The 71,236-nt window shown below is 41.6% G+C and overlaps 5 protein-coding genes across 6 annotated transcripts; 2 read left to right on the forward strand and 3 right to left on the reverse strand.

The window, feature by feature from the left end:
- Positions 1–3,972: 3,972 nt before the first annotated feature.
- On the reverse strand, positions 3,973–6,318 carry LOC128744036 (tRNA (cytosine(34)-C(5))-methyltransferase-like). Its single transcript, XM_053840779.1, has 4 exons — positions 6,241–6,318; positions 4,729–6,184; positions 4,183–4,674; positions 3,973–4,124 (listed from the first exon to the last, which is right to left on the reverse strand). The coding sequence occupies exons 1-4, from the start codon at positions 6,316–6,318 to the stop codon at positions 3,973–3,975; spliced, it is 2,178 nt and encodes a 725-aa protein (XP_053696754.1).
- A 7,631-nt stretch (positions 6,319–13,949) lies between these two features.
- Positions 13,950–30,779, reverse strand: LOC128744038 (tRNA (cytosine(34)-C(5))-methyltransferase-like). Its single transcript, XM_053840781.1, has 6 exons — positions 30,645–30,779; positions 28,162–28,275; positions 27,740–27,910; positions 17,130–18,675; positions 16,530–17,024; positions 13,950–14,146 (listed from the first exon to the last, which is right to left on the reverse strand). Exons 1-6 carry the CDS (start codon positions 30,777–30,779, stop codon positions 13,950–13,952), a joined length of 2,658 nt encoding a protein of 885 aa, XP_053696756.1.
- Positions 30,780–33,583: 2,804 nt separating this feature from the next.
- On the forward strand, positions 33,584–35,363 carry LOC128742599 (39S ribosomal protein L20, mitochondrial). Its single transcript, XM_053839011.1, has 3 exons — positions 33,584–33,749; positions 33,869–34,077; positions 34,132–35,363. Exons 1-3 carry the CDS (start codon positions 33,663–33,665, stop codon positions 34,232–34,234), a joined length of 399 nt encoding a protein of 132 aa, XP_053694986.1. The 5' UTR covers positions 33,584–33,662; the 3' UTR covers positions 34,235–35,363.
- Positions 35,364–45,081: 9,718 nt separating this feature from the next.
- LOC128740001 (uncharacterized) lies at positions 45,082–46,978 on the forward strand. Of its 2 annotated transcripts, XM_053835513.1 has the most exons (7): positions 45,082–45,103; positions 45,173–45,337; positions 45,398–45,671; positions 45,727–45,884; positions 45,945–46,283; positions 46,343–46,700; positions 46,763–46,978. In XM_053835513.1, exons 2-7 carry the CDS (start codon positions 45,200–45,202, stop codon positions 46,951–46,953), a joined length of 1,458 nt encoding a protein of 485 aa, XP_053691488.1. In that variant the 5' UTR covers positions 45,082–45,103; positions 45,173–45,199; the 3' UTR covers positions 46,954–46,978. The 2 variants fall into 2 exon arrangements, with proteins under 2 accessions (XP_053691488.1, XP_053691486.1); XM_053835511.1 differs by lacking the exon at positions 45,082–45,103 and having other exon boundaries at positions 45,150–45,337.
- A 5,901-nt stretch (positions 46,979–52,879) lies between these two features.
- LOC128740002 (uncharacterized) lies at positions 52,880–53,740 on the reverse strand. The gene is made up of 2 exons (XM_053835514.1): positions 53,368–53,740; positions 52,880–53,297 (listed from the first exon to the last, which is right to left on the reverse strand). The coding sequence occupies exons 1-2, from the start codon at positions 53,719–53,721 to the stop codon at positions 52,923–52,925; spliced, it is 729 nt and encodes a 242-aa protein (XP_053691489.1). The 5' UTR covers positions 53,722–53,740; the 3' UTR covers positions 52,880–52,922.
- Positions 53,741–71,236: the final 17,496 nt, after the last annotated feature.

Below are 71,236 nucleotides of genomic sequence, written 5' to 3' on the forward strand. Positions count from 1 at the left end.
TACATATGCAAAATTATGCCATTTCGTGATTCTTTCTGGAAAGCATGAAACGGAAAAGCCACATTACCTGGCAAAATTCTTTGAAAAGAAAACTGCGCCACTTCGTAATTCGAGGCAAAGCGTTTAGTGAGAAAATCAAATTGCATCTTCATTTATATATTAGGCCCTAAAAAGGGCTAATTGTATAGTTACAGAAGCCTGACAAGACACATTTACTATAGGCCGGTATACTTTGGTACCTTCCGAGACGGCGCGCTTGGAAAACTCACCCGGCACAACCACACACAACTGTGAGTGCACGTCTGCCATGCCCGTTGCCGTGCCATCCCTGTCGGCATGAAGTAATTTGCTGTTTCGTCATTAACCAGAATGACATTAGCTGAGGATCGGTTATGTAGGAGTGAGAGGGGAACGAAGAGTGGAGGAGAGGATCCGGGAGTTTGATATTTGATGTTTTTGATATTATTCCTATAGCAAACAGCCTCAGCGAGGGCCTCAGCTAATGTCAAAAAATCTTTATATGTGTGCGTGGTGGAATACTTCATTAAATGAAAGAAAATAGCGTTGCTCTCCTAGTGGCGTGGCTTCTTCTTCTTTTTCCTATCGCGCTTTGCGGCCTTTCCACTGGTTTTCGGTGGCATGAAGACGATGCTTCATATTAGGTTGCTCTGCAGAAACTGGTAGCTCTTCATTAAGGAACCACCGGACACCGGTTTTGTTCAAACAATGTACGGTTTCGTAGTACGTTGTACCGCCTTTCTTTCGTGTCTATGATTCTCTACCCTACGTTGATCCGCCTTTGTTACAACTTGCTGCCGTTTGCTCTGGTATATAATCAGAAGTAAGCCGGCGAACGGCATCATTTTCGCATTGGCATCGGTACGGTGCCGAACAGACAGCAGAGAGTTGCGATTGTATCTCCCTCACTGGACTCGGCAAGGACAAACTAGTAAAACGCAGCGCAGCGGCAGCAGCAGCAGCAGCAGCAGCAGCGGATCATTGTTTGGTGCAGAGTGCGCCGAACGCGTTGGTTGCCGGAGCATCGATCTATTATCAGCTATATTAGAACCAAATAGTTGCGGGGAGCGGAAGAGCTTGAATCAATGGAAAATGCTCTGTCCGGTAACCATTGTCACCTGGGAGGTGTTGTTTCAAACATTCAAGCCATTCTGCTGGCCGGATTTTCAACCACAACCCGTCCTTTTTAGGACGAACAAATTTGTTTATGAAGAGATGAAAATTTTGTGTATACTAAATTTCTTTAATTAAATTTCCAAATGTCGCTGATTCTTTAAATCATGAAGAATTTCTTCTGATTTGATCTATAAAACGTTAAATATGTGGTGACTCGCGGTCTTCTAACTCATGACGTTGCTTTAATTTTATTTTTGCTAAAAAATTTTGCTAAAAATTTTTGCCTTCCCACGCCAATGCTTCCCTAACACGGATGACAGAAATATATAGGAGAAGAGCTATGGATTAAATTCCCTTTGAATCAAAGGGATCAAAGTTTGATTGTATTTAATTTACGCTCTATAGAATCCGCTCGAAAATCGTTGAGCTTCAGCTGTTGCTACTTCCCCGGAATAAGGCAACGAAGACATCCAAATTCACTAAGCGAGACGCCAATAAACCGAAGAGTCAACGGATCTTCGTTGCAAGCCGTCTAGAAGTATATCGCCGCCAGCTACAATTGTGACGTTTCAAAGTTGGACACATTCGTGAAAAAGGCTTTGAAGTTAGTTTTCAACAAGAGGAAGCTGGTCCAAACAAAGAACCGGCGCTTCCGGTTCGTTCGCCTTCCAAACTTGCTAGCGAGAAGCAAGATTACTAAGTCAATGAAGACCATAGCAAAGGCATCGAAAACTCCAAAGCCAAAACAAGTTCTAACGGAGAATGCGGTCCGAAAAAAGCTGCTGCCAAGCAGTAAATTTCTTCGATTCGTATTACTAACAGCTGGTAAAAAACAATCAGTTCTTTTAAGAACTACTGAATAAGTATATGAAGCAGTTGAATTGATTTTGCGAACGGCATCATTTTCGCGTTGTTTGAGTTACAAATAATAATGAGAGTTACGATTTTATCTCCCTTTCTGGACACGGCAAAGGTGGTAAAACTCGGCAGCAGCCGGTTATTGTTTGGTGTGGAGTGTAAATTACGCCGACCGTGTTGGATTCGAAACATCGATCTATTATTGTCAATTGCAAGGAAAATAGGGCTTTTGCTACACACACATGCAAGACATCTGTTGGGCACACATTGCATATTTTCCTATTCGATGCAGCAAAAACGTGCTGGATAAAATTATCATTTTTTCTAAAATTATTTATCATTTTAAAGCAACTAATAGTCAAAGTAACCGACAAATGTTCCCTGAAATATATGCTGACTTTTAGTAACTAGGATTTCGGTGAATTCGCGTTAAATCGGTGTCCCAAATATACTGTTTTTTGTAGCAATATGCGGCATAGGCCAAGTTGAAAGTAACGGAATATAAAATTGGTTTTAGCATAATAAATTGCTTTCTTAGCCGAAAGCAACTGCTGGCTATTGATATTTGTTTAATTTTATCCCGCTAACTTAGGTCATAGTTACATTTTTGATCATTGCTACCGCGTCTTAGCTTATTTGTTGAAAATAATTTTTTTATTTAGTAAACAGATATATTACCTTGCCATATGTATGAAGCAATTTGTTATTTCTGTTTTAAATGAAGAAAATAAATCATTTAAAAAATTTTGCTCTTCCCAGCCCGTGTGCTTTATATGGAGCTGTCACTTTTGCCTGCCCAACAGATCTCCAATACAAATGCACTCTGCAAACACCCTATTGTCCAATCAATAAGTGTGCAATCGCTCATAAGTGCTATTTTAGCTTAAATCGTTTCGGTTTCTTCGGCGCACTTATTGCTTGGAAGATAACGAAAAAGTGCGCCGAAGATACCGAAACGATTTAATGCAAAATAGCACTTTTATGAGCGATATCGCACTTTGGATGGTACAATTTTACTTGCAATTGACAATAAGCTGCTATAATAGAATATTAAATAAGCTAGAAAACCCAAATTTTGGTCGCGGAAGCAGAACGGCTTAAATTGGTGGGAAATGCTCTGTCCGGTGTTACGATTGGGAGACGAATTGCTCTACATTCGTAGTCCTACTTCAAGCCTGCGCCCGTGCCACTAGGCATGGACCCTTATACTTTTTTGATATCCGTTCTCTTCAAGAACCCCACCGACACCCAGGAATAGAGGGTCTCAACGTGCCAGATGGCTCTACCAGGTTGAAGCCGACCTGCGTGTGTCGGGAGGTGCAACGAATTGACGACGACCCGCCCAGGATCGAGTAAAATGGAGAAGAATTCTTGATACAGCAAGAACCACCCCGGCTCTCGGCTGGTAGAGTAGAGTAAGTAAGAATCGAAGCAGTACAAAAAAAAAACTGCCAACGCTCAAGTCCCCTTAACTCAACTGGAAGACCCATCAACTACCGGAGATTACAACACGTAACGCCCTTAAACCGCACTACCCATACCCACCCACGTTCGAAGAAATGTGCGATCTGTTGGACGATACGCCACGGTCGCCCAGAAAAGGCTCCTATGAAGGCAAGCGAATGCCATCATGGACCATCACGATGATAAATAATAGAAAGAGCTCGTATCGACGGACGGGAGAAATTGTCCAGGCATCGACGGTGGCACGGAACGACACGACCACCATTCCCCGGAAGCCTGATTACCAACGGAAATTTCGAATGAATCTACGAGCTAGTTCTAACGCATGTGTTTAGTTTAAAAGAATTTTGCAAATTTATTATACATTATTATATAATATAATATTAAGAATCATTTAACAATTTAGTATTTTTTGTTTTGCTTTCAGCAAACTTGATAACTTCAAAATACATTTTATTTCCAGTGAGGTACTTTATTAAATAAAGTAGAGCTCATTCGAAGAGTAGAACATGCAGATCAGTTACTAGCTTCCGTAGCATCGCTAGTTTCCGTGGCATCGCTAGTTTCCGCAGCATCGCTAGTTTCCCCAGACTTCTGAACTTGCTTAGTTTCCTCAGACTTCTTAGCTTTCTTCTTCTTTGACCTTCTTTTGGGTTTCATTTTTTGCTCTATAAAAAATAAAAAATTAGTTAATTTTACCTGTTCGTATTCCACCATCTCACTTACCAAGATCCGAAACGTCCTCTCCCATTATTCTCAGCATGTGAATCTTTCTGGATAGCGTAAGATACGCTAGGAGGTGCTGATGACCGTACCAACCCATTAAGTCCAGCTTCAGGCCATTATTTTCATATTGCAGTACAATGCTGCCGTATCCCACATCTTCCGATTCACGACGAAGCTCTTCGCTCACAAGATCCTTCGGAGGTTCCGTTGCCTTCATGTTTTTCAACAGCTCCACTAGATCTGGTCTTTTCACCGGTAACATACGACGGGTAAGGTATTCAAAAATACTCGGAAGTCCACGATTTGACATTGGATGTGTGGTAACCTCACCTTTTTTGGTAACCTGTCGAGTAAACACTTTCACTCCTCCCTGGAAGAACTCAATCTTTTCCTGGTTGGTACGGATAACATTGCTCAGAAGGTCCGAGCAAAAGTAAACTCTCGTCTTGTTTACTATCTTACGGTGCATCACGAGATTGCTCGAAAGAAAATCTAAGACGAAAAATAATTAATGCTCTATTTTAAAGATAGTTAAACTACTAGTACCATCTGACAATTCGTAGATATCTATTATCTTTTGGTAAATTTCGTGTGCATCGTGTAAAAATACTAGCCACATATCATTCCTTCTCTGTTCTGCAAACTGTTTTTTTTTCTGTGCCTTTTGCAGTGCTTTTTGCCGGTTTACAGCATCCAGATGAGCGTACGTTGGCTCAGGCTTCACTGGTGCCTTCGGGTAATCAACCACTTCCCATGGTACCTCTTTCTTCTTTTCGATCACCGCAAAGAAACCGGCTCCAGTGTTTTGATGATGTGGCAACACTCGAATGCACCGGGTAAGATTGTATCGATCCGCCTCCTCCTCTGCTGGTGGAAACAGACATTTACGAATTGTAGATCTATATTTAACTGGTACGTCCTCGAAAGACTTGTAGAACTGCATCTGTTTGTCTGCATTTGTGTTTGCTGGTTCCCAGTAGGTCAATCCCGGTCTACACTTCAGGTCTGGCAGCAAACCACGCGCTTCGATAATTTCTAGAGAATCTCCAGCTGCAACCAGAAGGCTGTGCAAAACTGCCTCGTTTTCGATCGGGTTCAAGGAATTCGTCGAGTAAACTAGCTTTCCTTTAACCGCTAGCAGTTCAGCACATCTCCTTACCATACGATACTGCACACTATGCATATTGTGTGCCTTCCCCAGATTCCACACTTCATGAAGCTTCTCAGGATTGCGCATGTTTCCATCTCCCGAACAAGGAACCTCGCACAGTATACGATCAAACCGTATATTCTCCAATTCGCCAGCTTCGTTCTCTAGCTTCAGCCGTGGGAATGCTGTCATATCTGCCATGGTCACTAGGAGACAGGGTGAGCCTAAACGTTTCGCCTGATGGACTAAGTGGAAGCCACCTTGATCGATATCGTTGGCTATAACGCATCCACTGGGAATTGTTGCCCTACCACCGTTATGGAGATCTTCGGTCAACTGGGCCATTTTGACCCCTGAACCTGAGCGCATATCTAGCACCTTGTGATGGGACTTCACGCCCAACAGCAGAGGCGGAATCATCGAAAGAGCATCCTGCACGCAAACATTTGCTGATGCAGCCTCGATGAGCAACAATTTGTGCAATTTATGAAATGGACAATCCGGCAAAGGATTTTTCGTGGATGGAAGCTGAAATTGCCAAGCCAATTCGTTAGGGTACCACGGGAGAGCTTCCGGTGGTTCTCCATCACACCCGTTTTCAGTCGCCATTGTAGAGCATTTGTCGAAATAATCCTTTTTCATTATCTTCAACAAAGCTTGTGCATGGCGGTTCGACCAGGTCAAGCGGAATGCGATAGGCTTTTTGGCCAGCTGCTTTACCATGAACTGCTCCCATTCACTGTCCGGACAAATCTCCTGACGTTTATAATAGTTCTTGAAGCTATCCCGCTGTGCGCCTTGCTGTTTAAAGGGTTTCTTCTTAACCGGTTTCAATGGTTCCAATTGATCCTGCTGTGGAAATATCAATGCATAACCTTATAACTTAAGTTCGCCTCATGAAAAAGTACCTGTTCTTCCTCTGGATTATTACGAAGTTTTTTCTTAGACGATTCCTCGGCTTCGATCGGTCTCTTATTGCTACTCATTTTGTATGAAAAATTAGATCAAAAATACTTTATAACGCTAACTAGCTAAACGAATTAAAAGCTTTGTGTAACTGCCTCTGAAGCTCCTTTCATGCACACGGTTCACACAATAAAGGACACAGGAAGCACAGGAAGGCGCTTTTCAATCGAATAAAGAATAACGGAATTCACCAAGGGGTTTCCAGCGGGGCGGAAGCATGCGTAGTAATTAGAGATTACCTAATAATCTTTTATACGTCTTAATTTCAGCAATTTCAGCCTGATCTACACTCTTAAATGATTCTACCTGTAAATAGGTCGGATTTAGTTAAAGCTAGGTTGAAACTACTCAAAATGCCCTTAAAGTGTACAAACTCAAACTTTGGGTAAAAATTTCAACCAATTTTGGCTACTTGCTACCGATAATTGAATTATTCTCTATGACAAATAACGCAATTTTAAGTTCCTAGTACCAATTTTTTGGTTGAAAAACTACTCAAAATCTGAGTTTGTACACTTTAAGGGCATTTTGAGTAGTTTCAACCTAACTTTAACTCAATCCGACCAATTTACAGGTAGAATCATTTAAGAGTGTAGGGCTGATCAAACGCTTTAATAGCTGATTTTATGGTTTAGGTTTAGAAATAAAAACCTTTTTTCAGCTGTTAAGGGGGCATAGTACCTTTTCAATTTTTAAAAACCGAAATTTTTTTTATTGATTATTCCGAAAGATTAACATTTTGACTATAGATTTTGACCATATGTGTTCGAAGGTGTTTGGATGAATTCCAAAAATTGACAAAGTTAGAGCTGTTTGAGCCGCGCATGTCTGGAGCGATTACACAGCGAATAAAAACTGCAACGCCGTTATTCTTGAAACCAGGTTTTTCAAGAACGGCTCAAACAATTCTCATGATTCTTTTTTTTTTGTTTGTTTTAAAGCCAACAAAATTATCTAGTGTTTGACCCATTCTTTTTTCGATATTGCAATTTTTGTATTTTGTAGAAATGTTTAAAATCAATTTTTTCGACTAAAAACCTTACTTTTATGTTTGAATGTTCGCCATTCTGTTATGCGTTCGAATTTTAAAAAAAGAGTGGGTCATACACAAGATAATTCAATACTTTCACGTCGAAAGAAGAAGAGATTCCCATATGAAAACAAAACTGTAAATATTAGTATAAAATGCAAAGTTTTGAATGCAAAAAAAACGCGATGTGATTGGCCTTTCACGTTATCGAAAAAAAAAATATTTGAAATAAGGCAAAAAACACATGGTGTAAAAGTTACTACCCAAGTAACAATTTCTGGCTGATCAAACGCTTTTATAGCTGATTTTATTCAACCTATTACTACCCAAGTAACAATTTCTGGCTGATCAAACGCTTTTATAGCTGATTTTATTCAACCTGTGACTGAATTATGGTTTAGGTTTAGAAATAAAAACCTTTTTTCAGCCCCTAAACATCTAAATCTGGTGATTTTATCAAGCTTCAGACTTGTTAAAGCTGCTTTCGAAGCTGCGATGAAGCTTAATAGAGTTTTTTGCGCGCTTTTAAATAGCCAATTTGCGCAATGCTGTCAATTCTATTTTTAGAACGAGAAATAGTTTTGCAGCATGCTCTTCCAACCGCTTAATCAACGATTCATCAACCTTTATGCAGCCAAAAAAAATCTATTTTTAAATTTAAAAAAATGGAACGCGTCATTTTTTTATTTTGCCGTACACATTGTCGAGCGCGATATTTTTAATTTCGAATAACTTTAATTCGTATAAGTAAGCTAACTAATTAAAAATGCATGTCTTTTTTTCCGGGAATTGAACCCGCCATCTTTTGATCCATAAGCACTCACCGTATGATCCGCCCCATTTGCATCTGCAGAACAGACAGTGAAAATATCTTTACACCTGAAGCTTAGCCCGCCTAGCGTGAAGCAGTCGATAATGTCGATAACTGACAAACTTTTGCTGTCAGCCGAATTGCGAAATTCTATGATCTGACAGTATGTGTGCTGTGAGCCGAAAGAAAACTTGGTAGAAGTTTATAAAGCCACTTTAACACCCTTAAGCAGCCTTCAAGTAGTTTGAAAGCTGCGAGTCTAATGAAAGCTCCCACTCTACACTTTAACACCTTTAAGCAGCCGTAAAACGGTTTGATGTTTATGGCTGTTTAGAAGCAGATTGTTTAGCAAAAAAAATCCGCTATTAAGCTTTTTTATCAGCTTTTGGGGGAGAACTGGTTTGAAAAACTTAAAGTAGCTTGCACATCGCTTATTTAAACACCATTTGAGCGCTTACTTTATGCAGCTTTGATCGCTTTAAACCAACCCGTAAACAGCCATTGCTCTTGCAATTCAGCTATCATTGTTACTTGGGATTGTTACTTGGGTATGCCCCCTTAAACATCTAAATCTGGTGATTTTATCAAGCTCTAAGCTTATTAATAGCTGCTTTCGAGGCTGCAACGAAGCTTAATAAAAACTTTTTTGCGCTTTTAAATAGCCAGTTTGCGCAATGCTGTCAATTCTATTTTTAGAACGAGAAATAGTTTTGCAATCTGCTTTTCCAGTCGCTTAATCAACGCTTCATCAAGCTTTATGCAGCAAAAAAAAAATGGAACGCGTCCTTTTTTATTTTGCTGTGAACATATGTTTCGAATGCGATATTTTTAATTCCGAATAACTTTAATTTGTATAATTAAGCTAGCTAATTAAAAATACATGTCTTTTTTCCGGAAATTGAACCCGTCATCTTTTGATCCATAAGCACTTACCCTTATGATCCGCCCCATTTGCATCTGCAGAACAGTGAGAATATCTTTACACCGGAAGCCTAACCTGCCGAGCGTGACGCAGTCGATAATGTCAATAACTGATAAACTTTTGCGCCGAAATTGCGAAATTCTATTGTCAATTTCCCACCCTTTCGTACGCGATGAATTATAACCGACGCGGACGAAACCATCGCCAGAATCATCGCGGGGGCCAATATCGTTTATTTTGTCAAATAAATCAATAGCTTACGTGCTAGACAAGCATGTAATATATATACTTATCTATATATCTATACCTATAAAAAGGATTTCTGTCTGTCTGTCCGTCCGTCCGTCCGTCCGTATGTTCCTTATAAAATTTGAACCGTGAACTACTGAACCGATCGGCGTGATGTAGAGGTTTTTGGGGCCAGGAAAGGTTCTTATGATGGTTAGAGGCCCCTCCTCCCACTAAGAAAGGGGGGGGGGGCTCCCATACAAATGAAATACAAATTTCCTCATGACTCGAAAACTAATCAAGCAAATGGAACCAAATTTGAAATGTGGGTGTTTTTGGAGACAAGAATTTTTTCTATGATGATTTAGGACCCCTTACCTTTTTAGGAGGAGGGGCTCCCATACAAAAGAAGAATAAATTTCCTCATAACTCTAGAACTAATCAAGGGAATGGAACCAAATTAACATGTGGGTGTTTTGGAAGGCAAATTTTTTTCTATGGTGAATTGAGATCCCTCCTCTCTATAGGAGGGGAATAATGACCCCTCTCCCTTTTAAGAGGGGGGCTTCCACACAAATGAAATACAAATTTTCTCATAACTCGAGAACTAATCAAGCCAATGGAACCAAATTTGGCATGTGGGGGGTTTTGGAGGCAGGAATTTTTTTAATGATGGTTTGAGACCCCTCACCCCTGTGGTAGGGGAATAAGGACTCTCATACAAATAAAACAGAAAATTTTGCGTAACTCAAAAACTAATTAAACTCGAGAAATTTTAGACTCATAAAACATCAATCAATAACAAGACCACCTAAAACTATCAATAGTAACATTAGATAATTCAGCGCAAGTCGGCCATAGGCCGCGAGTTTTGCCGGCGACCTGCCGTCGGAAGCGCCAGCCACTACGGGGGGCAGCCCCTCGTAGAGATCACCTCTATCTAGGTTTATTTATTTTTCTAAGTCTACTGACCTCTATTACTTTCCTTCAGTTTGGTCACCCCAGCGAAATGGTACTTTCCACGAAAAGATTTTCCGTGAAATGGTACATCCCGCGTAAGGTTTTTCGCGAAATGGTATTCTGTGAAACTATGTATTCCACGTTATGGTCAACCGAGAATTGGTGTTCCGCAAGATGGTATTCGGCGAAATGATTTGTAATGATGGGGAATATTTGAATGCTATCCGCTTTGTTTTATCAGGTTAAGCAATGGAGGGAGCTCATCCGAGATTCACGATGTATGTACAACACAGTTTAATTTGTGGCAATACGACGTTTGTCGGGTCAGCTAGTTTCAAATAAAAACTGCAGATTCTTTTTTGAACCAGAATTCATGTCTAATTCAAAGTAAAACTTCCAGTCCAAATTACTCAAAATTTAAGTTCAATTTTAATTTCAAACCCAATTTTAAGTTTAAATTTCAGTTTGGTTTGAAGGAAAGCTTCAGGCTCACATTAATCAAAATTCAAGACTAATTCAATGCCCTTTGTCAAATCTGATGTCTAATTCTAACTCTAATTTCTAGTCCAGTTCCTCGTCTGATTTGTAGTCTACCGTGAATACACATAATTTCGATTCAATCACTTCCAAATTTCGACCACCCAAGCCCAAGTGATCGATTCGAATAAAAAATCACTGTTAGTGAAAACGCTTATAAAAAAAGCATACTTTCACGGTAATTTCAACTTAAATTTTAAATCTAACCGCACTGGTGAGTCCAGAGTTTTCAACATAATCGGCCAGGTTTTGTGATCAGTAATAATAGATGCTCACATTCTCAGGCCAGAATATTCTTCTGAAAGGTCGGGTTCCCCACCTTTTAACCCTCTCTGTCCCACAAGGTTTTTGGAGATTTAAAAATAGAAAAGCATATTTTTCAGCGAAGTGCTAGAACAAAAGTTATTAAATGTTACATAAATTTTTATATGATGAAAAATTAAAAAAAAAATTGGATCTCCAGTGATCCCTTGCGTTCATATGGGACATTTTGTAAAAAATAAACAAATGTTCAAAAATAATATCATATGCCATTTTCTATACAAAGTCGTTAGCTTTAACGATACAAATTTGAAGGAAAACATAAGAACGGTTCACGATACGTGAAATTGCTGGAAGCAATTTCTTCCTTTTTGAATGCATAGCGGGACGTTGCATTTTGTGCAATAAAAGTAAGTAAATCTTCCACGATTGTTACATAAAAAACATCTCTTTCGTGCTCCTTCCACAGGCCAGTGTGAAATAGCGTCGATGGTCGAAACGAGCTTCTAACGGTGGTCCAGAACCGGATGCTAACTTTGCTGATATGATTGGTCGTTTCTTTTCCTTACTTGGTCTGCCTTTCTGGCGGATTATGTTTTTCCCACGCATTATCAATGTATTGGCTATTTCTGTACGAAAATTTAGTAATGTCATAAAATCACCTCGGTCGTTATTTTTCATATGCCGTCGATAAAGTAACCACGCATTGCAGACGGCAATATCCAAAAGATGATAAAATATTCTTTGATAGTAACGCTTTGTGCCGATATATGTTCTGTACAATGCCACAAGAAAATCACATAAATCAATACCGCCCATGTATTGATTGTATTCGCTGACGACGTATGGCCGAATCAGCTGTATAAAGTTTTTCGCGGAAGTTGACTAACGTTTCACTTCGTCAACAGGATACACACCTGCATAGGTTGAAATCATATGGATGGGTTTATTGTCTAACCACTTCACAACATAGATGCCATCATTTGAGATTCGTGAATCATATGAACCTCTGCCTCGCGATTTCAGATCAGCGTCATTTGCAAGCGTGATGCCAGGTATTCTATTTAGACGAATGGTGCCAGTGTCTCCCATTCCTCGTTGCTTTATTTCTTTCGCCAACGAATACGATGAAAACCAGTTATCTGCGTAGATCCGAAACGGTTTACTTGGCGGCAAAGTATCAATTAATTTCAAAACAACGTCTCCGCTTAGTCCCCAGGGATTGTTCGACTCAATATTTGATTTCCCACAATATATTTGAAAATCATACAAAAATCCATCTGCGCCGGCCCGTCCTTCTACTTTGATACCAAATCTATGAGGTTTACTCTTGTTATACTGTCGAAGTGGCGAAGAAGACTTAGAGGGAATCATAATTTCATCTATGCACTGGTGTGTATCTGGCTGAACTTTCAAGAAGTTATCCCGCAAGCGGTCAATGAATGGACGTACTTTGAATAACTTATCGTATCCAGCTTCACCACGTTTTGACGTAGGACTACGTCTTTGTTTACTATACTGGGATTGGGTAGCACTTTGTGAAAACGAAAATAGAAGTGTAACGTTTGCATGAAAGATTTCAAATGCTAATAACTACTAAACTACTGAACGAAACAGAACAATTTATATGTCGTTGGATAGAAAAAATGACCAGCAATTTTATGATGGGGGATAGAGAGCAATTTTATGAAGAACGTAAGAGGGGGGTTCCCATATACACATATTTCCACGTAACTCGAGAACTAATCAAGCAAACCAAATTTGGCAGATGGGGTTTTTGGAGGCATGAATTTGTTTTATGATGGTTTGAGACCCCTCACCCCTGTGGTAGGAGGATAAGGACTCTCTTTCAAATAAAATAGAAATTTTTGCGCATTTGCCATATTTTCCGCTATGTAACAGGTGGTAAGCTGTGAAAGTAAAGTAGTGAAACCTTCTCGGAGCAAGAGACGGTGAATCGACGTCGCTAACTTACGTGCCTGTTGCCATGTCAAAAGAGAAGGACATTCGAATGGCTCATCATATTTGCGATGAACGTGCTTTGGCTTTAAAGTTATTTGTAACCAATGACCCTTTTAAAGGCCACAAGCGAGAGTGAGTAAGATTATTGAAACATGTCAAGCTACGCATAATCATATTTAATGCAATAATCTCTGGGCTGGTCATTTATTACTATTTCAACCTTAATGTGCACACAAGTGATTTTAAAAAAAATCTCTGTCTCAATGGTTGCAGGCGTTGTACTTATGAACCCCCGTCCACGTATTTTCAAAGTCACCATTGCATTGAATGAAAAATTGAATCTGAATATTTCGCTCTTCTCTTTTAAACATCCACTTAAACAATGACAGTCACATATTCTTGTAAACATACATATACCAGAAATGCAGTTTACATTAGTCTTTGATCTAATGATCTGACATAGTCCTACGTCACCCTTTCGTACAACCCTTAGGGCTGGATACCTTGTAGTTTTTTCATGAACTTGTTGTTATTGAAATGTAAGAATCTTTTGATATCATCAAAACGGTTTCTTGGCATGACATCAGCAATTGGTGCATATCTGGTAGCAGATTGCCAATATGATTTGTACGACGGTGATTTGAATATGCCCATCAACAGAAGCATGCCCAGAAATTGCTCCATCTCCTTTTCTATGGTTTGGATCGACGCACCGTTTTTGGTTTTCTGCATCGAATATATGTTAGTTTCTTCCACAATATTGCGGAGTATATCTTGGTCAAAAATATAGTAGAAAGGCAAAACATTTGAAAGTACTGGTAGGGGCTCAAGCAATTTTTCGTTAAATCATTTTGTATTGTCGGACAAATCGGCATTTCGGTCACTTTTTTGACTGGATGCCAACGTGGAATAACTACATTCGACCGTGTCCGAACATTCGCTATTTTTCGCTTCCGCTTTCGCTTTTTTTTTTATCACCAGCATTGATCAAACTTTCACCCTCCTTTTTGGAGGTTATGTTTGTAGGCATAACACGTCGAGAAAAATAGCTATGCACTTCATCCTCTTCATCGCTACCTTCAAGTCCTTCAATCTCCGAATCTCCGTTTATTTCCAGGTCCATAGATTCATATTCATCTGTTTAGAAGAAATGAAAAAATATTTAAATTTCAGCAAAATAAATAATCACATTTCGCAACCTTCTTATTGTACAGTTTCAAACATTTTCGGACATTGTCTTGGAATTTCAAATCCGTGCGTTACTTCATCGTCTTCATCAAATCCGTGAAAATCCAAAACTTTACTCGCATTTCCGTTGCAGTTTCGAGTCGTTTCTTCAAATTATTCAATAACTAATGCAAAGAGAAAAACAGGATGTAAATGTAAACAAAAATATGACGTTTGTTCATTGAAGCTTGATTTAGTATGATAGTCGTTTCTGTCCCATAGGAGCATCTGTGATCTACATTAAAATCTGCTGAATCTTGACAATGACCAAAAATAGTGAACTTTTTATTGTCGAAACTGATAAACAAAACACGAAGCAACAGCAAAACATTTTTTTTGCTTGAAATGAGCTTTTATTGAAAAGCAGGGAGCAGACGAAATATGTCTTCATTTTTTCCTTTAAAATTCAGGACCTTTGAAAACAAAAAATTGCGAAAAAATGTTTATTGTTTATCAATTTCAATAGTTTTTTTTGCTAATGTTATCGAAATAATAATGCAACTATTGTATAGTTTTATTTGAGGATTAGTTTACTTTACTACCCGTACCGGCGATCTAAAGTTGTGGATCACCTGTGCTACCATGGGACAGAGAGGGTTAATGTTTATGGCCGTGGCACGCTAGTGCGGATGCGAACTTCCAAACATCTCAACTGGGTTCATAGTAGCGGTGAGCGTGTGAAACGGTATATCGTACATCGAGAACCGCTTCCGCTTGCTTGTCGAGGCTCTGGTGTCAGTTTTTTCCCTGGTTGGGGACTTACCACCGCGATCATTAGTTTGAACTTTTGAGGTGTGTTCACTTTTATTTTATGCCACATCGTATCAGTGAGCTGTCAAAGCTTGATTAACTAACTTTACTACTGTGGGCATTTATCCCAACCAGGTGATACATGCCGTACGAATGTGCCGTTAGAGGTTAGTCAGGTTATGGGCCCAGAACTATTTCCATGAACCCGTAATAAAAATAGAACGCAATACCGGCTTGCGATTGCCGGCATTGTAGTGTTCCGCTGTATGTGCGATGAGTGAAAATAAGTGAGCTACCGACCGGGAAAGGCGGTGAAATAGTGAAATTTCGAAAAAGTTTGATGCGGATCAAATTATGCCACGTTAACGACGATTTAAGTTGCTTTACAGTTGCTTACATCTGTTGAAGCATAAGTAGAAGGTAACCTAGAATATTAGCAATTACGTGCGCTGGTCTGAAAAGCTTGTTAGGCTTAAACCTCGCTATATTCGCTGTTCTCTTCAATCAAACGATGCAGATGATGCGTAAAAATAGATCGACTACTGAAATAGCAACCTGCATTGTCGCTGAACGGTTGACTCGAAACGCAGTATTGATTGACTGCAACGTATCTTCAGAACCATCTGACATTCCGAAACCTTTCGAGCTGTGGTGGGGACAAAAACCGCGGAACTTGCTCATCCACGAGTGTTCGGGAGCGAATCGTTCGTTGTCATTCCCGATGTTAACAGGGAAGCAAGACGAACCCGAAAGTGAGAAAGCTTACCTTTGTCGCGGTTATTCAATGGAGCATAAAGGTTACAGATTTGTTGATCGCAAAAATGACTTAGAATCACATTCTAAGACGTTGTGATACAGATGGCGAACATTCTGCTCAGGAATATAACAATGCAATTGGTTTAGACGATTCACCTTCCGGTGCAAGCAAATTGGTGATCGAAAAGACAGATTCGAAGCGTAGCACCGAGCAATCTTTTGAAGGCTAAGTTCTAGCAAGATTAAAAGAATGGCCAATTCAATTTGAATTTCAATCATCAAAGAAAGGATCTGGCTTGATGAATGCCGTGAACCCCGTTCGTTTGACCTTTTTCTATCGAATTACTTTTTAATTTGAAGCTCCCTAATTTGCCATATGGCCACAATTCTGCGTTTGGAGATCAGTTGAAGAACGGTAAGGAAATCCGATCACGAACGGAAGTTTCAAATGGATGCATGAGTAATTTAAAACGTATTTAGTATATATAGATATTTGGTAAATTTATTACATATAATATATTATTTTGTTATAAATCAATTTAGTATTTTTTTGTGTTAAGCAAACTTGAAAACTCCCAAATACATTTTATTTCTACTGAGGTAGTTCATCAGATAAAGTGGAACTCGTTTAAAGAATACAACACGAAGATAGACCGTAACCATCGCTTGCACTAGCCTCGTTGGGTTGCGTAGCTGCCTTCTTTGGCTTTTTGGCAAAGAGTTCTGTAAATGAAAATAAAGTGTGTAAGCTAATTTTTGCCTGTGCGCATTCCACAATCTCACTTACCAAGTTCCGTAACGTCCTCTCCCATTAATCTCAGCACGTGCAGCTTTCTGGATAGGGCAAGATACGCTAGGAAGTATTCGTGTCCGCGCCAGCACATTATGTTCAGCTCTAGATCATCCTCTTTATATTGCAGTACAATGCTGCCCGGTCCCATAGTTATCGTTTCCTTAATGAGCGCTTCGCTCAAACCGATTGTTTGCGGATTTGCCCGTGAGTCGGTGTTTTTTAACAACTTCACTAGATCTTCCCTTCCAATAGTTATCTTACGATTGTTAACATGCTTAAGAACACTTGGATGTCCACGATTCGACATATGATATGAAACCGATTTGTCGCGAGTGTCCAGGTTGCGAGTGAACACTTTCACTCCTACCTGGTGTATCTTAATGCGATCCTCATTGTTAGTGATAACGTTGCGCAGAAGGTCCACGCAAAAGAAGTATCTCTTATACTTTATATCTCGACTGGTCGACACCAGATTACTCGGATTAAAATCTAAAACGAAAAATATTCAATACTCTATTCTGAGAATAGTAAAATTAATAATACCATCTGACAACTTGTAGAAATTTTTTATCCATTGGTAACTCTCTTCTGTACCGTCAAAAAATACCAACCGAGCAGGTTCAGGGCTTGCTGCACTCGAAGCTTTGTTTGCGGTCTCAGCATCCGCTGGGTTATCCTTTGCTTCACCTGAAGCTTCGTCTGTGGTCTTCATCTCAGCATCCGCTGGCTTATCCTTTGCTTCACCGGAAGCTTCGTCTGTGGTCTTCATCTCAGCATCCGCTGGCTTATCCTTTGCTTCACCGGAAGCTTCGTCTGTGGTCTTCATCTCAGCATCCCCCTTTGCTTCAACCGAAGCTTCGTCTGCGGTCTTCATCTCAGCATCCTCTGGCTTATCCTGCACTGAATAATCAATCACCTCCCAAGGTACCTCTTTCTTCTTTTCGATAACCGCAAAGAAACCGGCCGCAGTGTCTTGATGATGTGGCAACACTCGAATGCACCGGGTAAGATTGTATTTTTGTGCATCCTCCGGTGCTGGTGGAAACATACATTCACGAATCGAAGGACGAAGGTTGTCCGGTACTTCGTCGAAAGACTTATAGAACTGCATGCTTTTACCGGTTGGCTCCCAGTAGGTCATTCCTGGGTTATACTTAAGCGTTGGCAGCAAGTCACTTGCGTCGACAATTTCTAGGGAGTCTCCTGCTAGAACCAGAAGGTTGTGCAAAACCGCCTCGTTTTCTATCGGGTTCAAGGAATCGGTCGTGTAAACTAGCTTTCCTCCGACCTTTAGCAGTTCAGCACATCTCTTTACCACACGACTCTGCTCGCCAAACAAAGTGTGAGCCTTCCCCAAGTTCCACTTTCTGTAAACGTTCTCACTTTGGCGCATGTTTCCATCTCCCGAACAAGGAACATTGCACAGTATACGATCATACCGTATATTCTCCAATTCGCCAGCTTCGTTCGTTAGCTGCAGCTCTGGGAATGTTGCCAAATCAGCCTGGGTCACTAGGAGACCACCCGAACCTAGACGCTTGGCCAGATGAACTAACTGGAAAGCACGTTGATCGGCATCGTTGGCTATAAGAAATCCTTTGGGAACGGTTTCTCTACCACCACTATGCAGACCTTCGATCAACTGAGTCATTTTCATTCCCGTACCTGAGCGCATATCCAGCACCATATGATGAGACTCCACGCCCAACAGCAGGGGCGGAATCATCGAAATAGCATCCTGCACAAAAATATTTGATGATATTTGCTCGGAGATCACAAATTCGTGCAGTTTATCCAACAGTTCCGACAAAGGACTGCCTGCGGGGGGCAGCTCAAATTGCCAAGCCAATTCGTCAGGGTACCACGAGAGACATACAAGTTTCGGTACTTCTTCGCCTTTCTCCCTGAGTTCAGTAGCTAGTTTATCATATTGAACCAAATAGTTTTCCTTCAACACCCGCAGCAAACGCTGCGCATAGCGCTTCGGCCAGGTAAGGCGGAACACGATTGGCAAAGGTGCCCGTTGCTTTCCCGTAAACTGATCCCATTCATCTTCCGGACAAATCTTCAGATGTTTATAGTAATCCTCGAAGCTGTCTCGCGGTGGGCCTCCTAGCTTTCTTTCCGGTTCCGATCCATCCTGCAATGGAAATATCAATGCATAACCTCTAAATTTCCTTTTCGGCTCAATGAAATTCTCCGCTTTCCTCTAACGGCTTTTTTCTCATCAGCCGATTTCTTATTAGCGACTTTTTATGAAAATTTGTCAAGAACCCTTTCCAGAAATTACAACAGAATTTTCCAACTTTTTCTTTTGGAATTTTCCACTACCGTGGAGAATTTTATGGAAAACTTTTTCAGGCCAAAACTGCGATGCACGGTTCCTGGCATACGAATATTTGAAGTGAATAAGCGTTTAGAGGAAATACAAATTTTCCTCTTAACTCCAGAATAACAAAAAAAACGTTATACGATATCTCCAACAAGGATTATAAACGGCTTGACAATTTAGGGTCGACATAGTTCAACCGGATAAAATATAGATATACATTAGATGCTGAATCGTAAAGTGAAGAAGATTCACCACACGTATGAAAATTATTGAAAATTTTAAGCTCTACGATGAGGTAATTTGAAAATAAAAACGAAAGCCGTAGAATGGTCTTTTAAACAGCAATTTACATCACCATTAGTTTTTCGTCATTTCCTCATCTCTGTAAACGCTTCCTCGTTTAACCTTTCGTTACTCGCGCCAACTTCGATTTATAAGCATGCCAAAACCTAACAGAATTCACTCGCATACTAATGCCACTTGGTGAAAAACTTATGAAGAAATTTTTTCCAACGTTTGAAAGATCTTGATCTGCGGATCAACTTTGCTGAAAACAGTAGATTTCTTTATTGCTGGAATCCCGAGATATGCCGAGATAAAGTTAACGGTTCACAGGTGTTGTACAAAATACGACAGCGCGAGTAACGGAGGGTTAAGAAGCTTATCTTCAATATTCGCCTTTTCATAAGGAAGGAATTTGCTGACTGATATACGGTATTTTATAGTGTTCCAAGATTGGGACAAAACGTGAAGAGAAAAGAACGGAAGCTAAGCGAGATAAGGGAAGGTTTTCTAAAGTAATACTTACCGGATTTGCCGGTTTCCTTTTCTTATTGCGGCGCTAAAGTATCCGTGAATTGAAAGAGAAAAAGAAAAAAAAACTTATTTAATTTTTAATTGCTAACATAGACATTTAGTTGGTTAATCTGAGTTTTATGTGGTACTAGCTGACCCGACAAACTTCGTATTGCCACAAATTAACCTGTGTTGTACATAAATCATGAATCTCGGATGATCTTTGTCACTTCTCGAGTTTTGCAAGCCCCCCAGTGGGCGGCGCTTCCGACGGCGGGTCACCGGCAACACTCGCGACCGGCACGTCCTGAATGATCTAGTGTTACTATAGATAGTTTTTGTGGTCTTGTTATTGATTAATGTTTTATGGAAGAGTCTCGAATTTCTCGAGTTGGATTAGTTTTTGAGTTTCGCAAAAATTTCTGTTTTATTTGTATGAGAGTCCATATCCCCCTACCACAGGGGTGAGAGGTCTCTAACTATCATAAAATAAATTCAAGACTCAAAAATCTCCTACATGCTAAATTTGGTTCCATTTGCTTGATTAGTACTCAAATTATAAGGAAATTTGTATTTCATTTGTATGGGAGCCCACCCTCTTAAAAGGGAAAGGGGTCGTAATACACCACAGAAAAAAAATTCTGCCATCTAAAACTCTCACATGCCAAATTTGGTTCCATTTGCTTGATTAGTTCTAAAGTTAGGAGCAAATTTGTATTTCGTTTGAATGGGAGCCCCCCCACTCCTAAAAAGGTAAGAAGTCCTAATTCATAATGGGAAAAATGGTTGCCTCCAAAAACACCCACATGCCAAATATGGTTCCATTTGCTTGATTAGTTCTCGAATTATGAGGAAATTTGTATTTCATTTGTGTAGAAGCCCCCCCTCTTGAAGTGTGGAAGGGTCCTAATTCACCGTAGAAAATATTTTTGCCTCCAAAAACCTCCACATGCCGAATTTGGTTCTATTTGCTTGATTAGTTCTCGAGTTATGGGGAAATTTGTATTTCATTTGTATTGGAGCCCCCCCTCCTAATGTGGGAAGAGGTCCTAATTCATCACAGAAAAAATTCTTGCCTCCAAAAACACCTACACGCCAAATTTGGTTCCATTTGCTGGATTAGTTCTCGAGTTATGAGGAAATTTGTATTTCGTTTGTATAGGACCCCCCCTCCTAAAGTGAATCATTGAAAAAAAAATTGTCTCCAAAAACCCACATATGCCAAATTTGGTTCAATTCGCTTGATTAGTTCTCGAGTTATGAGGAAATTTGTATTTCATTTGTACAGGAGCCCCTCCTCTTAAAGTGGGGAGGGGTCCTAATTCACCATAGAAAATTTTTACCCGACAAACTTCGTATTGCCACAAATTAACCTGTGTTGTACATAAATCATGAATCTCGGATGATCTTTGTCACTTCTCGAGTTTTGCAAGCCCCCCAGTGGGCGGCGCTTCCGACGGCGGGTCACCGGCAACACTCGCGACCGGCTCGTCCTGAATGATCTAGTGTTACTATAGATAGTTTTTGTGGTCTTGTTATTGATTAATGTTTTATGGAAGAGTCTCGAATTTCTCGAGTTGGATTAGTTTTTGAGTTTCGCAAAAATTTCTGTTTTATTTGTATGAGAGTCCATATCCCCCTACCACAGGGGTGAGAGGTCTCTGACTATCATAAAATAAATTCAAGACTCAAAAGTCTCCTACATGCTAAATTTGGTTCCATTTGCTTGATTAGTACTCAAATTATAAGGAAATTTGTATTTCATTTGTATGGGAGCCCACCCTCTTAAAAGGGAAAGGGGTCGTAATACACCACAGAAAAAATTCTTGCCTCCAAAAACACCTACACGCCAAATTTGGTTCCAATTGCTGGATTAGTTCTCGAGTTATGAGGAAATTTGTATTTCGTTTGTATAGGACCCCCCTCCTAAAGTGGGGAGGGGTCCCAATTCATCATTGAAAAAAAAATTGTCTCCAAAAACACACATATGCCAAATTTGGTTCAATTCGCTTGATTAGTTCTCGAGTTATGACGATATTTGTATTTCATTTGTACAGGAGCCCCTCCTCTTAAAGTGGGGAGGGGTCCTAATTCACCATAGAAAATTTTCTTGCTCTCGAAAACCTTCACATGCCAAATTTGGTTGCATTTGCTTGATTAGCTCTCGAGTTATGAGGAAATTTGTATGGAAGCCCCCCCTCTTAAAGGGGAGAGGAGTTATAATTCCTCTTACAAAGAGGGGAGCGGTCTCAATTCACCATAGAATAAATTCTTGTCACCAAAAAAAACACCCACATGCCAAATGTTGTTCTATTGCTTGATTAGTTCTCGAGTTAGGAGGAAATTTGTATTTCATTTGTACAGGAGCCCCCCCTCTTAGAGTGGGGAGGGGTCCTAATTCACCGTAGAAAATTTTCCTGCCCTCGAAAACCTTTACATGCCAAATTTGGTTCCATTTGCTTGATTAGTTCTCGAGTTATGAGGAAATTTGTATGGAAGCCCCCCCCTCTTAAAGGGGAGAGGAGTTACAATTCCCCATATAAAGAGGGAGAGGTCTCAATTTACCATAGAATAAATTCTTGTCACCGAAAACACCCACATGCCAAATTTGGTTCTATTTGCTTGATTAGTTCTCGAGTTATGAGGAAATTTGTATTTCATTTGTGTAGGAGCCCCCCCTCCTAAAGTGGGAAGAGGTTCTTATTCATCATAGAAAAAATTCTTGCCTCCAAAAACATCTACATGCCAAATTTGGTTCCATTTGCTGGATTAGCTCTCGAGTTATAAGGAAATTTGTATTTCGTTTGTATAGGAGCCTACCCCCCCCCCCCCCCCCGACTTAAAGTAGGGAGGGGTCCCAATTCATCATAGAAAAAAATTTTGTCTTCAAAAACACACACATGCCAAATTTGGTTCCATTTGCTTGATTAGTGCTCGAGTTATGAGGAAATTGGTATTTCATTTGTACAGGAGCCCCCCCTCTTAAAGTGAGGAGGGGTCCTAATTCAACATAGAAAATTTTCTTGCCCTCGAAAACTTTCGCATGCCAAATTTGGTTCCATTTGCTTGATTAGTTCTCGAGTTATGAGGAAATTTGCATGGAAACCCCCCCTCTTAAAGGGGAGAGGAGTTATAATTCCCCTTATAAAGAGGGGAGGGGTCTCAAATTACCCTAGAATAAATTCTTGTCACCGAAAACACCCAAATGCCAAATTTGGTTCTATTTGCTTGATTAGTTCTCGAGTTATGCAGAAATTTGTGTTTCATTTGTATGGGAGCCCCCCCTCTTAGTGGGGGGAGGGGTCTCTAACCATCACCAAAACCTTTCCTGGCCCCAAAAACCTCTACATGCAAATTTTCACGCCGATTGGTTCAGTAGTTTTTGATTCTATAAAGAACACAGGACAGACAGACAGAAATCCATTTTTATAGGTATAGACTAGCTGACCCGACAAACTTCGTATTGCCACAAATTAACCTGTGTTGTACATAAATCATGAATCTCGGATGATCTTTGTCACAATCTCGAGTTTTGCAAGCCCCCCAGTGGGCGGCGCTTCCGACGGCGGGTCACCGGCAACACTCGCGACCGATCTAGTGTTACTATAGATAGTTTTTGTGGTCTTGTATTGACTAATGTTTTATGGAAGAGTCTCGAATTTCTCGAGTTCGATTAGTTTTTGATTTTCACAAAAATTTCTGTTTTATTTATATGAGAGTCTCACCACAGAGGTGAGAGGTCTCTAACTATCGTAAAATGAATTCAAGACTCCAAAATCTCCCACATACCAAATTTGGCTCCATTTGCTTGATTAGTTCTCAAGTTATAAGGAAATTTGAATTTCATTTGTATGGGAGCTCCCCTCTTAAAAGGGGAAGGGGTCGTAATTCAGCATAGAAAAAATTTCTGCCATCTAAAACTCCCACATGCCAAATTTGGTTTCATTTGCTTGATTAGTTCTCGAGTTATGAGGAAATTTGTTTTTCATTTGTATAGGAGCCCCCCCCCCCCTCTTAAAGTGGGGAAATCCATAGAAAATATACCATAGAAAATATTCTTGCCTACAAAAACACCCACATGATAAATTTGGTTCCATTTGCTTGATTAGTTCTAGAGGTATGAGGAAATTTGTATTTCGTTTGTATGAGAGCCCCCCCTCTTGAAAAGGTAAGGGGTCCTAATTCATCATAGAAAAAATGGTTGCCTCCAAAAACACCCACATGCCAAATATGGTTCCTTTTGCTTGATTAGTTCTCGAATTATGAGGAAATTTGTATTTTATTTGTGTAGAAGCACCCCCTCTTAAAGTTGGGAGGGGTCCTAATCCACCATAGAAAATATTTTTGCCTCCAGAAACCTCCACATGCCAAATTTGGTTCTATTTGCTTGATTAGTTCTCGAGTTATGAGGAAATTTGAATTTCATTTGTGTAGGAGCCCCCCCTCCTAAAGTGGGTAGGGGTCCCAATTCATCATTGAAAAAATTTTTGTCTCCAAAAACACTCACGTGCCAAATTTGGTTCCATTTGCTTGATTAGTTTTCGAGTTATGAGGAAATTTGTATTTCGTTTGTATAGGAGCCCCCCCTCTTAAAGTGGGGAGGGGTTCTAATTCACCATAGAAAATATTCTTGCCCTCGAAAACTTTCACATGCCAAATTTGGTTTCATTTACTTGATTAGCTCTCGAGTTGAGGAAATTTCTATTTCATTTGTATAGGAGCCCCCCCTCCTAAAGTGAGGAGGGGTCCCAGTTCAGCATAGAAAGAATTTTTGTCTCCAAAAACACCCACGTGTCAAATTTGGTTCCATTTGCTTGATTAGTTCTCGAGTTATGAGGAAATTTGTATTTCGTTTGTATAGGAGCCCCCCCTCTTAAAGTGGGGAGGGGTTCTAATTCACCATAGAAAATATTCTTGCCCTCGAAAACTTTCACATGCCAAATTTGGTTTCATTTGCTTGATTAGCTCTCGAGTTATGAGGAAATTTGTATTTCATTTGTATAGGAGCCCCCCCTCCTAAAGTGAGGAGGGGTCCCAGTTCATCATAGAAAAAATTTTTGTCTCCAAAAACACCCACGTGTCAAATTTGGTTCCATTTGCTTGATTAGTTCTCGAGTTATGAGGAAATTTGTATTTCGTTTGTATAGGAGCTCCCCCTCTTAAAGTGGGGAGGGGTTCTAATTCACTATAGAAAATATTCTTGCCCTCGAAAACTTTCACATGCCAAATTTGGTTTCATTTGCTTGATTAGCTCTCGAGTTATGAGGAAATTTGTATTTCATTTGTATAGGAGCCCCCCTCCTAAAGTGAGGAGGGGTCCCAGTTCATCATAGAAAAAATTTTTGTCTCCAAAAACACCCACGTGTCAAATTTGGTTCCATTTGCTTGATTAGTTCTCGAGTTATGAGGAAATTTGTATTTCGTTTGTATAGGAGCCCCCTCTCTTAAAGTGGGGAGGGGTTCTAATTCACCATAGAAAATATTCTTGCCCTCGAAAACTTTCACATGCCAAATTTGGTTTCATTTGCTTGATTAGCTCTCGAGTTATGAGGAAATTTGTATTTCATTTGTATAGGAGCCCCCCCTCCTAAAGTGAGGAGGGGTCCCAGTTCAGCATAGAAAGAATTTTTGTCTCCAAAAACACCCACGTGTCAAATTTGGTTCCATTTGCTTGATTAGTTCTCGAGTTATGAGGAAAATTGTGTTTCTTTAGTACAGGAGCCCCCCCTCTTAAAGTGGGGAGGGGTCCTAATTTACTGTAGAAAATATTCTTGCCCTCAAAAAACTTCACATGCCAAATTTGGTTCCATTTGCTTGATTAGTTCTCGAGTTATGAGGAAATTTGTATGGAAGCCCCCCCTTTTAAAGAGGAGAGGAGTTATAATTCCCCTTATAAAGAGGGGAGGGGTCTCAATTTACCATAGAATAAATTCTTGTCACCGAAAACACCCACATGCCAAATTTTGTTCTATTTGCTTGATTAGTTGTCGAGTTATGCAGAAATTTGTGTTTCAATTGTATGGGAGCCCCCCCTCTTAGTGTGGGGAGGGGTTTCTAACCATCACTAAAACCTTTCCTGGCCCCAAAAAACCTCTACATGCATATTTTCATGCCGATTGGTTCTGTAGTTTTCGATTCTATAAGGAACATACGGACAGACAGACAGACAGACAGACAGACAGACAGACAGAAATCCTTCTTTATAGGTATAGATTACATTAACCATCAAAGATGACACGATCCTTTTGACTCAAATTTGGATTCATTTGACTGTACCGCCTCAGCTAAGCAAAATGTGGGAAAGTTATGAATGAAACATTTGTAGAACTAGTATACAATATTGCTGAATAAAGCTTTACTGTATCTGCTGAACCCCTCAGGTTCTAGACGCAACACTTTATTTTTAACTGCTTTATTTCTGGCAACCATTCTCTTTGGACATCATTACTTCCGCGGTAACGAATCACTGATGAAGCGACCCTCATTTCCTTCTGTAACATTGGATGCACGCATTTTTATCTGGCTGAACCCGGATGAATCAACCCCGGTCGGCTCCGAACATAAATTTAACATTTAATTCGATTACCCGCGCCGGTCGGTGACTCGATCGAGCGACGGCGCCGGTAGGGCAAAATACTTAAATGAAAAAAAAACGTCGCGTTTGCACCACATTCTAGGTGAACGAACGCGCATGTTTCTTAACCTTTCTCAGTAAATTCTGGTTATATCTGTCAGGAATTTTACCAGAAATTCCCGAAGAAAAGGTTTCCGAATTGGCGGAATCTATACTGAAAACTTCCAACTTGCGGATAATCAAGCTCGTTCCTCGTGGAAAAGACACAAGATCGCTAACATTCGTGTCGTACAAAATCGGAATGCCGTCTGCACTGAAGTCTGTTGCACTTGCAACTGAGACCTGGCCCCGGGGAATTCGTTTTCGTGAATTTGAAGACGCTGGTAACAAGAAGCAGTTTTTTTTGGAATCCGGCAACTACGAGTCTCAGACCAACCGTTGTAACCGAGACGCCGAAAGCACCCTCCGTCTTTCAACGACAACCCCAGTAGTGTTGACTACCAACGGTTTAAGAAGCACTCCCGTACTAGCTACCTACATCTCCCCTCGCCTTACTGCTGCAAGCCCCTTGGCGAGTACTACCGAACCGCGGTCGACCGACGACTCGTCACCACGAAACCGAGTGAACGCGCCACTGACTATTTACTATCAGAACGCCGGCAGAATACGCACGAAGACAAATGACTTTTACTTAACAACTGCTTCTGGTGACTATGATGTTATCGTAGTCACCGAAACGTGGCTTCGGAATGACGTGAAAAATGCTGAGCTGTCATCTAACTATAATATCTTCCGCTGCGATCGCAGCCACGCTTCTAGTCACTTACAAAGAGGCGGTGGAACGTTGATCGCTGTTAAGAAATCTGTCTCCAGTACTCCCGTACGCCTAGGCGATTGTGACGCGCTCGAGCAAGTCGTTGTTAAACTCTCTCTTTCGACCAAATCGGTCTATGTATGTGGAATCTATCTGAGGCCTAACAGCGAACCGGATAGGTACATCGCGCATTCTAACTGTGTGCAACAAATCATGACCAAAGCAGCTCCCGAAGATCTGGTCTTACGACCTCGATGTTGATTCATACATAGCGACAAATGCCTCTTCCGAACAAGAAATGGTTTTCACAGAAAACATGATTGCCAGCGGACTGTAGCAAATTTGCAACGTGCGTAACACGAACGGTAGGACTCTTGACTTGGCCTTCGTAAGCAATAGCGGCGAGGTTGAACTGATCGAAGCGCCATCCACGATTTTACCCTCTGACCGTCATCACAAACCGCTCATCTTACGCTTAAACGCACAGCGAAGCCTCAATTCAATACCTGAAGTTCGCGATATCGACTTCAACCGATGTAATTACGATGCTGTTATTGCCGAACTAAGCTTACTGAACTGGGAGGAACTTCTCTGCGATGCAGATACCAACACAGCAGTTACCATTTTTCACGATGAGGTATTCCGAGTTGTTATCAGACACACTCCTCTTCGTATAATTGATATCAGACGCTCGAACAATCACCCTTGGTGGAACCCTGCACTTCGAAACCGACGCAACGTTCTCCGCGAAGCACGCCGACGCTTTCTACGTCATCGCACTGCAGAAAATAGGGATGTTCTTCGCAGGCTCGAGGCAGACTATGACGAATGTGTATCTTTTTCCTTTCGTGAGTATGTTTCTAGAATTGAAGATGATGTTAAGTCGCATCCGTCCTCTTTCTGGCGATTTTTCAAAAATAGAAAGACTACTCAGTCGTTTACCACAAGATATGCCCTTCGAAGGCAAACCGAGTAACGACGTCGAAGGCTCGGTCGAACTCTTCGCTACTTTTTTCAAATCCGTTTACAATGATAACTCTCCGGTTGCTTCTCCGGAGCTGTTAGGTTCTTTGCCTTCGTACGATATACACATGCCACGCCCAACATTTACCGCAGCGCAAGTCACCAGCACATTGAAGTCTCTTGACCCGTCCAAAGGTCCAGGATCGGATAGGCCACCTCCCGGATTTGTTCGTCGTTGCGCCGATGTGCTTGGACCACCGCTCTGTCGAATATATAACTTGTCGATCTCGGAGAGTGTCTTTCCAGAGGAATGGAAATTATCTGCTGTTACGCCTATTCTAAAAGCTGGAAACGCCCACGACGTCAAAAATTACCGACCGATTTCGATTCTCTGTTGTCTGGCGAAAACTCTCGAGCTTCTGATACACGATAAACTGTATTCTGCGGCAAAACCCATCATAAGCGAATATCAGCATGGCTTCATGAAAATCCACTCTACTACCACAAATCTTATGACATACACTAGCGCGCTCAACTCAAGTTTCGAGAAGCGATGTCAAGTAGACAGTATCTACGTGGATTTCGCCAAAGCTTTTGACAAAGTGCCCCACGAACTAACACTGAGAAAGTTTGAAAAGCTAGGTTTTCCTCACTGGCTCATCTCGTGGTTGAAGTCATATTTATTTAATAGATCTGCCGTTGTGAAATTGCGATCAGTTGTGTCAGGCTGTTTTTCAACACCATCCGGCGTGCCACAAGGCAGTCACCTCGGTCCTCTAATTTTCATCTTGTTCGTGAATGACTTGAGCCACCGAATTAACTCGTATCATCTTATGTACGCCGACGACTTGAAGATATACCGAACCATCAGCTCGTTGGTCGATTGCGCTGTTTTGCAGCAAGACATTGACATCGTAGTCAAGTTGGTGTGCCGTCAATGGAATGGGGATGAACGCAACGAAGTGCAAGGTAATAAGTTTTACTAAAGCACGGATGCCACGGATCAAATACGATTACAGAGTAAACAGTTTCAGCATGGATCGAGTTACGTCAATCAAAGACTTGGGTGTGATAATGAACTACAAACTATGTTTTAACGAGCACATAAATGCGACAACTTCTAAGGCTTTTGCCATGCTTGGATTTATCCGCCGTAGTGCACGAGAATTCCGTGATGTGTATGCATTGAAGACGCTGTACTGCTCACTCGTACGAAGCGTTCTCGAATATGCAGTTCAAATCTGGGCACCTTACCACGCAACTCAGATTGCTCGTATTGAAAGAGTACATCGTTGTTTCATTCGTTTCGCGCTACGGCGACTGCCTTGGAGTGAGCCGCAAAGATTACCATCGTACGAACAGAGATGCCTACTAATAAGATTAGAGCTTTTGCAGCAACGTTGCATATATCTCCAACGAATGTTTGCTTTTGACATACTGAACAACCAAATTGACTGCTCAGACCTATTGCGATTGGCAAACTTTTCCGTTCCGATCCGACGATCTCGACAGCGTCTGCTGTTTCTCACTGTAAGACATAGAACTGTATTTGGACAAAACCATCCACTTGGGAAATGTTGTTAAATGTTTGTTAAATAATCTGAGTGTAGTTTTCGATTTTCACGTAACCAGAGACCGTTTCAGAGTAAGCATTAGACAACTAACATAGGTCATAAGCATCCAGTCTGTACAGTTTTAACTGAAGACGTAGTAAAATAAATAACCTCCGGCAACGAACAGTTTCCAAGACAAATTCGCCGTTGCATTTTTGCCGACTAAGGTAAACAATGGACCGCTGAACTGTTCGGTACTAAAGCCACGGACCAAAATGTATGCGTGAGAGCGAAGCTCGACGGACAGCGTGAGGTCTGCCGATAGGCAGAATAGGACGGAACTACCTCGAGAAGGAGGAGTTTCCTTAGGGCAAAGAGCGTTTTTAGCAAGTAAGAAATAACTGTGTAAAATAAGTTTAATAAATTGAGGATTCGGTTTTGACACGCCGACCCGTTTGGTCGGTAGTGGAATTAAAAAAATCTGGTGACAGCGGTGGGATACATCATAATTCTTTCTTTCTTGTACTGAGCTAGTAAGCACACGTGTTTGTCTTTACTACGTTGCTGAGCCCCCGTTTCCAGTCGTTTTAGGTTAATCTTCAACAGGTTATATGCTCAGTTTCTCAGGACCCGGTGTTGGATGCGAATACGAAAATGGATTTTTCGAAGATCGCCCGGCTGAATAATCGGAACCACCATTCGTGGGCGTTCAAAGTCCGAATGTTCATGATTCCTTCCCTCATGGAAGTACGTTTCTCCAGGTACAGCTTCTGATCCGGTCACCACGGAATGTACTGAAGGTGACGAGAAGGCCAGAGCAACAATTGCGTTGCTGGAGCAGGATGGCCAGCACAGTCTCATCATGATGAAAACGACGGCGAAAACCACGCGGCAGGCGCTGAAAACGCACCATCACAAAGCAACCCTGACGGGGACTTAACTTTCGGGAAGGCCAAAACATGGAGGAATTCATTTACGGGATCTATTATCGTCTAGAAAATGCGGGGGAAAAGCTCTCGGAATATATGCAAGTCGCCATGATTCTACGCAGTGTCCCTGAGGCCTTCGACGCTCTTACCACCATGCTAGAGAGCCGGTCGGATGCGGAGCTCAAGATGGCACTGGTTAGGACGAAACTAATCGACGAAAACAAGCTGTTCGGCGGAAAATCTTCGGAATATGGATCGAAGCCAGCCGCTGCCGGTGCTGCCATGTGTTTCTTTTGCCAAAAACCAGGACACAAAAAGCGTTACTGCAAGGAGTTTCTGGCGCAGAAGAACTCCTCCGCCGTTCTTCTGCGCGAGAAGGCGAGAAAAAGAAGAATAAGTCGAAACAGGAACAAAACGTGAAACAAGTGCGCGAAAACGACTCAATGTCGTTCACGTTTATGGTGCGGCAAAATATGAATGCAAATCGATCTCGAACGTGGCTGATCGATTCTGGGGATCCCTGGACGACATGGGCCGATGCATGTTGTTGGACGCTGGTATGCCGAAACGATTTTGGGCCGAAGCAATCAACACTGCCTGTTACTTACAAAACCGCTTGCCTTCAACAGCAGTAGGATGCACACCTTTCGAGATCTGGTTCGGGAGGAAGCCCGATCTAAATCATCTTCGACTATTCGGGTTCCAGCAGTGAAGCGCAAGAAGCTGGACAAAAAAAAGCATTAAAATGACATTTGTTGGCTATTCAGGAGAGCATGAGGCCTACAGGATGCTCAACCGTGCCACCGGTCAGATCGTGATAAGCCGAGATGTTAGGGTCTTGGAGATTGAAAACGAGTCGATCGGTGACGAAGCGCACTGGCAGGAAGCAGCCGAACAACCAACGCCAGCCGAAAGTGAAATGGAATTGACACTAACCGAACCTCCGAAAGTGACAGTGGAACAAAATGTATTGAAAAATGATTCCGAAGACGAGCAATTTCATGGCTGGGAAGACGACGACGTTGCTTGGTGGCAAAGATTTCGACTTGACGGTGACGATGCTTACAACAGGTAACATTTCGAACGATGTTGACTATCGCAAGTAGGAGAAAGATGATGGCCAAGCAAATCGACATCAAAGCCGCTTACCTTCACGGGCGACTTAAGAAGGAGCATTATATGCGGCAGCCGCCGGGCTATGAGAGCAAAGATCGGAAATTAGTCTGCCGGTTGAAGCACAGCTTGTACGGGCTGAAACAGGCTGCTCACGTTTCGTTTGGAACAAGCGATTTGACGACGTCCTGAAGCTGACTCATCTACGTCGATGACGTCATTGCTATCTGTGCTACACGACGAATGAATTCGTTGAGGTTGTTCGAAACCTGAGCAGTGGATTCAAGATCACTGTTATGGGTGACTTATCCTTCTTTCTCGGCATCCAAATTCGAACAATAAATGGACAGTACCGCATCGACCGGAAGGCCAGCCTGAATCGTGTCCTGGAGCGGTTCGAAACCGTCGAAAATCCTGATGGATCTTTCTCCAACAAACGGAGGAGAAGACCAGACGACTTCCAAATGCAGAGCAATATCAGAATCTCATAGGGGCTTTGTTATATGCAGCCGTGATCTCAAGGCCAGATATATAGATTGCTATACTTCGATTCTCGGCCGGCGAGTGACGAGACCGACGGAAGCAGACTGGAGCGAGGCCAAGCGCGGGTACTACGTTACCTAAAAGGTACCATCGACACGGAGTTATGTCTGGACAGCGATGACGGGAAACTCGCATGCTACGTATACGAGTATTGTCTGGGCAACGATGACGGGAAACTTGAATGCTACGTAGACACCGGTTAGGCCGACGACGTCAGCGACCGAAGGTCTAATTCGGGTTATCTCTTCAAGTTCGGCGGCGGCATTATTGGAAGGAGTTACCATAAGCAGAAGTGTGTGACGCGCTCTGCAATACCGAGGCCGAATACGTCGCGCTAGCAGAGTGCCTACAGCAGGTACAATGGCTACGAAGTACAGTTATATTAAGGAGATGGTTCGAGAAGGTATCGTCCGTCTCCAGTACTGTCCGACGGAGCATATGCAAGCTGACCTGCTCACCAAACCCCTGCAAGCAATCAAGCTACGGCAACACCGGGAGACGTTTGGCCTTCGATAATCCGATAATTACGCAAATTATTATTAATTATGTACTCCGATTACCATTTGGCGTTTGGCTTAAGCTACTTTGAGCTGAGAATTTGCCGAATTACTCAAATTTTTTAGCAGTTTCACTTTGTCTGCAAGAATGAGTCAGATCCTATTCATTTTCGTTTCGAATCTCGCTCTATTTTTGTGCTAATTTCAATCATTAGTGTCTTAATTTTTTTAAGCGTGAAGGTTTAAAACCCGTGCCAGGCGCACGGTGTGATACCCTACATGATATATTTTTGCTGTATAATATGATTGAATAAAATACTACTAAAAACCGTTTGTTGGGTACTACCTCTTCCTCATGCAGGATTGAAGAGAGCATCAGCATATTTCACATTATTCTCAGGTAAGCGAAATTTCCATGACAGGTAGCAAAATCAAAAGCTTGGCTCTAATGAGTGAGGCATGGAAAATGTATGAATTTGATGAGCACACCGCTTGCTCACTCGTAATCTCAACTATGATGCCGAACGGCTAGTGTATTGGACAGTAAGTCCGCACGTCCTCGGGTAACGAGTAAAGTTGAGCTGCTTTCAACCTTATTCGCTACCAGCAAACAAAGCGCTACTTTCAGGTACAGACGAACACGTTGTCTGAGCCCAAATCAATTAACATGCTCGTGCGTGCACGGACATGCAGCGGCTTCAGAGCCTCAATTACATAAGACCAGTTTGCAAACGCGAGATAGCACCCAGCAACAATTTAAATTCTAGAATTTCAACGTAACGCAGAATTTTAACTTCGCATTAAAAATTATTTCAGTGTATGGAGAACAAGCAAATCGAGCGAAAACTGTCAGTGTCTGTTTGCTTGTGCGCAGATTATGAAATTCGCCACCTGGGTTACACCCTTACACCGCCACATTTGTGACATAACTGGAACAACAGCGACAGTGTTTGTCTTCCTTCCTAGTGCGCTAATGCAAAATTTAAAATAATTCTTCAGATTTAATAGTCCGAAATGGTTTTTACAACTGTGATCAGCCTGGTACGTGCTCGTAGACCGGATGAGTTCTGGAGAAAACGAAGAATCTTCAAACTGGCTGCGGTAAGTGTAGAATTATAGCTCTAACACCCGGCGGAACTTGGGAAGCAAAACCAGATGACTCCGAGAGCTAGGTAAATAGTGAATAAAAACGTAACAATAATGGGATACTGTTCCGGCAGCATTACATCGGACGCCCGCGAAATTGCTACTCCATTACCATTCGAAACGTACACCGGGCACTGGCGTATGCCACAAAAGGCCGTGCGCTGAAAAAGCAGGACATGCGAGAGCTCTGGACCCAGCGTGTCAATGCTGGCTGCGAACAGCATGGTGTGCAGTTTCCGGAATTTCAGGAAGGACTGTACCGAAACGATATACTGCTGAATCGGTAAGGCATAAGTTTCTTTTGGGAAGCGAAATTTTAATGATTTTTTCTTTGTAGAAAAGTGCTGGCAGATCTTGCCATTTGGGAACCGCGGACGTTTGAAGCACTAGCGCTTATTAGCCAAAGCGTACCAGATAGTGGTGAGGGTAAAAAAGACTGATAGAAACCTAATAGCAAATTTGTTTCTAACCTGGGCTCCACTCGAATCAAAAATCAATAAACGTTGATTGAAAGTTTGGCAAATTGACTTGTAAAAATTATGTTCTAGTATAAACTCTTGCGAGCCAGGTTAATAAACGAATTCGATATTGCCCTCGTTACATAACTGTCCCATGTTGGTTTTGTTTTTATTGTGAAAATTGATTGGAAAACTGATAAAATGGTAGGCCAATTTGTTTTGTCCCAAATTGAAAATATCCACATTCAAGTGGATGTGGCTTATCACTCCTCACAGTATTGGAATAATTTATCATCAATGCCTGATTTACTGCACTTAAAAACACCCATTTCATGCTGATTTTTGTAACAAAATTCCCCCAACCTTCCTAATTGGGATATTGTGCCAACATCCAAGATGGCGTCCATGAACTTCAATCTCACAAACGGGTAGCAATTTCCGAAAATCAATATAGGTAGGTAGACACAATAAGCCTCCGGATAACCACATTTTGTGATAAATCCTTTCCACTTTTCGCATTTCTCACCTTGCTTCGTTTCAACCATCTTTGAATTGAGAAAAAAAACCAATCCTCGAAGCACGTTCATTAACGTTTGAGCATACATACACCTGCGAGTTCATCGTAAGATTTTTCCGCTGCCATCTTGTTGCTCTCATATGTTTTAGTGGAATTTCCCAGCAGAAGCAGCAGCTTCCCAATAATCGAAACTAATAAAGCATGGCCAACGTAGCTCGGGCGCTTTTGCTAGCATTAAGTTTAAATTTTTCCACGGTATCAATGCAAAGGGAAGGGGCCAGTGGGTGTGGAACGAAGTTATCACCCACCCCAATTTAAATTCACTTTAATGTAAACAGTGCGGATGATTAAAATCATAACAACAGACTGTGCATCAATATGTATGTGTGAGGTTTATGCGAAAATTATTTGTATGGAACTGATGTCCCATAATAATCCGTAATTTATTTCTGCTTAATTTATTGATACTTGCTTATTTTAACAAATATCTCCAGGAATTTAAATTAGGGAAAACTAATTAAGCACTTCAATCGACATTTTCTCTGTGGGACTGTTATGCGAAGAGGGGTGTTATACTAAATAGGGTGCTCCATTCTGCTTTTAATCAGTTATTTTCTAATAAATTTAATGAGCTTAGAACACTGAAATAACAATTTATTAAAACAGATAATTTGCTCTTACCTTTTTCGGTGCCTGTGGCTTAGGGTCGACTTCCAGTTTTTCTGGTTCCATTTTTTCTGCTTCCAACTTTTCTGGCTCCATTTTCTCTGGTTCAATTTTCTCTGCTTCCACCTTTTCTGGCTCCATTTTCTCGGGTTCCATTCTTTGTTTTAGCACTCAGAGTTACTCTCACAATCGCCTACAACAAACTATTCGTCACGGAAAGGACCAGTCGACTTTCGTTTTCTTCCGATGTTGAAACCAATCTGCTCTGTTTTGAACACGTCAATTCTGTTTTGATACTCTTAACATGCTAACACACTGTATATATGCTGTAGCGCCTACCTTACCCGCAGGATAATGCTTGGTTAGCACACATACACACACGCTTTACAGAAAAAAATATCTGGGTTTATGATCTGGGAGAGAGAGGGTCGCAAAGATGGTCTTCTTTTTCTCATGCTTTGATTTTTTTCCTTTGTTCTTTTATGCTTGCGTTCATTTTCGGGAACGGCTGCATGAACTTTTCATTTTGGCCTGCTCTTATGAAAAGCATGCAACGGGCATGTATTGGTGCCAGTGCTGCAAAATGTTGATACAAACAACCAGCGGGGTGCTATCCGTATCTTAACGAACGGTGTTTGACAGTCCACTTAACGAAGGGCGCTATTTCAAAAAATGCAAGAAATAGCGCCCGTCTGACAGGTAGATTTGCTGCCAACCTTTGTCGAGATGTGCTGAGATGTTGGCAACAAAAACATGGCACCCATCGCAAGCCCCTGCAAACAACACAGTGAGTCAGAGGGAAAGAAAAACTCAATCCATTGTACTCCCCCTCTAATGCTAGCAGCATAACATCAGAGATATACATCACTTACCTACCCCAAAAGTTTGTTTGATTTAACTTTCGTATTGCTACTGCGCAGTTAGTTAGGTACTGGGCTGTTTTATGATGTTCAAAATATCAAAACTTGTCAAATAGAATGATATTTTTAGCAACCCCGTCCAGCTGATGGGTATCTATATGCCTGAACTGAGAAAATCTTGATTTTATGTACTAAACCACATAGCTCGTGTAAAATGTTGCAAAGTTATATCTCAAAAGAACAGGAACATTCCTTATTCTGTACATGCCTTGAACATACCTGTCATTACATTCGATCCGAGCTTAATAAATCAATTGTCATGTTGAAAAAATCACGTTTACGAACCACAATGAAAGTAAACAGACAAAATCTTCCTAATAGAAAACATAGTTTGTATGAAAAATAAAATATTGGAATAATTTGATTATGTTGATGGTTTAGTTCATTAAAATGACACAGACTGGGCGTTGTTACTATAGCTCAAACATTATTACAAATTAATTTTCGACAAAAATCGATGCGAAAATCTTTTGGCTACTGCATGATAAGCTCTCTTTTAATAGAACGTAATCTAGGCTTAGTTGTAGCTAGTAATCTAGCTAGTTTTAAGATATTTACTTGATATGTGAGTTTTGACCTCCACCAGCAAAATAGTATTAATTGTGAAAACTAGCAAATCAAATGTAATTCAAATACTGTTGAACAGCAATAGCCACCACGTGTGATTGTGTATGTTCAATCAGAACATATATTACAGGAACCTGGTTTGTATACATAAACATTCAAATAGAAACAACTTCTCCCAAAAACAAGTTATACTATTGAAATGATTGTGATTTTTCTGACCAGCCATTTCTTCATTTCTTTACGTGATACCTCAGTCATTAAAATCTCGAAAAACAATCAATCTATAACGGTCGAGAGACCTTTTGGGTCTACCTAAAACATCAAAACATATTATAATTAAAACCTGAGGAGAGACTCGCAAAGATAGTCTTCTCTTTCCCAGGCCTCCAATCCAGAGTTCTTCTTCTTCCTAATAATAACGGTAGTGCGTACATTTACAGGCAGATTGATCAAACTTCTGCCTGAACCCTGAACCTATATGCTTTGTGAGAGGACGGGCGACGAGTTCACGTGCCAGCCGTTCAAATGAAACGTCCCGAAACAGGTAACATTTAGTTTTGTGACTCGAATTCGCAGCTTTAGCGAACTCGTGAACACTCGCTCACTTGATACGGTTTCGCAGCAGAAAATGAACGGTTCAGAGCCGCTCCTTCGAAAGAGCCGTTTTGCCCACCACCCGTAATTCATCGCACAACAAAAGTATGTGTGAGTGTGTCTATTGCCAGTGGCATCATGTATTGGTGCTACAGGAACGGTAGACTACAGAGCCGACAAGGCAGTCAAAAACAGGAAAATTTTGAATCAGAACGAAGAGCCGCCGTAAGTAAATGAGCGGCGATAATCCTAGAGTATTGCGTTCTTCTATCAGATTACTCTTCGAGATACTCGAATATGCGTTATAGAAATTTTTATCATCTTCGTCTGCTTCTGGAACGCGTTGAACATCAACTGCTTTTGCACCCCTTGTACAAACTGGTACGTTACAATTAAGAGAATTTACCATGTTTATAGCTGTTTAGAAACGGATTGTTTAGCAGATAGCAGAAAAATCCGCTACTTAGCTTGGTTATCAGCTTTTGAGTGAGAACAGGTGTGAAAAACCTAACGCTGCTAAATCATCGCTTGTTCAAACACCATTTAGGTGCTTACTTTACGCAGCTTTGACCGCCTTAAACCAACCTGAAAACATAAATTGCTCTTGCAATTTAGTTACCGTTGTTACTTGGACTTTAAATCAACCCGAAATGCAGCCCTGAAAGTGGCTAACTGAAGGTGGGATGGTTCGTATGCCCACTGAGCGTGTTCCAGCAGCCGGAGGCCTGCTTCCGGTGCTTTGAGCGAGGGCACAAGTCCTGGAACAGTGGTGGTGCGGGCAAGGGACTGGACTGCGCCGTCCAAGTGCCTGATATGTACCGGCCACACACAACAGGAAGCCCAAAGTGCCCGGCAGGCGCGCCGACGACTAAAACACGGGCGAAGTGCAGGTAACGCAACTAAACTCGAATTACTGCTACGCGGCCTAGCAGCTGTTGTACCAAGTAGTTACTGAGTCGTTGACGGACATTGCTATCATCTCGGACCCATACCGCATCTCTGCGGGAAACGGTAAATGGGTCTCGAATAGGTCCGGAACGGCGACTATATGGACGACAAGCAGGTTCCCAGTTCAAGAGGTAGTGTCAACCGCAGACGAGGGGTTTCCCGCAGAGTAATCGCCAAAGACGCTGGAGCGGATCACCGAAGGCCACGAGCCGAGGCACTGGCCCCAAGCCGCTGAGTTGTCCCACGGCCGACGTTCCAGTATCTCAGACCATAACGTAGGATGGTCGGCCTCCCAGCCGGACATCCAAAGTAACGTGGGCGATGGCTGTTTAGAGGTCGGGGAGGAAGTGACGGTTACGAACGAGGAACTCATTGAGATCGCTAAATCCGTCCGTATTCGGGGCAGTAATGAGTAGATGCGTGGAGGCTGGCCACTTCCCTGACCCATCTGTCTGCGAAGTCTGAAGCGACAGAACCTGATCCTGGCCGAAGCTGGGAAATCCTCCGGGTGTCCCCTCGTTATATAGGCCGATCTGTCTGCTTGATAATGCCGGAGAGGTGCTGGAGAGGGTTATCCTTAACAGACTCGTACAGTACATTGAGGGTACAAACGGTCTGTTAAGGAACCAATTCGGTTTCCGAAAAGGCAAATCTACGGTGGATGCCATCTTGTCTCCCACTAAGACAGTCGAGGCAATCTAGCGCAAGAGGACAGGTATCCGCTATTGCATAGTTGTCACGCTCGACGTGAGAACTGCGTTTAATTGCGTTAGCTGGGACTCCATAGCCATCTCGCTTCGGAACGTCCAAGTGCCGGTGTCGCTGTACAGGATTCTGTAAAATTATTTCCAGAATCGTGTGCTATGCTACAACACGGAGGAGGGTCAGAAGAGCGTTCCAATCACCGCAGAGGTTCCGCAAGGTTCCATACTGGGTCCGGTGTTGTGGAACGTCATGTATGACGAGGTGTTGAAGCTAAAGTTTCCGGTAGGGGTGGTGATTGTCGGCTTTGCGGACGACATCACCTAGGAAGTCTACGGTGAATCTATCAGAGAGATTGAGTTGATGGCTGAGTTGACGGTTGTTGAAGATTGGATGCGATCCAGGAAACTGGAGCTAGCCCATTATAAAACGGAGGCTATCGGGGTGAACAACCGCAAGTCGGTGCAGCAAGGAAATATCAGCGTCGGGGAATGCACTATTTCGTCAACGCGGTCCTTAAAACTCCTGGGAATCATGGTCGATGACAAGCTCAAGTTCGGAAGTCACGTCGACTATGCTTGCAAGAAGGCTCCCACAGCTATTTCAGCATTGTCTCGTATGATTTATTTATTTATTTACAAATTATTTTATAAATTTATAAATTTATTATTGAGAACTTCATCCGACAGGACTATCTTAATGAATATATTCATGATTGGGAAAAGCCGCTTAGAAATGCATACATAGCAGTTTTCAAGCCGGCATAAAAACCCAATATCTTTTCGTCTGGAGAAACGAAGGTCAATACAAAACGCTAAACACAAAGTTACAAATATCGAACATTAACAAAAACTACCGAAAATCAAAAAATTAAAAGGTAAAATCAGCCTGATTATACGCTAGAGCCAGTCGACGAACTGGTTCATGCTGGCTATAATTTGCGATGCGCGTTCAACCGAAGAAGCTGTTGATGGCGTTGTGGCTTGTGGGGGACGAGGGCAATAAAGTTGAAGCATCGACAGGATGGTTGGACAATCATAGCTACCGCCGAGGATTTTTGAGCAGTTCGAGCCATGATATCTTTACATCGCCTTTCGAGGGGTGTAATTCCTATTAGGAGGCACAGGTCCGTATTGGGCGGTAGGTTGTCAGAATCTCTCCATGGTAGTGTACGGCAAACCCTTAAAACAAAGTGTTTCTGTACGCGTTCGATTTTTTTTATCCAATTATTGTAAAAGGGATCCCAAACAGCGCAGGCTGACTCCAAAATTGACCGCACCAGTGAGCAGTACAAGGTTCGCAAGGTACCAGGGTCTTCGAACTCCTTGCCAATTCTCATGATCAGTCCGAGTTGTCGATTAGCCTTGCTGATAATCATGGAATAATGTTGCCTAAATGTCAGTTGAGCATCCAAGACTACTCCGAGATCGGTGACTACATCGCAACGTTGTAGAAGTATTCCGTCAACGCGATAGTCATGCACCATAGGCTGCTTTTGACGTAGGACTACGTCTTACGGCAAGTTTTGAGATAGGGTGTCATTCCAAAAAATCGAAAAATGCGAGCGTCACGAAAAATGAAAGGCTTAGAGCACTAATAGCTCAGTGGTTTTCCGATCGATTTTCAATATTCTTACACCAATCGATCGGAAAATCTTCTAAGAATTTACCCAAATGAAGAAAAGTATGGATTTTTGATGTTGAACTATTGAAAAATTGAAAATAATGAACCTATATTTTACCATAATTCTCGCTACGTGATTGGTTGGAAGATTCTTTACGATGATCTAAACCTATACCAATTTGATACCTGTGCTTGGGAAGTAAGCCAAAATAAGTGACGAAGTTTCCTCATTTCAACAAGATTTCTTATCACCGTGGTTAAACCTAGACCATTTTGATGTCCTTGCTTGGGAAGTACGCCAGAAAGAGTGTTAAAGCCCCCTCGTGCCAACAGATTTCTAACGAACGCGATTAAACCTAGTCCAATTTGATGTCTGTGTTAGGGAAGTATGCCAGAAAAAATGACATAAGTTCATTGTCACAAAAGATTGCACATTCTTTACTGCGATCTGCGAGACGATTAAACCTAGGCGAATTTGATATCTGTGTTGGAAAAATGTGCTACAGCTGTAGTGTGCGGTTACAATACGACTCTGTATGAACCGCATGCTTGCCGTTTCATTAGAAGTGTAGTGAAAAGATGTGCTGTTGATAAAATAGGATTGAATTGGTAAAATCCCTTCAACGTGGGGAACCATGGGTAATAAAAACAATCTTTAATTTCATTAAGGTAGCAGGAAAGCAATAGTTTGTGTTCTTGATTTTGTTAAGTGGTTTTCAAATGCACAATCTTTTGAGAATTGAACGTATGCAATGTTACTATTTTGATAAATGTTACATACAACGCATGTAGCATGTGTATATGTTGCATATAGCATGTATACATGAAGAATCGAATGATTACAAGCATGTATATATGCTACTATCACTACAAAGAGACTTACGTAGTCCTGCGTCACCTATATATGCGGTCGTGTCTTGTACACAACCCCCCTGATTTTTTACGATGAAAACTGATTGCAGTGCATTTAGAAATGCTTAGCGACATGTAATTTCTTTGACATGTAATTAATGATGTCTAATAGCTCTGCGGTATATGGCAGCAAGCGAAGGCTATTGGCCAACGTGGTCCAGTCCATACTCAGGTATGGCGGGCCGGTGTGGTCATCGGCGTTAGGTACCAAAAGCTATCTAGCCAAGCTGGAAAGCACCTATCGTCTCATATGCTTGAGAATGGCGAGTGCGTATCACACAGTTTCACATGACGCAATCTGCATCTTAGCGGGTATGATGGCTATTAGCATCATCATCAGCGAGGACGTAGAGTGCTTCAACCAACGTGGAACTAGAGGCATACGGAGTACCACAAGATCGGCCTCGATTACCACATTACCACAGATTCTGTCAGGGCATGGTTGTTTCAGACAGTATCTGCACAAGTTTGGGCATGCGAAGCCCCCGCGTGACCCAAATGCGTGGATGTTGAGGAAACTGCAGAACATGCTTTCTTCATATGCCCTCGTTTCGCGGGCGCGAGAAGCAACATGATGGCAGTGAGCAGACAGGACACTACTCCAGATAACTTAATCCAAAGGATGTGTTCCAGCTCGGACGTCTGGGGAGCAGTCAATGCGGCTGCTACAACGCAACAAAGCCTGGGAGAGCACGTTAGAGGCAACGTTGACCAGCGTAATGTCGCAGTAGGTACAGCAATCTAGCCGACCGCCCTTTTTATAGATGGGATAGACTATACCTTCCATTCCCTTCTTCCAATTCCTTGAAATTATCAGGTAAAGTGTCATTGCCAGCGGTTCTTGGCCATTTTTGTATAGTTCTGCCGGGAGTCGATCCTTTCCGGCGGCTCTATTATTCTTCAGCTGACTAATTTCTCGCCGGATCTCTTCGAGATCGAGAGCCGGCACGCTCCCACAAGTCGGCACGTCGTTTGTAGGCACGCCTAGGTTAACTTACGTTATGTCTTCCTCTGTTATATCACCGTTGGGAGACTCATCTAAGAACTGCTTCCACCTGTCGATCCCCTCCCTCGTCCCTACACATGTCAGGCTGAGGTGCGCAGCCCGTACGAGTTTGGTTTACCATCTCGTAAAACTAGCGCGTGTCATTCGCCCGGAACAGTTGTTCCAGCTCCTCACGATCTTTGTCCTTCTTCTGACTTTTTTCCTCCTCAGGATCGTGGTCAACTCATTCCGCGCTCGTCGAAACTTGGCCAAATTCTCTCTCGTGAATATGCTTATAATATAATATTATAGTTATAGTTATATCCACCCCATCGACATCTCCATATCGAGCTGCAGTAAACGTCAGCGACAGCATGTCCGGGGCTCAAAATTTGACAGCGGGCCCAAATCAGACTGCTCGCAGTTGAGTGAAACGCAGTGCTGACATGCTATCTTATTTTCGCACACACGAGATGTTGGCGGCGAAAACATATGGTTGTCTGCCGATGGGGTGGTTATATTATATAGTTTTTCCAAGTTCTTTTTCCTCCATCGTTTGTTGGCATTCCCCGTAAAAGGAATCATTTAGTGCGCTCTCGAGGTTTCTTTACCTAGCTCCGTAGTTGCGACCTCATTGACGGACGAGCGTATATCATACTCAATCAAAGGAAGGCAGAGCTTCATCAAGGTGTCGATTATCTAGCGAAAATAAAATTCCCTGACTTTTCCAGGAATATTTCGAAAAAATCCAGTAGCAAAACATCTCGTTAATTTCTACTTTCAAAGTTTTTATTTATCTAAATTAATTGTGTACTCTTCAATTTTGAGATTTCTTGATAAATACATTTTTCGTTTTTAGTTCAAATCTTGTACAAACATCAAACCGTTTTACGGCTGTTTAAAGGTGTTGAAGTGGAAACCAGTAGTTTTCATTCGAATCACAGCACAGCGACTCACTATATGTTTTGTTTACCAGTGATGCTAAGGTTTCGAAAAACTTTGGAATAGGAAATTGCAGTAATGTAACAAACATGCTTGCAGCATAACATGTGATGTTTTTAGCACAGACAAACAGACGAGACACTCGCGATAATTCCATCGTCCAATCAAAAACCACTCATTTTTCAAAAAAGCATGTTTCGCAACATGGCCATCCCGCGGCGTGCAAGTGTTGCTTTTGAGTTTTCAGTATAAAACCATTCAAATGTGCAAAACCCTACAGCATAAAACCCTGCAAATGCAAGCTACTCCGCAACATGCATAACAGAGGGTGCTAGTGTGTAAGCAAAATGTGCAGGACGATGGTTTTTAAAGGATTTTCTTCTAAGTGTCATGTCAGTTCGTCAGCGTTTTTAGATACTATCACACAATTTTTGTTAAAAATATTTCTTCTGATAATAGAAAATAGCATGGAAACAATTTGATTGATTGATATTGTTTGAAGAAGAAAAACGAGTGATAATATTCTCTATTACGAAGCACAGCAATGGCTCTATTTAGATCGCAACACTGATGGCAGATCTGTGACTGTTTCCTTGCAGTTGCTGTGCATTTAGTCGTTTTACTGCAACCTGCAATATGTCAGTTATCGACTGCTTTAGGTGTAAAGATATTTTCACTACGGTGAGTGCTTATGGGTCAGAAGACGGCGGTTCAATTCCCGAAAGAAGACGACATACATTTTTAATTAGCTTGCATATACGAATTAAAGTTATTCGAAATTTAAAATATAGCATACGACGTTATGGCAAAATAAATAATGACGCGTTTTATGTTTATAATTTAAAAATAGATGGTTTAATTAGGCTGCAGAACTGAGAAAGCAGGTAAAGCATTACAATACTATTTCTCGTTCTAAAAATAGAATTGACAGCATTTCACAGATTGTCTATTTGAATAAAGCGCGCAAAAGCTTCAATGCAATTTCGAAAGCAGCTAAACAAACCCGAAGCTTGATAAAATCATTAAATTTAGATGCTTAGGAACTGAAAAAAGGTTTTTATTTCTAAAACTAAACCATAGTTCAGCCAAAGATTGAATGAAAGCAGCTATAAGAGCGTTTGATCAGCCTGAAATTGTGATATGTACTTATGGAGAGGATTAGATTTTAGTCTTAAAAATACCCCCTTGTCCCTCTTGTTGATCCTTTAATGCAGCGGTTCCCAACCTTTTTTCGGTTCGCGTACCCCCTGACGGATTTCCCTATACTATTCTACAGCGAACTAAAGTTTTGGCGAACCCCTGGGGGTTCGCGAACCCCCATTTGGGAACCGCTGCTTTAATGCATAAACCTAGGTGGCCCAAAGGATTTTCAATTTCCTGTATAATAAAATCTGCCAACTGGGTTTCGACATGTCAAATTTGTAACGGAATTTATCGACACTGCACTGATGGACGTCAACGGCATCGAAAGGAAGGTAAACAACAGCGGTTTCTCCAAATTGTAGTACGGAAATCTAACTTTTTTTTCGTGTTGTTCCGTTTAGTGTTAATTTTATTTGTCCGTTCTGGAAATGTCCTCCCATTTGCTCATGCCAAACTGCTGCCGATGTTGCTTATCTCGCGAAAATGAAATGTTCTACGTGTTCGATCAGCTAGACGAGTTTGAGAGCAAAATATCCGACGTCATTGAAAGTTGCGGTGGAATTACGGTTAATAGCGACCGTACAAAGCTTAGTTTAAGTCATAATTAACACTCGTTTATCACTTAGATTACTGCTTCGGATCGTTTTTCAAAGCAAATCTGCTCAAAGTGCTTGAACGATTTGTCAGTATCGGAACGTTTTCGGTTGCGTTGTCTTAAAACAGAGGAGTTCTTGCTGCACGCCAAGATGGACATGAAGGAACAATCAGACGAATCTACGGCCGGTCAACGATTGGAGGAAATGTTATGCGACCCCAACAACCAGATTAAGATAGAAGACACCAACGTCTCACCGGAAAGTATAATTGAAAGTACTTTAGCGATTGCAGATGTACGAAGCAGTAAGTTGACCTCCTGTTGATTTGAATGCCTTGTTTTAATGAAAATTATCCCAAGAATCGAGTTTGAATTCCAACAACTTGTCTACAAATTCAGTGGAACCGTATCAGCTTTCGAGCCAGTCTGTATCACAATCGGAGTTGAGTGCCAACCACGTTTCCAATAATGGCTTTATGCCGGCTTCTGGGTTAGACGCTAGGCAGCCGTTGAGCGATGTAAGTTGAAAAACAGTACTAATTTTTGGGTTTTATTAAATTCTTTCGAATTGTCAATAGCATTTTGTGGAACGTGAACATCTGAAAAGAATAATCAGCGATCAGCTAGATTTGGTAAAAACCGAAATCACCAATTCGGTTCTAAGCGTCATGGATGCTTTGCTTGCTAAGACGGTGGCCGCACTGAAGGCCAACTGTCATCCAGCACCGAGTACCGTTTACCGTCCCGAACCGCCGGTTCCCTTGTATTATCCGAACGTGACATCACCGGATGCTGTGCATCCGCTGGACGAACCCGGTGTAAGTGGAAGCAATTTCCACTTCAAACCGGTTAAATCGGCGAAGGAGTTGGAAATTTTGGAACAGAATCTGAACGATCCGATGTTCGCGCGGAAATTGGTAATGTAATGATTGGGGGCTGACCGATTGGAAGTATAATAACTATTTTTTCGCTTTAGTTCGATCAGATGCGTGAAAAGATCGGCGACAGGGGAGATAACTACTGCGGTCAGAATACTTGCTACACTCTGATCGATAATTTCTTCGATCGGAAATTTCTGGTGCACTGTTCCTGGAGCGGCGGTAGTCGCAGTGATATCGAGAAATGCGCCATCAAGGACTGCAAGAATACTTTGACCATGTTCTACAAGATTGTTCGTAGCACGAATAAGAAGTTCACCTTCGTACTGTTGGAGGAATTTTTCAAATCGGTTGTCCGGAACGCTAAAAGACGTAGCGAAGCTAAGGGTTTGCGTGCTTCGACGATACATCGGCGAATAAAGAAGATAAGGCCTGCCGGTGAGCGGTCGCAAACAGGTAAGAGTCGGGTTGTGAAATTTGTGCTGTGTTGTTTTGATTTTTATGGTCCTTTTTTTCAGAAACATTCCGCGACAAATCAACCCGAGAAATGGTTGATCTTCCCGCTCAGACTCAAATGACGGAAAACTCGAACAGTGAGGCAGAAGATCAATCTTACAGAGCCGAACACGGAAATGATTCCGAGACAAGCAGCAAGCGCTCGAAACGGGGCATTTCAAATTCACCTACCAGTAAGAGGATTGAGCACTAGAAATAATTTTCTATGTATTAGCATATGAACGATAATAAAAATAAGTTATTTAAAAACATAAGTAGGCCATATATTTTAATGGTGTTCAGAAAGAAAACCCGGTCATAGCAACCATGATACCATGCGGCAAATAAAAGTGTTTTCACTTCTGTTTCAACCACTGAGAGTATTTCGTTTTACTGCCCATTCTCATTGACTAATAGGATTTGGAGCACAGTTTTCTCAAGAAAAATTCTCAAAAAGCCGGTGTCGCATGACAAAGGAAAATGCAGAAGAGCACGACTAAAAATCATTTTGCTTTTGAATCCCATCAATTACATCTACGTCAACCACGCGACGATGACTCGTAAAGTTTGACCGAAGCTGCGCAAAATGGCGCGAAAACTGTTCAATAGAGCAAAGATGACTTTGGGCTGGACCGCTGGACTCAATATAGGAGAGCTCTAACCGAATATAGCAAAGAACTAACACGATCAAAAAGGAAATCTTGGGTACACAATTGTGAAAGCATTGAAAGTACTCCAATTGTGGCAAGACTCAACAAGACTCTAAGGATCATTCGAACGGACTCGGTACTCTCCAGAAAGATGACGGTTCGTTCACAAAATGTCCGGAGACTTGATGATGGGGACTCACTTTCCGGAATCTTCCTCAGTTCGTGCTGCTGCCAGCTCGGACTCTGATTGTGACATAGGATGTTCTCAAAGAATCTCTTCGGGATCTGAGAGGACAAAAGAGATCGCAACCAGAGTCACAGGGATGGCTTTCACTAGAGCTAGGGTGGAAAACACAGTGAGATCCTTTCAACCTTATAAATCGGCAGGTGCAGGATTTTCCCAGCGCAAATTCAAAATGAAGAAACGGCGCTAATTCCATCTCTAATCGAGATTTTGAAGGCAAGTCTGATACTTACTTTAGTTTACTTTAGTGGCAACGGTCCGTTACCGATCCTGCGCCGAACGAATTATGGTCCTCCAGTACCATCGGTCCTGGGCTGCCATTCTCCAATCCCCACGAACACCAGCTGAATGTGCATCGTCTTCGACAGCACACACCCACCGGGTGCGGGGTCTGCCTCGGAGTCTACGGCCTCTTCCTGGTTCTCTGCTGAAAATAGTTTTGACTACTCTTTCGTCGGGCATTCTGGCCACGTGTCCAGCTCACTGCAGCCTGCCACATTGCACTACCTTCACTATATCAGCATATTTGTATACTTGGTACAGCTTGTGATTCATGCGTCTGCGCCACACTCCATTTTCCATTTTGCCGCCAAGTATAGATCGCAGAATTTTACGCTCAAAACCCCCAGGCAGTCGCCGATCAGCTTCCTTTAGCGTCCATGATTCGTGTCCGTAAAGGGCCACCGGGAGGATGTGTTCTGTAGAGTGCCAGTTTTGTTGATTCCGATGTTATCGACGCCATCAGCGAAACCAAGAAGCATGTGAGATTTCGTGATGATAGTTCCATTCCTTTTCACGTTTGCCCTTCGTAATGCACCTTCCAAGGCAATGTTGAATAGCAGGTTAGAGAGTGCATGCCCTTGCTTCAGTCCATCCAACGTCACGAAAGCAGCTAAGGTCCAGCGTCGCACGAACCAGCGTAACTAGTTTCGTCGGAAAACCATGTTCTAGCATTATCTGTCACAGCTCATTCCGTCAAACTGAATCGTACGCCGCTTTAAAGTCCACAAACAGATGGTGTGTCTGCAAGTTGTACTCCCGGAACTTGTCTAGCAACTGCCGCAGGGTAAACATCTGATCCGTCGTGGAGCGACCCTCACGAAAACCAGCTTGGTACTCGCCGACGAAGGACTCCACTAATGGTCTCAGTCTCAAGAATAGGATACGGGAAAGCAACTGGTAGGCAGAATTGAGCAATGTAATTCCTCGATAGTTTTTACACTCCATTCGATGTCCCTTTTTGAAAATTGGGCAAATGAGGCCATCCAACCACTCCTCCAGCGTTTGTTCTTCCTCCCAGATTCCGACAATGATTCGGTGGATTGCTTCGTACAGCCGCTCGCTCCCCGCTTTTAGAAGTTCTGCCAGGAAACCGTCCTTTCCAACAGCCTAATCGTTTTTCAGCTCACTGATTGCCTTTTTAACCTCCTCCTGTGTTGTTGGCTCCACAGCTTGACCATCGCTTACAATTTCTATCCTGTCCCTGCTGATCTCCGTATTTGCCTCTCCATTCAATAGCGTCTGAAAGTGCTCCTTCCACCTGGCTGCTACCGCCGTTTTGTCGCTAAGCAGGTTGCCAGCACTATCATTGCACATCACAGGGATGGCAAAATTCCTGCATCTCACCGTTTTATAGAAACTCCGTGTGCCGTTGCTGGCGTATCGCTGCTCTGCGCTGGCGAGCACGTGCTCCTCGTACTCGCGTTTCTTTAGACGATGGATTCTTTTTTCCGCAGCTCTAGTCTCTCTGTATCTCTCTCTGTTTTGACGCGTTGCCGCAGTGAGCATGCGACTCCTGGCCTGGTTCTTTTCGTCTGTCACTCTCTGGCATTCGGCATCAAACCAGCTGTTACGCTGTCTTCCACGCGTCGTGCCTACCACCTCTCTCGCAGCTGTTTCGATGGCACCATGGATGTTCCTCCACAGCCCATTTATATCTTCTCCTTCTACCTGCTGTTCTGTGATTCGTTGGTCAAGCTTCCTGGCTTACTCCACTGCTACGCCGTCTGCCGTTAACCACTGGATGTTGAAACGCAGCGTCCTCTCAGTGCGAGCTTTCGCCGTGTTGGACAGCCTTGCGTGAATCTTACTCACTACGAGATCCGTGGTCAGAGTCGATATTTGGTCCACGAAAAGACCGTACATCGATAACATCCGAAAAGTGTCGACCGTCAATCAAGACATGATCGATCTGAGAGCTAGAGTCTCCATTTGGATGCCTCCAGGTGTGTTCCCGAATATTCAAACGTGGAAAGTAGGTGCTACAGATGGCCATCCCTCTGGCCGCGGCAAAATTTATGAGCCTCAGACCGTTATCATTGGTCGACAGATGAAGGCTATGTCTTCCAATAACTGGTCGGAAGAATTCCTTCCTCCCGATCTGCGCGTTTGCATCTCCGATGACGATTTTCACGTCGTGTTTTGGACACTCTCGATAGGTCCTCTCAAGCCTGTCGTAAAACTCGTCCTTAGCATCATCGGATTTATCATTTGTCGGTGCGTATAATTTGATTAGGCTTAATCCTCAACACGCATATACGGTCATCTACGGGCCTCCACCGGATAACTCGTTGCTTTTGTTTTCCCAACACTACGAAACCGACTCCATGTTCTGCTTTCTTACCACCACTGTAGTAGATGTGGTACTTGAAAGAAGTGCCTGCAATAGGGTCTACTGCACGGAAGTCCCTTTCTCCGGAATTTGACCACCGAACTTCCTGAATAGCAGCGATCTCCACTCCGAGTTGATGCAGCTCTCAAGCAAGCAAGCCTCCTAGCTTAGCTGCTTCAGTAAGTACATGAAGCATTTCCGGGTAAGGCCATCGACCGTCATCATTTGACTTAGATCTGCGTGGAGGCGCCAGGTGGGAGCTTGAGAGAGCCACAGCTATGTTTGACGACGCTCCTTCCAGGTAACTCTCTCCATTTCATACCCAAGTCTGATACTAAATCATATTCCGTCTACATGGAGATTGGTAAAAGTTGTATTTATATACCAAAACCAGGAAAACGTGACAAAACAAATCCAAAAGCCTTCAGACCAATTAGTTTATCATCAGTATTGTTGAAAATTATGGAAAAGGTATTATATGAATACATTAAGTCTGAATACCTGATTAGATATCCATTATCGAAACACCAGTTTGCTTACCAAACTGGGAAATCTACAATCACAGCACTACACACGCTCGTGACAAAAATTGAAAAGTGTCTTTCATCGAGAGAAACGGCATTAGGCGCGTTTCTCGACATCGAAGGGGCCATGGATAATGCTTCTTATTTATCAATGGCAAATGCGATGAAGAAAAAACAGTTTGATAACTGTATAGTCGAATGGATCCATAGTATGCTCACACAGGCAAATCACCTGGCAGCTAGGAGGGCTGTCAACAACGGTGACTGCAACCAAAGGTTGCCCACAAGGAGGGGTTCTTTCACCCCTTCTTTGGTCATTGGTAGTTGATGATCTTCTAAGAAGCTTAGAGGCAGAAGGTTTCGAAATTGTGGGTTTTGCTGATGATTTGCTGAAATTTGACGACGTGATATCGGATAGAATGCAAAGGGCCTTAAAGCTCACACTATCTTGGTGTAGTAAAGAAGGCCTGGGCATTAATCCTTCAAAAACAACAATTGTTTCTTTCACTGGGAAGAGGAAACTGAAGTTACAGTCTCTACACCTTGGGGAAGAAGAAATTAAATGTAGCGTCTCAGTTAAATATCTGGGAGTAATCCTAGACGCTAAATTATCTTGGAACGCAAACTTAGATTCAATAATTATCAAGGCAAACACTGCCCTACGAGTATGTTCAAAAATGGTAGGAAAAACATGGGGTCTCAAACCAAAAGTGGTGTTGTGGGTCTACACCGCCATTGTGAGACCTATAGGATTGCTTATGCTTCGTTGGTATGGTGGCCAAAAACTTCAGAAGCCACGGCTATTAAAAAGTTGAACCATGCATGGCCATAAACTGGAGCAATGAAAAGCACCACCTTCGAAGGCTCTAGAAGCTATCCTCCACTTGCTACCTCTGAAACAACACGTTCCTTTAGAGGCTAAGAAAAGCACCGTAACACTTAAACGATGGAAAACAATACTCGACGGGGTTAAAACCGGACACTTGAGTATACTGAAACTTCCACCTGTTGGCCCAGTTGCGGAAATGAACAGTGACTGGATGGAAGCTAGAACCAACTACGACATCCCATACACGGTAAACGAACCATCACGTTCGGTTTGGGATGAGGGGGGACCCAGCGTCCGCAGGGGTTCAATCAGGTTCTATACCGACTGGTCAAATGTGTGAGTCAAAACGGGTGCTGGAGTGTACGGCCCCAGAACTAGAATATCTGTAGCAATGGGAGATTGGCCAACAGTTTTCCAGGCTGAGATAGCAGCTACAATAGAATGTATAAACGTGTCTCAACAGGAAATACAGACAACAGACATGCTAATAGGTATATGCATTTTCTCTGACAGCTAAGCGACACTAAAAGCGCTTAAAGCTTTTCAGTGTTTCTCAAAAATTGTCTGAGATTGCATTTGTCTCTTACGGCAACTGAGCCAGGTAAACTCGGTAAACCTGTACTGGGTCCCTGGTCATTGCGGAATAGATGGAAATAACTAGCCAGATGTGGTTCTAACTCTCCATTTACAGGTCCGGATCCATTCTGCGGTATCTCGGAATGTGTGATGAAGAATGAGCTTACACAATGGGAGAGCTGAACGATGCCGAGTATTAAGGTTACTCAAACATTGACGGGACATTGCCCGAGTAAATATCATTTTGAGTGCAAGATGATATTTGTCGCCTGTGTAATGCCGGTAGCGAAACTTCGGAACACTTACTCTGCAATTGTGGAGCACTAACAGGACGCAGACTCCAGTATCTCAAAAAGGGCCTACTAGAGCCTAGGGAGATCTGGTTTGCGTCGCCGATTAGGATTACAAGGTTTATAAACCAAGTCACCCCTGATTGGCACCTGTCTCGCTCCAGCTACCACTTTCTCAATAAGTGATAGATAAGCCTGAAGCGGACAGCAAAAGAAACAACGTGGCATTCCACAATAGTTCAAAATAATGGACGCAGTGGTAAGAGCACCCAACAGAAGAGGAAAAAATGGCCGAAGCTGTATAGCTGGAGTCTAATCAAACTTTTGTTTGTTACCCATATATGCAATTAAAGTAAAAAATCATAAGGATTAAACTTAAATACAAAATGTATTTAATAAAAGAATATATACAGGATATGTTATACTTTATGGATAAACGTGCTAATAGTCACATGACGGTTATGGAATCGACCTATTTGCATTCTCCAGCGAGGACAACTTAAAACTTATGATACAGTTTTGGATTTCCTGCTGCAGCAGGACGGCTTGTCGCTCCGGAAGCTGACGAAGCTCGGCTGCGATGAACTTTCCAAACTGGTCGTACGGTTTCTCCTCGGTTGCGTTTTGTGCTATTTTATTTAGTTGCAGAATCGCTTCCGACAGTTCGGTTGGTGATTTTTCATATGCCACTCGCTTTTTAGCTCGCTCGCGTTCCATCGGCGTCGCTGGTAGTCGTGTTTTCAAAAGCATCTTGCTTTTGAAACGTCTTTCTTCGCAATTGTTGCTGTCGGCCGTGACATGTTTTTGGCCGGTTTCGCTAAACTCATCTGGCTCCTGGATATAATACGAAAATGATCTTCATTTAAGATTCCTCTCGATATTTAACTAAACAAATTGCACTCACCGCTTTCGGATTGCTGCTTTTTGTGGACACAGCATCTTCCAAATAATATGCCCCGTTGAACCAGGCAAGCTTTGGCGTATAAACTTCATCAGAAGCACATCCACTTTGCACACTTTTCTCTATCTTGTGCAGTTCCTGCCTGTAAACGTCTTTGATTGATTTGATTTTAGCCTTCAGTTGTTTCATATCCATTTTCCCAATCAACTGCTTATCATCCAGTTCACAATAGAGGCACTCAAAAATTTCATCCTTGTGTCTGGTCTTACGATAATCTTTGTCATTTACGTTCCACAGTGCTGGATATTTCTGATAGACAGTCAGAAAATCCATAATATTGTGGATATTCCACTTCATTTTGTAACGCAGCAGGATCACTAGCTGACTGACCAAAGTTTACACGCTAACTAGCCAAGCTAGCTATACTGAAAACTGGACATGACACTGGGCGAGTTTACAATCAACTCGCTAGTTGGCAGCTTGCTGATCGCCCTCTGTCATCGACGCTTAATTGCCCCCATAAAAGATTCGACCGAATCGGGACGAGTTTCTCGACCACATGACCCACATGATAGGGCCTATAGTAAAGCAAAACAAAGCCTTGGGAATAAACGTTGTGGTGATTTTGCGAATAGATTGGACCCTTCTTTATCGACAGACTTCCCTGCTTGTTATAACTTATTATAGTACAGGACAATTACGGGCTAGAGCACCGCAGAGAAAATCGATCTACAAAGCTAACTGAAAGCCAAAGCCAAGCCTGGGTACTAATTCCGTTATCGAAATTTGACCTTCTGTTTTTTATACGACAAACTTCGCAACCAGCTGTTAGAATACAGAAGCGAATACGTTAGAATACGAAGCTAACTGGGTGAAGTCAAAATAAACGTCGTGTATAAAAACGTAACCATTGGAAAATACTGATACCGAGATGTTCATGCGACGTCACGCATCATAAAGAACAGGGATCCCTTGGTAATCTCTTTGTCCGAATTGGGTGCTTTTAAACAAGATTCCTATGTGCTTCTTTCTCCTCTGGTTTCTTCCGCCGCTTAAAACACTGTCGGGATTGCCCAGTGTCCACCAAATCCTTCTTGGTCTGGATGCCGATTCCGATGCTGTAGCAAACTATTCCGATGGAAATTAAGAAATATCTAGAATAATCTGAAAAAGAATTGCATGATGGAGACGACCACTTTTTCAAGTGGGCGACAGGGCAGCGGTATGTAACTCTTTCGTTGGCAATAATTGTCATTACCGGAACGTTCGAGAATAGTAAACTTGTTCATTCAGAAATTATGTTCCAGCTTACCAGACTCGGTAATTATCATCGTTACTGTGTCTCCGATAGTTATACTAGATCTTTCTTTGCATTTTCTGTTCATCTTGTCTCCAGTGCGGATCTGTTCGCGATGACGGCAAGAGATCTTTACCTGGGCTTGCTATTAGAAGTTAAAGAGGTGTTTTTCCAGTAACTTAGTGGGGAGTGGTATTGTACATATACACGTATTCCGCAAGACGCTTTCTACAATCGGATTTAGTCACTTTGAAGAGGCTCAGTTACTTTGAAAGCAGTTATAGTTTTTATTTCCACTACTTGAAGAAACCGAATATCATAGTCGATTACAAGGAACGTCCCGCAATTCTTAGCTGTCAGAAAATCGATGGCAATTTCCTGCCAAGTCCGACCGGGCATTTCTTTACTATAATCATCGGTTTCGGCGGGTATAGACTACTCACAGCAGTTTGGCCGACACATTGTTTGGCCATACTACAGACGTCGTGATCCATGCCCGGCCACCACACGTACTGACGAAGAATTCTATACGCATAACAACGTTCACAGGATGTCCTCGATGAGTAATTTCCAGCGCACTCCGTCTCAGTTTTAAAGTTTTGGTAAGCGAAACAATTCTTTTGGTCAATTTTGTGCATTCAAAGCCTGAATTACAATTCAATATCGCGTCCTGAGCCGTTTCTTCCCAAAGCTCTTCAAGGGTAAGCCAAAGGAGATTCGCACCAATTTCGTAGAGGAAGTGTTGCATACTTTCCTCGAATGGTGAATCTTGATCTTTGCACAATCGGGACACCACCTGTCCGCCTGTTACTCCAGCAGTTAGACCACCGGAAACCCTGTTGTCGGCATCTAATGCGCGGCTCCGATGGCGCCGGTCTCTCCAGCCCCTTTAGAGCTCCCGACTCCAGGCCCAGTACAACGTTTTGGAATAGGAAAAGTTAGTTGCTTAAATGCACCGGGAGGCACTATTTCTCTGCGGTTCCAGTTCTTCAACAAACGGCTCACCGATCCTTGAAGTTCTGTCAACTGAATAATGTCGGCCCGACGCTTTTGCCAGTCTTTGTCAATCGCTAACTTCAACATACACCGAGATGCACTGCACTGTTGTTGCATTCCAACCAGCGACCAGCAGCCGTGCCGGTCCTGCGTGCGTTCGAAGTTACTGATTCTTTCTTCACTAGTGATCCGTACTCAGTTTCCAGTCCTTCGTCTTGTAACCAGAAATTGTTCAACCGCCCAGAACTCTCGAACGTGGTGGCATGAATGCGAGCATTCTCGACTATCTGCTCGCATGCATCGACAGTCCGTACGAGATAATCGTATTGACCGAAACCTGGCTTAACAATCATACGTGCTCTCGGCAGATATTTGGGCCTAATTATGAGGTGTTTCGCTACGACCGCAGTACACACAATAGGCGCAAAAGAATAGGAGGTAACCATCGATAGCAGTCCATCCATCTACAATTGGCTGCCCGTCGAGCAATTGTGGGTGACGGTGAAGCTTTCATTTCAGAGGCTGTTCTTGCCTGCATTTTTCCCGCAATCTTCATTACTCAAATGAACTCGGCTAACGCAATAGCTTCGATGGTGTCTGCAGTGGACGAGATAATCGTTATTGGTGATTTCAACCTGCCTGGGATGAAATGAAGTGGCGCCGAGGCAATGGTTTCGTGTAGGCTGACTCTAGCTCATCATCATCTTTCTCTCAAATCACTAACGAGTTGCTCGACCGCTACAGCTACAGCCAATCTTCTAACTCTGACGTCCGACGTGACAAAAAGTTTTGACCGTTTGGTCACAGACGGACGATTTGAACCATCAAATCGCCATCGCCAAACTGGATAAGCTCGAAATCGAAGACCCGTTGTTACTTTTAATTCATACCTCTCCGATAGCCCCCTAGAAGTAAGCATGTACGGTTTTACCTCCAGATCTTTCACTGCTTACTCTAGAGTTCCACAAGGTAGCCAGCTTGAACCTTCGATGTCCGCGACTGTATATTGCATGCCGACGATCTGACGCTCTATGCCAAAGTTGATTGTCCGTCCAATGCTGCGTTTCTGCAAGAGCAGCTATTGGTTTTTGCAAAAAGGTCCACAGATAACCGCATTCTGCTAAACTCCGGCAAATGTGAAATAATTACTTTCTCCATGAAATTTAACCCACTCGTTTTCGACTATATGCTATCAGACGTGCCTTTACGTCGCGAAAACTGTGTCAAGGGCTTGGCAAAACTGCTTGACCGGAAGCGTGATTTCGAACAGTACATCGCATTTATTGTCGACAAGGCCTGCGCAGGAATCATGCGGATCGCCAAGAATTTCCACTCAATCTACTATCTCAAAGCTCTCTACTGCGCTCTTGTCCGGTCCATCATCATGTTATTGTCCATCACTTTTCAGAATTCTGTGTCTGAGGCACTGTCGAAAAATCGAAGCGTGCCACGCCTGCTTTTGAACTTACCATTTGGCGAATGAGTGCAAATCTGTGCATTTTTATTTCTATCTTACTTTTTAACAAATTCCTATCCTCACTTCACTCGCATTGTTAACTTTAAAGGAGGCAACTCCGTAACTCTGAGCAAAGCGATAATCGAAAGTGCCCTGATCTGCAACAGCGATCGTGGAAGCAATCATCTTTGAGTCAAACGAGCAGCGATATTTATACCTAATGTTCTACAAAATAATGATGCTTGAACCCCAGCCAGCCAACCAACGAAACGCAAATAGTGTTCAATACCAAATAAAGCCTTAAAATTAGTCATCTGTAATGAAATAACCGGCTCTATTCATAGGCAATGGGCAATGAAATCATGGATAAGAAAAATTATCCCACCGAAAACAACATACATTTACCCAACTGTGCAATTTAATTGACCCTTAAAACAATTAACTTCTACTTAGGTACATTTAAAGAAGCTACTTAATAGATAAAATAAAAGAAATTATATACCGAAATTGTATATATTATAATATTATATATTTCAAATTATATATTTTTGAACTTATCAGTAACACTATTTTTTAATCTTTTAGGAACACTAATTTTGGTTTATACTGAAAGTATGATATAAACTTTCGATGTCTATCTACAGTGATTGGAATGAAGGTGCTTCGTCTTTTTGTTCCCTTATAGAAAATTAAATTTAAAATATTACCGTCTTGTTTCGCGTAACTTTACATCTGAACATACCGTTTCTCGCCAGAACCATTGGCGCAAAACATGCTTCAAAGACTGCCGAACGATCCGCCTGCCGAGCCGTTGCTCCAACGAGACTGTTTTTACCTGTGATGTAAAGCGGGTGCGGGTCTTGGGCGTATCTCTCCCTCTAGAAATGGCGCCTCTTGTGACGCACGAATTGATTAACGCAGTCGAAGTTTCCGTTACATTTGCTGCACGTGAACGATTGTTCAGCAGCGTGTACATACAGGTGGCGTTCGACTAGCAAGAGTGACGAGAAAGATTTTGGACAAACGTCGCACTTCAATGGTCGCAATGTTCCCACAGTGAAGTGAGCGCGCGAGTGCGCTTTGAGCTCAGCCATCATGGCAAACGTCTTGCCACACAAATCACATTTATGCTTTCGTTGGTTCATCGCATGGACTCGTTTATGAAGAGTTAAATAATGCTTTCCGCCGAATACTTTGCCGCATACGTCACATAGGAAATATAGTTCGAGGTTCTTCTTCACATGTTCAGCTCGCTCGTGCTTCCAACGTTCAGACCGCATTGTTTCTTTTTGTGGCGATAATTGTATGTCCGATTGTGATACTTCACAGCTGAAAAAATCGCATTCGCAAACCAAGAAATGAAGTATTTCCACAAATCATAAACATAAGCAAAATACGTACCATTGCTGGGGTCTGTATTCTGTTACCTTATCCAATGGTGTTTGATCAGGTAGCAATGACATGCCAATATCTTGCAAAATTGTAATTGAACCCATTTTTTAGTTCGTAAAAGTTTTAACTTATTTCACCGGTTAATTTTGCGCGATTATCCTTGGTTTTATCCTTTTTTACACAATATGCAAACACTTGATTGTTTTTCTATTTCGTAAAGCCTTAGAAAAGGTTCTAATGCTTATGCCTAACAGAGGTAAGTGTGCACTTATATCTCTATATAACTTTATTTATTGTTCCAAGATGAACCGCTCGGAATAAAAGTTAACGCTTTTCTATTCGGATCACGGATTGGGCAGGTAGGATTAAGATATTGTATTCGGTTTTGGATTCGGAAAAACGTTTTGCGGAACAAAACAATGAACACGGAATGTTATCGATATATATCAATTCAATGATGGCTGGAGGCTGCCGATATCGATTAATATAACATCGCAGAACTATTTATGTTAACCAAGGGGTCTGTTGTCAGCATTACAAGCGCATAGTAAGTGGTAATTATATAAAAGGATTGTATACTATTCCCCCGAAAACCATTCCCCAGAATCCCATTCCACAGAAAGCACCATTTCCCAGAAAATCATTCCCCCGAATGTACCATTTTCCGGAATATACCATTCCCCAGAACGAACCATTTCCTAGAAAACCAGTCCCCAGAAAGAAAGTTGGAAATAAAAAGGGCTGGCTTACAACTAGAAGCAAAATTAGAAAAAGAAGAATATGTTTCCCCGTGTCCCCAATACCCTGAATTCTACATACCCGAATGTAACACCAGCGGATTGAAGTTTCTATAACAGCAGTTTTGCCGATTAAAAATTTCGAACTGTAAATTAATTATAGCGAGGGGTATGGCTAAAGGATTGTAACTAGAGTTCAGTAAGCCTAGGAAAACGAATTTTAGACGAGGTGTTTAAGTGTCGTTCTCGTCAATAACACCTACTAGTCAGTAAGCCTAGGAAAACGCCCGCACCTAAATAGAGGTGATTTCTGCGGGGGGGCTGCCCCCCCGCAGTGGCCGGCGCTTCCGACGGCGGGTCGTCGGCGAACACTCGCGGCCTGCGTTTTCCTAGGTTTACTGACTAGTAGGGGTTATCCTTTAGTTAAGTCCGAATGAGCGGCAGCGAGTAAGGACAGCATATACCCAACAATTGACTAGGGCGAATTGGTAGAATTATTGGTGGGGATGGTCACAAAGATCCTTGTACTGCACGGAAATTCACTAACGAAAGTAATTGCGGTGAATCAACCATGTAACAGTTAACCGCAAACAAAGCCCATTGAATTTTGCTTCGACGTTCTAATTATCTAGATCAAGCAAAAGCAGTAGCGATCGGGATAATTTTCCAGGTTGTGCCAAGGCAAACTACGCAAGGCCAATTGTTTGAGCCTCTTGCGCACTCGTTCATTTTGAAGCTTCCAATAAAGTTTATGCGGAGTCCAAATTAGGCGCGTGTTGGCGTTTTCAAAAAGAGGGTAAACTAAGGTACAATACAATGCTTTTAGGTTGTGCAGGTCCTGGAAATCATCAATTCAGTTTTCGCAATAAATTCCAGCTGTTTGTTCTTTATACTCAATCATAGTAACTGATCACCTGTGGATTCTAACTGTTTGATTAACAACACTGTGTGACAACTGTTTTTGTTTTTAGGCAGAAAACACCTCTTCTTATTCCTTTGCCTAGGTTTACTGACCGTTAGTTACAAACCTTTAGTCCTCGTAATGATTCACAACTGAAACGATGAGATCCTCCAAACCGCTAGAATTACAGTCGAGCTAGTGTTATTAGAGCTACTGATATTCGGCCCAGTAACGTTCGCCCGAATGATCTATCATAACCTTCTAAGTGGCTCATTCTGGGACAAAATTTTCTAGGGAATGGTAGGTTCTGGGAAGTGGCTTTCTGGGGAATGGTATTTTCGGGATAATGACTTTCTGGGGAATGGTTTTCTGGGGAATGGTATATTCTGGGAAATAGTTTTCTGGGGAATGGGTCATTCTGGGGTTTGGAATTCTGGGGAATAGATTTCGGGGGAATGGTATACAATCATACTCAGAGTATTTTTTATGAGTATGAGTATCAGTCGAACTTTTCGGCCCACCTCTGTCACTGTTAAAGATCGACGAGCATCACAAACCATTTGTTCTACGACTCGACGCACAGTTCACGGCGCAGAATTATAGCAATAACGCCGAGATAGGTGGCGTTGCCCTCGAACTTCAGAAGATGCGATTTCAGCTTGTTAAGCAATAAAATTTCGACAATGAAGTAATTTGCGGTTTCGTCACTTACGAGAATGACATTAGCTACGGATCGTTTATGTAGGAGTGAAAGGGGAGCAAAGAGTGGAGGAGAGGATCGGGGAGTTTGGAATTTCATGTTCTTGATATTATTCCTACTGCAAACAGCTTCAGCGAGGTCCACAGCTAATGTCAAAAAATCTTTATATGTGTGCGTGGTGGAATACTTTATCGACTGGACGCAACAATTGAGTTGTTCTTCTGTAGATGAGACCGTAAATGCCTTCTACGACGCGTTGTATGACGTATTCGATGGGGTTGTACCACACCGCAGAATTAGTACGTCCTCCGTGAGCCGGAAGCCTTGGTGAACTTCACAGCTCCGAAATTTACGCAATAAAGTCTGCTAGTTCTGGAATTCCACAAGGTAGCCATCTCGGACCTTTGGTTTTTCTCATCTACTTCAACAATGTCAACTTCCTGCTTAAATGCCCGCGACTCTCTTTTGCCGACGATCTGAAGCAGTATGCTCAAGTCGATAGTTCGTCCGACGCCGCGTTCCTGCAAGAGCAGCTGCTGATTTTTGCAAAATGGTGCACAGACAACCGCATGCTGCTAAATTCCGACAAATGTGAAATAATTACATTCTCAAGGAAACTTCTCAAGAACTTCAACGACATCTACTGCCTCAAAGCTCTCTACTGTGCTCTTGTCCGGTCCAACCTTGAGTACTGTGCTCCTGTGTGGAGTCCGTACTACCAAAATGGAGTTGACCGAATCGAGTCAGTGCAGCGCCGATTCATACGTTTCGCACTTCGAAGATTGCCCTGGAACGACCCCTTTCAGCTGCCCTGCTATGAATAACGCTGCAGACTCATCGATCTTGACCCGTTGAACACTCGTCGCGACGTGATCAGAGCAATGGCAGTCGCCGACATGCTGACCTCGAGAGTGGATTGCCCATGTCTACTCGCGAACCTCAACATATACGCCCAAAGTCGTGTTCTACGTAACGGTCCATTTCTGCGTGTATCGGCGAACCAACTATAGCACATTTAGCACAATCATCGGTCTGCAACGCCATTTCAATCGATTTACACATAGCTTCGACTTAAACGTCAGCCGCGAGGTACTGAAAACTCGTTTCCTGGCACTAGCACGTAGATTCTAGTTTAAGTGTATCAGTAAGGCCAGTAGGCCTGTTGATATTTTTATACAAATAAACAAATAAACTACTGAAAGCCCGAAACCGATTCTTTAGCACCAGATCTGTAGAAAACAGTAATCGTCTACGAATCATCGAAAGTCTACTCTCGATGATCTACTTACAGTGTCAAATGCAGCGTACGTGGACAGGGTGCAATCGAACCTGAAATCGAATCCGTCGTCATTTTGGACTTTCATAAGAACCAACAGGTCGTCAAAGCACACACCGAGTAACGTGGAGTACAAAGGACGTGTTTCCAGTTCAGCCAAACAAACTGCCAACCTGTTTGCTAACTTCGTTAAAAGCGTGTTCCGCACCAGTTTGCCCGCAACCAAGCCGGAAAGATTTCGTTTGATACCATCATACTCGAATAGGGATGTTGTAACGGATGCATTAGGCATTTCGATAGATACAATTATAGAATTGGGCATTTCAATAGAGATTAATTTGCTGGCATGAGAACAAAGACGCCAAGGAGCATCTTTTTAAGTTGCCACTACCCAGATTACACAAACTCGTAATAGAAAGTTCACATTAAATCGTTTTCATGTCAAATTCACATTGGAATTGTATAATGATTAGAGTATGTCAAATCGAAGTGAACAATAAATTGTTTTGCAATCGTGCGTGCCTGCATAACTTTTTCGTTCAGATATGATTTCGTATATCTCAGTTGCAATCGAGATATACAAACCAAATGGTTTACTGGGCAGGAGCGTCATTTAGAACCATAAAATTATAAAGTAGGACGAAATTTTCATTAAACAGATCAGACAAAAAAATTGAATTACCCAAGAAATTCTTTCTATCTAGACATTAACAAAGATCATTTTATGAATCATACAGGCCAGGCAGAATAAAAGTTTTAACCGAACGTTCACATAAAATTAGAACAAAAGGCAAAATAGACAATCACTAATGAACCAGTCTGCACCGGCGCAGGTAGCGCGTGTCATAACTTGAAACGGTTGACGAATAAGAATAGGATCTAATGCAATAATCAGCCTGCATAGGAAGTTAGAGTCTAGGGCGTAAACAAAAGTGAAATGAAACATAATTTAGGTAACCATTCTTAGTAGATATAGCTTTCACAGACGAGTTTTATTACAAAGGAGCAGGTAAAGAGAATTGGGGTATGAAATGGGGAAGGCAACTAGGAAGAAGCGCCCAACATAGCCATCCCAAGCCCCTACCTAGCGCCTCCACGTGGCCATACCTGGAAATACTTCAATTTGTATAATTGAGTAGCCAAGCTAGGAGGTGCGGGGTCGTGTGGTTTTCAGTTCCTAACCTTACAAATGTAGTTTTAGGCAACCATTAAACCACACGACTTTAATTTCAAGTATTATATGATTTATACTAATTTTTTGGTAAACTAATCTATTTTCAGAGAGCGAAATAAGGCGCTATATCCTTGGCCAATTGCAGCCTGGCTTCTGGTCTAAATGCCATTAGTTCATCCCTGAGGGTCCGGAGTATCACTTAACCCTTATTAGCAAAGATACTCCCAACGACTGTAAATAAATCATCTATGTATATGGGAAGCGTTTGGTACGGGAGGTCCACGCTTTCTTCCTTCCCTTGATTTCAAGGAGTTTGATGGAATTAGGTATTTTTTCTAGTTCCACTTGATTCCTTGGAATTCTCTCTGCGGTACATGCTGCGCAGTTGGCCTGGTCGTTGACAAGAAAAATGATTGATTCAAGTAATCGTCATTTTCCAGGATGCCTTCCAGAATTGGCTGCGTTAGTGTGAGATTAGAGATTATATTAGAAAGGAGCAGGTAAAGAGAATTGATAAGACTAATCCTAAGCAAACCTATAATAATTTAGTCCTTCACTTAGCTTGGGAAATATCTGTCTGCCGCCTTTGTTGTAATAGGCGTGGTTACTGCGACCCTTTGAAAGTTTCAATCACGGCTACCCGATCGTCTCGGGCATTAGAAAATCAGTAAATGTTGTTTTCTCTTTCACCCTTTCTGGCAAGTCCAAGTTTATGATTCTTCTAGGAAATTCAGGTTAGGTATATAAACCCCAGTTTTGCTTAAATAAATTGAGTCTTAATCGTAAACTCACGACCAGCGTTTCACTAGTTTCTCTCTCACCAATTACCTACCTATAGCTTGTGCTGATAATCCGAAAGATTAGTCCGTCGTTAAAGATACTTCTAATTAGGTCTCTACGAAACAGCGCTAAAGAACCATTAGCGGTTAATTTCCTTAACGACGCTCTAATCCTTAATCAATCAGCCAGCCATTTCTCAACAGATGTACTTGAAGTGCTGAACGATTTAGATGTAACAAAAGGTCCTGGTGGAGTGGATGGATTGACTCCATTTATTATCAAGAACTGTGCGCAAGAACTGGCTGCCCCGATATATCTGGTTTTCAATCGTTCCCTTGCTGACCGTACGTTCCCGTCCATTTGGAAGACTGCTAAAATGGTCTCAATTCACAAATCAGGAAACATTCAACTCGTTGATGACTATCGTGGAATATCGATACTTTGTTGCTTTGCTAAAGTCTTCGAAACAGTCGTCCATCGTTTACAGAGCAATGCTGCAAAACCTTTGATCAGCGAGCTTCAGCTCATTTACCCACACGTTGTTCCCTGCAGTTGAATCCCGTCGCTAAGTAGATTCAATTTACGTAGATTTTTCGAAGGCTTTCGACCTTGTTCCGCACACATTTGTAATCGACAAACTTGCCCATCTTGGTTTCCCGGGTTGGATAGTTGAGTGGCTGGAATCATACCTCACCGGACGAAAAGCTTTTGTACAAATTGACCATGAAACCTCCGGATATCATCCGCAAAATCAGTCTTTGCTGACGACCTCAAAATCTTTGGGCAGCATTGGCACCTTATCACGTGTCGCACCCCCTCAAATTAGAACGAGTCCAAAAACATTTTATGCGGGCCCTTCGTCAACTCTCCTGGACTAACCCTACAAAGTTGCCTCCATATACCTCACGCTGTTTACTGGTTGGTTTGGAAACACTCTTCACTAGACACCTAAGATTGCAACAGGCTTGCTGATAATCGCATCATAACGCCTATTTTTAGTCTTCAAGCAGGAACGCATTCGAAGATTCAATAACGCCTCACTGCTCCAGAATGAAGATAATAATAACACTTGAAAGCTTGCAGCGATGCGACTTGCGTGAGAGTAATACATAGGCCGAACATTTGTGTTTTATCTTTGCGCTCTCTATTCTTCGCCTTCGGTCCGTTTGCGGTGCGAAGCGTACATGATATTCTTCACTCTTCTTCGAATGCTTCGATCTTCATGAAGAAGCGAACAAAAATTTATCACCGAGGCGATGATTAATAGCTTAGTTTAGTTGGCTGCAGATAACGGATAAAATGTAAAAGCAAACTGTTTCCGTATTTTATTTTTGGAAACCTTATAAGATAGTGTGTATGTATGTATGTGTGAGTGTACGTATGGGCGACAGGGTTGCCACATGCACAGATTATTCTGTGTTTAACAGATATTTCAAAGAAATCGCCTGTACAGAATCTGTATGCATAGAATACAGATTTTCGCCAAACTACACAGATTAAACAGATTTTTGAGCTTTTACATGAGAGTGAAAGAGAAGGAAATAGTCAGCAAAATGACTCTCTATCTCTTTCACTCTCATTGTTTTACATCGGACAGATTTTTGCACAGATATTTTTCCTCGCCGTACAGATTGTCAGATTTTTCCAACAAAAAACACAGAATTATATGTGGCATCCCTGATGGGCGAGTGTACGTATGTGTGTACTTATGAACGGTTTGCACTCACTTTTCTCAGAGTCGGTAGACAGATTTGGATGGTCTTGGTGACAAATGAAAGATCACTATTGAATTTTATATCTGTATATAAGTAAACGTTATTTGAAAACTGTTCTGTTTAAACCTATCAAACGAAAATAAACTATATTTAAACTTGAATACTTAGGAACGTATATAAAACCGTCAAAACGTGGATAACCAAAACATCTATCAAGTGTCGATTTTATGTATTGATGTATGTGTGCTTGCATGTATGTGTATGAGTATGTGTGTATTTGTGATGTATGTACGTGTACTTGTAACTTCGCGCAGAATTTGCCAAACCGAACCGGGAATTGTCCGCTAAGCCTTCAGAATTGCCATGTCGGTCGCGAAGAAATATTCTGATATGTCAGTTTTGTTTTTCAAAAAGAATAAAACTGATTTTCGAATACGGTCGTGTCAAAAATAATCCGTGAAACGTGCCAAAATCGGTTTGATCTGTAGCTGGTTCATACAAATAGTTACTCGTATAGAATTAAAATAGCAAGAACTAGTTTTCCTATACAAATTTCAAACAAATTTTGCGTTCTTGCAATCAACAAAGACTTGCACTGGACAAACAAATATTTATCTCATTCAATTTCATATTGTTTCCGTAGTTACTGATATTTTACATATATTCATAGAGGACTGAAAAAATGATCATCTATGTGATATATTTTCCTAACCATACGAATATATTTGAAATTAATAAAGGTGTTGATAAAATAAATTAACTGGATGACGCTAAGAAATGTTTACGCACCCCAGGAAGAGAAATATCACTATTGCACCTAGCACATTCTTGAATTATTTTTATTTAAATAAAACCATTGATAACTAAAATTTTAAAATATAGGGGAGAGACGTCTACAATGAGACACATTTTTACCAATTTTTGACGTAGGACTACGTCTTTGTTTACTATACTGGGACTGGGTAGCACTTTGCGAAAACGAAAATAGAAGTGTAACGTTTGAATGAAAGATTTCAAATGTTAATAACTACTAAACTACTGAACGAAACTGAACAATATATATGTTGTTAGATAGATAAAATGACCAGCAATTTTATAGGTGGGCGAGAGAGCAATTTTAGGGAGGACGTAGGAGATGGGGCTCCTATCCAAATGAAACACATTTTCTCAAAAACAAAATATTTAAATCCAATTAAATATAGGTTTTTGAAATTTTGCTTGGAGGACTAAACTATTATTCGTTAGTAAAGAAAATTTAAAACAACAAGCATAATTATAAACTATTGAAAACAATTATGCTTTTGAAATTTCCAAAGAAGGAAGGGTTAACATTATACTTAATTATTGAATAGAATAAGACTATAATTGGAAAAATATAGTCAGTTTCAGAATTTTAATACAATACATAACAAAAGCCTTTCAGTTGGCTACGTGCTATGGCAGTGGTCTAACAAACCCGTCGTTGCATGTTCAAACCTTGACTGGGGGAGGCTGTAATATCGTAGCACTAGCCTTGCAATTGTTCTGTACTCTAATAGCTGGCTGCGAAGTCTGCTGAATAAAAAGCGTGAAAGTGTAAAAGCGTGTAACGGCTGAATTTTTCTCAAATTGCGTCAGTTTTTTCCATAATGTTGTCTAATATCATCCAATTACAAATGTTACTAAAATTTGAAGAGATCGATAAATTTTCTGTTACAAATTAGAGCTGACTTAATTTTTTCACTAACTGTAGCAATATTATTGACAGTTATTTTAAAAATTAGGAAGACAGTTGGCTGGTGTTAAGTCAGACCGAATTAATAGACAAAACTTTGATTTTGAAAAACGCGCAAACTTCGCTCGGTATGGTTTATATTTATCAATCGTTCGCAATCATCTTATAACTCTGGCTGTTTGCAACATTTATGTAGTCTGATTAGAGTAAAATTTAGCTTAGAAAATTCTTGATCGTTAGCTGTCATTAACTCATTTTAACTGGTTCGGTTCGATTTAATACCGACCAGTTCATAGCATGAAATAAAAAGTAAAATTGATCAAATGAGACAAGAAAAGCAATTCAAAAGTCGAGTGTACCACCGCATAGAATGAATTCTATACGCAAATTTGATAATACAGTCGATAATACATCTTTATGGTCACCGAGAATGTTAGTTATGAAGAACTGTCTTTATATGCATAAAAAATATGTAACCTCAGATAAAATACTTAAAGCATATTTCAAAGCAATTTTAATAGAGCTGTAACTATTTAAAATATATTTTAAATTTGGTGGGTTAAGGGCGTTTCACTTTAAATCGTTGTAAATGCTTTACTTCATTTTTGTATATAATTTACACTTATAACTTTTTATTATATAGTCTAATCTATGTAATACATTTATAGTTTAATTTATAGCTTTAATTTGAAACATTTATTTCTTATTTACTTATTATTAGCTGACCCGGCATAGTTCATACTACCACAAATAATCTGTGCTGTACAAAATTGTAAACTGCATGGGTAGTCTAATATAACAATCTTCAATTTTTCCTCGCACTAAAGTATAAAACAACACCCCCTTGCTATGCTAAATAAAACAAAACTGATACCGGGGGTCAGTCCCGGCGTAGTGGTTAACATTTACGCCTCTCACGCGGCGGACCCGGGTTCAAATCCCAACCCCGCAGAAGTCACGAATGCTGTTAAAGTGATTATAATCCGAAAAAAATAAAGCTGATAGCATTAAAATATTTGCCGTGATTGTATAATATTTCGATGAACACCATTTCGCGGAAAAGCAATTCTCGATTGACCATAACGCGGAATACCATTTCGCGGAAAGTACCATACATGCATATAGGAACACACAGACAGACAGAAATACATTTTTCTAGATATAAATTTATTATTTTGCAATTTTGCATTTTTTGAGTTTTTGCCTTTGTACTATGTGTATATGAAAATATAGTAGTATAAATGTATAGGAATCACTCGGAAAACCGAAAATCGAAAGAAGGCCCTGTGGGACGAATGCCAGGTATCATTTGACTCAGATTTTTTTTTTATTAATAAACTACACAGAATGGTTTATCACCTGCGAACCTGGATCCTGAGTTCCTTTACAGGTTGTAGGTTGTATTTTGTGGCCAAAGCTCACAAATTATAAACATTTTCTTCAAACGTCTGTCAACAAACATTTTGTTTAGTTTTTGAGATAAAGGTATATGAAGCTAAAAACGTAATGTTACATGAGCAGCGTCTATCAAATTTGCTTAACATAACGAAAAAAATCATTTTTTCTTTTGTTTTTCGACCGCGAAACCTTAATTTAATAGTAAAACGTAAGCGTAGCAGCTGATAATACCATCAAGCTTCGTCGACACTCACATTTCACAGCCAATAGCTATAGCCTATAACTATAGCTATATTCTGTATAAAGATAAACAAAGTTACTTAAGGTTTGTTACAATGTCTTATTTATCGTTATAATTAGACCTACAGTTCGTCGAAGAAGATTATGCAGAATGAAAAAAAAACTGAGTTTTCCTTTTAATTCTACGATTTATAAATGGTCGGTGTTAAATCAGACTACACCAAGTCGCAACATTTAATAAAATGAGTTAATGACAGCAAACGATCAAGAAATTTCTAAGCTACATTATACACTAATCAGACTACATAAATGTTGCAAACAGCCAGAGTTATGAGAAGATTTCGAACGATTCATAGCTATAAACCATACAGAGCAGCAAACTTTGAACGCGTTTTTCTCGAAATCAAAGTTTTGTTACTTGGTTCGGTCTTCGGTTTGACTTAACGCCGACCAAATAATAGAATTAAGAGGAAAAGTTTTAGGTTTATCTACCCGCAATGCAACAAATCTTCTGATTTTGTTTACCATCACAACGAATTTTGCCATTCAACATGAATAACTGGTTTCCCTTGTTTCCTAAAATCATTCATTCATTCGCGAGGAAGAACCAAAAAATATTCTTCATGAAGAATGTGGATGATATCGCTCACTATTGAACGCTTCTTTAGCTGAAGACTGCTTTGTGAATCGCATTAACGCGTAGTTCATGGGTGAGCAATACTTGTTGCCTGCCATACAGGCGATAATTCAGAGCAGAACGAAGAACATGAAAAAACGAAATATGCCGAATAGCTTCAACCGCAAAGCTGATCGAAGCTGATCTGAGAAGCTTTTTTTCACAGGTCGTGTAACTCTCTGGAGAATAACTAACAAAGAGAGTAGAGTGCTTTCGCGATAATCAGCAAGCCTGGATTGCAACGAGTGTTTATCTTTGACATTCTCACAAACCGCAGCGACTGTCCATCATTGCTTGCAAACATAAATATAAATGCTCGTATCTCGTAGCATAAACCGAGGTTGCTCGTATCCCGGCTGGTACCACGAGGAGGTAGGGGTAGGAGTTGCTGGATAAGAGGCTGTGGACCACTATGGGGTCTATTTTATGCCCAGTGCACAAGGCACCGATGGTACGCATTACCCAGCCGTTTGCCATTCCACAAGTAGGGTCATAAGGGCTGTTTTTTATACAAATAAACAATAAACAAATAATTTTACTATGAAACTACTAGGAAGGAAATTTGGGTAAAACCAGACGTGGACCAGACACACTTGGCAAAAGGCTTGCGATGTAATGATTTTTCACGATTTGTTAGTTCACGAATTATACTAGTGGAAGTCAGTATTCGGGAAAATAGTTTACGGGGAAATGACACATTCGGGAAAATATCTTTGATGTGAATGGTTTTCGGAGAATTATACAATCGCAGAAGCATGGTAATTTTGTGGAATTGACAGACAAATATAATCCGGTCACCAATTGGGATTAAAACGCTGTTAAGTTCGCTGAGCGGTTCGTGAATGGGTACCAGTTACAGACAGGGATGCCACATATAATTCTGTGTTTTTTGTTGGAAAAATCTGACAATCTGTACGGCGAGGAAAAATATCTGTGCAAAAATCTGTCCAATACAAAGCAATGAGAGTGAAAGAGATAGAGAGTCATTTTGCTGACTATTTCCATCTCTTTCGCTCTCATGTAAAAGATCAAAATTCTGTTTAATCTGTGTAATTTGGCGAAAATCTGTATTCTATGCATACAGATTCTGTACAGGTGATTTCTTTCAAATATCTGTTAAACACAGAATAATCTATGCATGTGGCAACCCTGGTTACAGATAAGTATCATTGCTTATGAATGCTCACATAAATCAAAAGCTCAAAAGGGTACTAACGCCACCTACATTTGTTTTAACTGAGATGTCAGATCAAGACCTGGTGCACCCCGTGTCGACAACAGTCCTCCCGAAGTCACTAGCTTCGAGACCAACTTGTTCAAAGTACCGGTTTTCCAGCCTGCACTGTCAGGCAAGTGTGTTTGTCAGGCTGAATTTTCGATACCCGATGCCGCTTCACATCTTAGCACTTCAACTCCTTTG

Source organism: Sabethes cyaneus, chromosome 3, assembly GCF_943734655.1.
Source record: "Sabethes cyaneus chromosome 3, idSabCyanKW18_F2, whole genome shotgun sequence".
NCBI classification, from domain to species: Eukaryota; Metazoa; Arthropoda; class Insecta; order Diptera; family Culicidae; genus Sabethes; species Sabethes cyaneus.

Bases quoted from the DNA above. Each gene is read 5' to 3' on its own strand.
- LOC128742599 (XM_053839011.1), top strand. From the start codon at position 33,663: ATGGTTTTTACAACTGTGATCAGCCTGGTACGTGCTCGTAGACCGGAT. The intron at 33,750-33,868 runs GTAAGTGTAGAA...CTGTTCCGGCAG, and splicing joins GAATCTTCAAACTGGCTGCG to CATTACATCGGACGCCCGCG. The intron at 34,078-34,131 runs GTAAGGCATAAG...TTTTCTTTGTAG, and splicing joins AACGATATACTGCTGAATCG to AAAAGTGCTGGCAGATCTTG.
- LOC128740001 (XM_053835513.1), top strand. From the start codon at position 45,200: ATGTCCTCCCATTTGCTCATGCCAAACTGCTGCCGATGTTGCTTATCT. The intron at 45,672-45,726 runs GTAAGTTGACCT...AATTATCCCAAG, and splicing joins GATTGCAGATGTACGAAGCA to AATCGAGTTTGAATTCCAAC. The intron at 46,701-46,762 runs GTAAGAGTCGGG...CCTTTTTTTCAG, and splicing joins CGGTGAGCGGTCGCAAACAG to AAACATTCCGCGACAAATCA.
- LOC128740002 (XM_053835514.1), bottom strand. From the start codon at position 53,721: ATGAAGTGGAATATCCACAATATTATGGATTTTCTGACTGTCTATCAG. The intron at 53,298-53,367 runs GTGAGTGCAATT...TATTATATCCAG, and splicing joins AAAGCAGCAATCCGAAAGCG to GAGCCAGATGAGTTTAGCGA.
- LOC128744038 (XM_053840781.1), bottom strand. From the start codon at position 30,779: ATGGCAGCACCGGCAGCGGCTGGCTTCGATCCATATTCCGAAGATTTT. The intron at 27,911-28,161 runs GTAAATGTTGGG...CTTCAATTCTAG, and splicing joins TGCTGGTGACTTGCGCTGCG to AAACATACTCACGAAAGGAA. The intron at 18,676-27,739 runs GTCTGATATCAA...TTTCCATTGCAG, and splicing joins CCAAGGGTGATTGTTCGAGC to GATGGATCGGAACCGGAAAG.
- LOC128744036 (XM_053840779.1), bottom strand. From the start codon at position 6,318: ATGAGTAGCAATAAGAGACCGATCGAAGCCGAGGAATCGTCTAAGAAA. The intron at 6,185-6,240 runs GTACTTTTTCAT...ATATTTCCACAG, and splicing joins ATAATCCAGAGGAAGAACAG to CAGGATCAATTGGAACCATT. The intron at 4,125-4,182 runs GTAAGTGAGATG...TATTTTTTATAG, and splicing joins AGAGGACGTTTCGGATCTTG to AGCAAAAAATGAAACCCAAA.